Below are 72,089 nucleotides of genomic sequence, written 5' to 3' on the forward strand. Positions count from 1 at the left end.
TAGAAGATAAAAAAATGTATTAGGAAAACTAAAACTATAATTGAAACAAGTGCAACAAGGTAAAATAAAATCACAACAGAAGCAAAAAAAAGGGGGGTGGGTGGGAGGGAGAACAAGCCCAAAGGAGACATCAGTAACAAAATATAAAGAATAAAATAAAATTAGAGAAATAAAAGATTAGGAAAAATAAAAATACAAAAGAATCAACAACAATGAATCAACAAGGTAAAGCAGAACCCCAATCTAAAAGAGGAGAAAAGAAAAAAAAAGCAAGCCTTGGCTATGGGGGTGGAGTTTAGGCGGGGTCGGGGTGGAACTTAGGCAGGGGTGGGGTTTTGGGTGGGGCAGGACCTAGGCAGCTGGTGGGGGGGTGACGTTTGAGCGTGGGGCAGGGCCTCTGCTTAGGACCTGGCAGAAGGGGAGAGGCAGCACGGGGAAAGGAGGGCCTGGAGTGTGGGCTTCTGGAGTTTGGAGGTAAGACCCTGAGTGAGGGTGTGTAGGTGGGGTTTAGGCCCAGCACGGTTGGAGGGCATCTCAGAGGGGGTCTCTGAGTGTAGAGGTCAGGCCCTGGGTGGGGGTGTAGGGGTGGGGCTTGGGCTCTGCGCAGCAGGAGGGAGACTCTGAGGGCAGAGGATTAGGCCCCCGGGAGCCCAACAGGCTTCTGGGTGCCTTAGTGGACAGGGAAAGCGCTGGCCCCGTTCCCTTCTGTTCCTTCACGCCCCACCCCTATCGTCTCCCCTGGGGTCTCCCCAATCCCTGCTGGACCCCTAACCGTGGGTGGGTCCCACTGGGTGTAGGAATTCCTCCCCTCCCCCAGCCGCCCCTCAGGGGCGCCAGTCCCCTCCCACCTCAACTTCTCCGCACTCACTCCCCCGACGCCCCACATCCTACCCGGTCGCTGGGGGTTCCTCCCGTCCCCTTAGGTGTCTGTGGTCCCCCAGCGGTGCCTGGTAGGTGCCCTAGTTGTGAGGAGACGCAAATTCCCCATCCTCCTAGTCCGCCATCCTGACTCCACCCCCTGTTTTTTTAATTGCGCAGATGCCGTCTCATGTTAGCACAGAATATGGAGTGTGAATTACTTATTGTGGAATGTCACCAGACTTTGGCTTTTTGAGTGTCACTGGTGTATGAGGAAGCACCCCTAGTCTGTGGTTATAAAATCTGGGTCAGAAGCCAGTTACAGCACATTTTTGCTGTGCCCTGGATGCCATTCTAATTCCCTGAGCCTTTATATCTTCATGATTAAAATTGAGTTAATTACTATCCTGTCTGTTTCAGAGGCTTGTGAGATGATTAAGTGAAAATGCTGTGTAAACTGTAAAACACTGTAAAAATGTAAGGCTTTATTATGGAAATTATATAATAAGGTTGATTATATTTATTGTTATATGGTAAACATGGATAATTTCTGTTTTGGGAAATGTGCATTAAGGGAAAAAGCATGCAATTAGTATTCTAAGTTGGGAAAAGAGACAATTGGTATGATTAATGGAAGCCACTACTCAAAAACAGTTATTTTATAAGGTCTTTAAAGGTTGGGATCCAAATCAAACTAATTCCTTCATTAATAAGAATTAAGGATATCAGCATGGGCAAGGGAATACAAATCACAATTCTTTCCCACTCACAAGGAAGACTAAGTGGAAGATGAATGACTTCACATGATCCCAGCCTCATTATAGATCACAGATACACAGGAAGAGAGAAGGTTATTCAAAGACAACAATGAAACAATGAATGTAGGTTAGGTGATCTTCCAGACATCCAGAAGAAATAAAGCAATGTTCTAGAGAATTCCATAATTTTCTCAGTCGTGACAGGCATATGTGTAATTAACCATTTGTACACTTCAAAGAATTAGAGTACAACATTTACTTAACATGAAAACCATCCTGTACTCTTGTTTTCATGACTCGAAAGCATTTTCAGTATCTTCCAGTAGCTTAGCTTAGTTTTTATAAGAAGCCATCAGAGATTAAAAAATAATATGCACAACTACTACTGATTTGTCAGTGATAGTCTACTCATAAAATGAATACCTCAACTTTAGCTATTGGTTGGTCATTCAAAGCACATATGAACAAGCATTATAAGTAAATACATTAGTAGCTATGTAACTACTGAGAATGTTGATACAACATACAATCACAAAATTAACTCTTACATTTTCACTGCATTAATTAATGAAATTATGCTGCTAATGGCTTATATTTTTATAAGCAGGAAAAATTATATGATTCACTACCTTACTGCTACATGCTGTATTTTTTTATGAACACTATGTTTTTTGTTTATCCAGATCTGGAGTATGTATATAGCATGTTAAATATGACCAATACTTCAAAAGTAATCAACTTTTTAAAACAGATCAGATAACTGTATAGCAATTGCATTTTACCTGTAATAATTTTAAAGGCAAAAAAAAAGGAAAAAGAACTCACTATATAAGTTTAATATATATTAGACTTCAAATTGCATATATTACATATATTGAGCGTTATATATACTGAGCATACACTCATGCACATTACACACACACACAATTTGAAGCTAAATGTAAAAGTGAAGCTAATGGCTTTTAACATTTTGTTTTTATTTTTTAAGATAATTATGACTATCAGATCCAACATCTACAATTAAATTATGTGGGCATGTTGAAAAAATACTGCACATTTGTAAAGCTGTTCTCTACCATAGATTTCAGAATTTCTTTCTCAAAATTTAGAGACATGAGAAATTCACTTAAGTAAAATACAATTCAATGAAACTATCAGTGCCTATTTTTTTTTTTTTTTTTTTTTTTTTTTTTTTTTTTTGCGGTACGCGGGCCTCTCACTGTTGTGGCCTCTCCCGTTGCGGAGCACAGGCTCCGGACGTGCAGGCTCAGCGGCCATGGCTCACAGGCCTAGCCGCTCTGTGGCATGTGGGATCTTCCCGGACCGGGGCACGAGCCCATATCCCCTGCATCGGCAGGCGGACTATCAACCACTGTGCCACCAGGGAAGCCCATTAGTGCCTATTTTTGAGGTTCTATTATAATTATGTTAAAAATAATCCATTTTTTCTGCAATGTTTCTGCTTATATGAGTGACTTGAATAAACAGATATAAAAGAGTTTCAAAAAGGCTAATTTGATTGACCACAAAATCGATCCTGAAAATCCAGTTCCACTTAGCCTTGGAAATGAGACATTAAGTACAAACTGGAGGTCTAAATGTATGTCAGAACCTGAAGAGATGGTTTTTGTTCAGCTCAAGCACTCTATTTCAGGCAGACAATTTCCTAGAGTATTAAGGATTTGAGATTTTTTTTCAGCTGATATAGGAAATAAAGAACTATTTCAGAAGGATGCTGGTATATATGTGTGTACAAAGTGCACAATGAATATGAATCAAGTCAAGAAACCAGGCAGTGGTAAGTGCTCACTTTGTTGCCACGTTTTCTTGATGTGTGCTTTGTTGTGTTAAAAAAGTTAAGAAACGTTGCAGATTAAGTTATTATAGAAGAAAATAAATTCCCAAAATCCTGATAACTCCAAAGACCTGAGAGACCCTACAATGGCTACTTCTATAGTCTTCATTCTCAACTGTGACTGTCAGTGCCAACTTGGCTTCTGACAACTTGGTACAGAAAATGAGTCCTACTGTGATTCAAGTTTGATGTTTTTTTTCTGAGTGACCGATTCTTATGTAAAATTATCTTAATAAAAATGTTCCATAGATATGTCATTTTACGTTTCAGAACAATCCAACACAATATGTGATTTCAAGTTTCTTACAAACGTATGAATTACCCAAGAAAGGCAATGTTATACCTTTTATTTAATGAAGCAAAATTGAAGCCCTGAATAACTGTAACTTATCCAAAAGGAAACATGTGAAGTAAGTGGTAGAGATGAAAGAGAAAACATTCAAAAAAATGGTGTTCTAGTTTGGAAGGATAAGAAGAGAGTTGAAACTCACTTCACAATCAGACTCTCTCATCTTAATTAGGCTTTAGTTTTGTTACGAAGAGTGTGAGACTTTATTTAAAAAAAAAAAGTCCTACTTGGGAAAATGGCATTAAATTATTTGTTTCAAAGTAATGAGAAAACAAATGTTTTTAATCACCAGTAATCTAGCACTTCATCACTATGTTCCACCCCATTGCCTATCATCTCTTTGAGGGGGTTCATTGTTCTAAGAATGGACAATGTCATAGCAATATGGCAGACTAGATCTTCTGAGGGTCACACTCTGCAGATTCCTATACCTCTACTGCATTGTTGGCTCACAAGACTGTGGACAATTCCAGAAAGCCCTAAACCTTTGCAAAAAGAAAGAAAAAAAAAAATTTTTTTAAAGAAAAAGCTAAATACCGTGAAGGTGATCTATAAACAAACAGGGACATTGAAGATGGCCTGTGGGCAGCTGTCAACCAGTGCTGGGCCAACATCATTTGAGGCCATGTGTACCCCTAGCTGCTGGATGACTTTCAATCAAACATGAATGATTGATTAAAAATCACTAAACAGAGGAGACAAACCACTGTGAATGAGACAGTTCACAGAAACTCCCAAGAAGTTCATTGTAATTGTAAAGAAAGAAAAGAGGGAATAAAACATGAATAATAAGAAGAGGATCAAGGATGGGGATATATTTCCAGAAGAACCAACTTGTGCCTTTAGAAATAAATCATGCAATCTTTGAAGCTAAAAAGTCAATGGAGAAAAAAAAAAAAAGTCAATGGAGAGAGTATATACTACATTTGACACTGCCAAAGAGAGACTTGGTAAACTAAACAATCTGTTGGAAGAAATTATCTAGGCTGCAGTAGAGAGATTTTAGTAATCTACAAAAGCATAAGGGACAAAGGTAATAACATTTGGACATCTTTACCCATTGTGATCTGTTATTCCGAATTCTATTAGAACATTTAACTGCCTTGACTCTCATCTCTGAATTAGGGTTTAACTTTGCTGAAGGCCTCCTATGTTACAATAAGCTGTACCTACTCTACACTACACAGTTTGATTTATTCAGTCAGTGATCCATTTCACAAATATTGTTATAAATGTAGGAAGCCTCAAATCTACTGAAAATAAATTGTGTACATCCATCAAAACTTGTGGCAAATCTATGAAAAGTGAGCAGGACACCTAAGCAATTTGAATTAAAGTCAGATAATTAAATACAGGCTCTGTTCTTAATTTCTCTTTTTTCTCTACTGTGTGTGGATGATTCCATCTGTGGTTACTGAAGAGCCAAGTGAAGCCCTACAGTTCTCCTCTGATAGAAAATGGGTTTATTTAGATTGGACAGAAAGATGCAATATAATAGGATATAAGTGGCATAAATCAAGACAGTGGTTATTTCTCTTCCAAGTACTCTCTCCCCATCCCCTTCCCCCCCAGATCCTTTCATCCATGTGTTCTACAGCCAGCAGTTGCAGCCAGTCAAGAGTTGGGTAATTCTTTAGCTCTCAGGTGATGTGTCAGTTGCTGAGTCACTAATTCTGACCTGTACCACTTTTAGGGTGTAGACATTTTCCTTGATAAATTCCATGAAGAAAGCTGAGCTGTGCTTTGTCATTTCACAGTTTGGGAGTAAAGGGGATTCTCTCAGCGCTAGTTCAAGGTAAAAAATTGCCAGGTTATTATATTTTTTCTTTTATCAAAAGAGGGCCAGAGGTGAGTATGGTGTTACTAGGACTTGGTCTTTTTTTTAAAATCTTTATTGAATTTGTTACAATGTTGCTTCTTTTTTTATGTTTTGGGTTTTTGGTCCTGAGGCATATGGGATCTTAGCTCCCCGACCAGGGATCAAACCCTTACCCACTGCATTGGAGTACAAAATCTTAACTACTGGACCGCCAGGGAAGTCCCAGGACTTGGTCTTGTAAACAACAAGGCCAGGGTTTGATGACAGACATATATCCCTTAATCTTTGCACTTGTTTTCCTCACCAGAGGAAATAATAAATAAGACACAGTCTTCTAGTTCCTGATGGGGCAGTAGAATACACATAGGCCTATGATCATGTGGAAGGAACCAAAAAAAGTCTCCTTTGTATAAGCCTAGAAGAGCTTCATATTCCCGTTCCTTAGTCTGATGCTTAGGCTAATAGCTCGCTGTTTTCTGAAGCTACATATTATTATCACTATTAGGAAGGTGAAACCCAAAGCGTTTCTGTGAATTGCCCAGTGGTCCCAAAGTGTCAAGTGATGCAGCAGGAGCTTAAACTAGGCTAAGGCCACTTATTCTTAACACTTATTATCACTCATTCTTTGAAGCTCCATATTATGATACTATCATTTCACCTGGTAGATATATATGTATTGATCATCACATTGATAGGTGATTATTGTTAATTAAAGCTTACTGATTTTCTTCCAGGTTAATATGTGGTCAGAGGGGAAAAATCCTTCAAAATCCTTCAAAAATCCTTTAGCTCTAATGTGTCTGGGTGAGAAAACATGTGAAATGGGGTTGTAGTCACATTTATGCAGGGAGACCTTCGTTACGTTTTACATATTATCTCACCTTTGTAACATCACGTTGGTGTATACACACAAACAGGACTGCGCAGGAATTCCTGATTATTTGGGCAGTTGGAAAGCTTAGTGTAGAGGACTAAAGTGTTACGGATAGCGGCTAGAATGACTTAAAAATGATTATCCAAACTGAACATACTGACTTAAAAACAAATGCCACTACCAGTAATAGGCAAGAGATAGTTTTGTTACAACAACTGCCTCAATACATATTTTGTAATTGAAATCCTCTTGAAGACTATGAATACACAAACAAGTAGGAAAAGACGTTTACATTTCCTGAATCTATTCTAGCACCGTTAAGAAGTGGTTCAGTGAGCTGTGACAGGGCGAGAGGCATGGACATATATACACTAACAAACGTAAGGTAGGTAGCTAGTGGGAAGCAGCTGCATGGCACAGGGATATCGGCTCGGTACTTTGTGACCGCCTGGAGGGGTGGAATAGGGAGGGTGGGAGGGAGCAAGACGCAAGAGGGAAGAGATATGGGAACATATGTGTATGTATAACTGATTCACTTTGTTATAAAGCAGAAACTAACACACCATTGTAAAGCAATTATACCCCAATAAAGATGTTAAAAAAAAAAAAAGAAGTGGTTCAGAAAATGTTAAAAGTAGAGTATTGGTTAAAATTATTGAAATTAGCCATAATTCATGTTAAAATTCCTCCCCCTCTTCAGTTCAGCTTCTTTAAATCTAATCAATTTATTCATTAGTTTTAGAGGTGCTTATTTAGCGTCTACCCTGGGATAGGTGGTCAGATAACAGTGAGTTAGACAGACATTATTATTACATGTCTACTAGACAGTTTTCTCTGAATGTGATTCCTGCATTACCTAATTTGTAGTAAGCCATTCTTACTAAGTAATGACATTCGTGTTAAGAAAGTTTATTCCTGCCGACCTTATGATGTACAATTAGAATCAGAATTTCTGGATGTGGGAGCCTTTGCATTTCAGGACATCATATTCTCAAATGTCATCAGTACAAACAGGCACCCCTATCAGATTCTCCACCGTGGAGACCAGCGAATCTAATTCTTTATATGTGAATGCTAAAACTTTCCATGGACCCAACTGGTCTCTACATTGGGTAAGGAAGGTTTTACAATTATCAGTGATTTTTAAGCATTTTAAATTGTCTTTTGGAATTTGAATATCAAAATAACTGCTAATAATATGGATTATAAGCTACTGAATAAAATAAAATCCATGAGTCCATGCTGGTGTAAATTAATGTGGAATTAAATTAGGGATAAAGAAAAATACTTCCTTGTAATAGAATGACAACCAATAAATAATGATGGGATAATGAAGTTAGGAAGTTATCAATGGATATTAAAACTAGTGTGTAATGTCTGATGATAAATACTTACATACTCTCAAGGTTTATTCCCACAAGATATTAGTTACAAAGGGAAAGTAATAGCTTTATAGTGGAGAAATCTTGGAGACACTGCCTTAATCAGCTAATGATCTGGCCACTAACATTACATCAGAACAAACTCTTATCAAATGCCTCCTGACATGGTGCATTGAGAAGGATATAACAACACTTCTGTGTTATTCCTAGCCTATGTCTAATCTGTTTCTAATCAAGAAGACACGTGGTATAAACCCAAATTGAGAAATATTGTCTAAAACAATGAATCTATATTTTTCAAAAATGTCAAGATCAAGAAATTTTTAAAAAGATAGAGGATGTTCCAGATTAAAGGAACATAAAGACATAAATGCAATGCATCTACTTTCACAGTTAAAAAGCAATTTTTTCAAATACTTTTATGAAACTACAACCTGAAGGCCAACTTAGCCTCTGCCAGACCACACAGTGAAATCCCTTTTACACATTTTGTGAATGACAAACGGAATCTTTGATTACAATAGAAATAGAATATTATACAGAGATAGCATCGTCTAGTACCCAAGATAAATTAAAATAGATAATTAAATGAAACATACCAAGAGACCTGCACATGGGGATGCTAATACATACAGTGCAGGCTTGGAAATAAGTTTATATGGTGATCGCCAAACTGCTGCTAATCACTTTCTTTTCCATATGACTGTGTATTTTTTGTTACAAAATTCTAAGAGATGCATTATATTTATATTCACCAACAGAATATGAGTTGGCAATAGTTAATTTTCCTATAAACCCAGTAGCTGTTCAAATAAGCGTCTGTAAAGCTGGTAACAAATGTTATTTTTTTTTCCTATGATGTGAATGACAGAGTATCTGATTGGACTGATATAGATTCACTTAGCGGAAATCTATGTATTAATTTAAGATCATAAATTTTCTTTAGAAAATACTAACTGTGAAACTATGGCTGCTATAACAAACACGATGTGATTTTTACGTGGTCTATTTATCATTCATTATACTTAAACAAGTAATAAACGTCCTAATGGTTTAAGCCATTGCTAAGTAGGTGTTCAATTATTTGCTGTCAAAAACTCTCCTAATAGGGCTTCCTTGGTGGCGCAGTGGTTGAGAGTCCGCCTGCCGATGCAGGGGACACGGGTTCGTGCCCTGGTCCGGGGAGATCCCACGTGCCGCAGAGCGGCTGGGCCCGTGAGCCATGGCCGCTGAGCTTGCGCGTTCGGAGCCTGTGCTCTGCAACGGGAGAGGCCACAGCAGTTAGAGGCCCGTGTACCGCAAAACAAACAAAAAACTCTCCTAATTGATAGAGCCAGAGTATGTGAGTGAAACATTTTGTATATTAAAATAATTAAGAAATTTAAATTATTATATATAATCAGAGGATAAATTTGACAAAGTACACTCTAACTAAATACAATAATATGGGGCGGGGGGAGGTCCCATACTTTATCTGCTTTAATGGCTGGCAAAAGAGAAGACATAATTTTATATGAAATTAATACTATTAATAAGTTTAAATATCTTTCCCTGAAGCTTAAATTATCTCTTAACACTTGATTATATTATCAATAGGCATAATGTACCCAATGGCTTTATCTTCACTTTATTCCTTATGCCTTAGATAAGATTAAGATAGTCACTCACAGAATTATCCTCACTTCCTGATAGCATCTAATTCATAGAAAGCCCTGCTTTCTTGAACTTTTCCCACACAAGCTCCAATAACATCCTCTTACTGAGAGGCTCAACAACTCTGCATTGTTTGTTCTCCTTTGCAATGAGTAATTAAACCCAACTTTGGTGAACTAAAGGTCTATTACTGGTGGTCTTTGGCTGTAGGGCTTAACAGTAGTTATATTGCAGACAGTGATAGAAAAATGAGGAAGCAGTTGGAAGAGAATGCAGGGTCAAGGGAGAGTTTTTCAAAGATGGGAACACAGTGAAGTATTTTTGTAATCTGATGCAAGGGAGATAATTCAAGCGATATCTCTCTCTGAGGTGAGAGGAAAACGGGTCTAGTGCATAAAGGTTGGGCCTTAGACAAGGAAGAAGACAGGGCATATTGCTACCAACAGAGGTAGCTTGATAGATGTCTAGTGGAAATATGTAGAAGTTCTTGTCTAATTGTTGCTGTTCTTGCAGAACCAGAGAGCAAAGTCATCAGCAGAAAACGAGGAGGAGTAGAAACATCTTGATGATTGAGGAGAGGAAAGGCAAGAAGTCGATTTCTAGGGACAAGGAAACGTGGAAGGATTAGAGAAATGGAATAAGCACTTTGGCAGCAGTGAGGGCTCAGCACCCTTGAACTTACTGATTATGACCAGAAATCAAATAAAACTTTCCCTACCTTCCCAAATCCCACCACACTCAATATAGTTTTATAAAAAAAAAAAAAAAAGATGAGTATCGTCGACCTTCTAATTCCTGATCTACTAGGGTTATCAGTTGTACACAGACACACCCCTTGAGATGGAGTTTTCAGAAGCAGTGCTTAGGAGAGACAGCACAGCACTGCTTGGTACAGCCACTAGAACCAGCTTCTGGGTCGGGAGCCAACTATGAGTGATCCTGGGCAAGAGATGTGCCTCGCTATGGCTCAAGGTTTGCCTCTATGCAGTGAGCATGACAATAGAACCTGCTTTATATGGACGCTAAAAGAAATTAAATGTGTTGATACTTATAAAGTACTTAGAACAGGAGCTGGCACTCCATTTGCTAAATAAACAGAAATCTTACCAAACTGACATCTTACTTTTCCTGAGTTGCTTTGAAAAAATGAAGTCAAATGGGTGAACCAATGGAAGTAACCTCTCTTCATGGCTTATTTAACAACACGATTATTTCTGGTGGTCATTTGGGACAGTCCTTGTGCGGTAGATCGTGGTGAGCACCTCGAGTGACTTATATCATTTAACTCTAAAGCCATTTACAAATGAAAAGACTCTTTCCATTGGCCCAAGCATTCTTACAACATTTTTTTAAAAGTATGTCTAGAAAAGTATTGATAGGAACATCTTTGAAAATTTGGAGGAAATTTCAGCTCCAGACAATAAGAAAGCAATTATTAATACATTACTTATGTGTCTAATTATAAAAGTAGAAAATGCATTCTTGCCTCATTCATTTATTTCTATCAGCAAGGAAGAGATCAAGATCCTAGGATGGTACTGTCCAAAAACTCTCTACCCCAACCACCAAAACGAAGCCCCAAAGAGAATATATTATTTTGCATGTGTCCACTGACCTGTCTTTAAGGATTATTTTGAGTTATCAAAAGACAGCCCCAGTGTGAAAGCCTAAATTCCTACTCATCACTGTCTGACTACTCCAGTTTTAATATTACATTTTAAATTGCTGAGATGTTTATTTAATGCCTTTTGTGCTTAAATATTTGGTTTTGTATGGCTAAAGGTTTTAAAAATCTGTGTTCACGGATTCTGTGAAATCTTAAAAGACCCCATCTGTTGAGTGACAACTCTTTCTTCTCAAATCTATAAAAACTCAAACAATCAGACTTCTAAAAGAAATGATTTCTCTTAGGGATTTTATTGACCCTGGCATTCCTAATATATACATCTTCTTGAAAGAAGTAAACCACTGTGTGATAATTTTATTAATAAAGTATTTAGGGATGGCGATAATCTAAAGCTGTCTGAGTTCATCTATTTCAGAAGCAAAGCAGAAGACAAAGAGTAGAGCCTAAGAATTGCTGGGAAGCTTCACAGGAAGAGTTGAGATCCACCCAGGAGAAATAAGTTTCTATTAAAATACAACAGCGCATTTAACTACCCTGATCTTCTACTCTTTGGAGATACGTTCGATGGGAAATATTAGTGATGGAGTTACTTTTTACTTGAAAAAGTGATGTTCAAAGCTTTCCTTTTGCTTCTCAAAGAATTTTGCCTTGCTTTACAGGCAATACCCGCAGAGAAATAAAAGTTACTTTGTGTGATATTACATTGCATTTTACAGTCAAGGACACTGTAAGGCTTTGTGAATTGTATAAAAATTAAAACTTTCCTTTTCTTCTGAGAATATAGGTTGAACAATGTCTATTTCTGTTCTTCCTATTGCCCTGTCAAGGCTAGAGATGACAGCAAAGCTATTATTATTTTCAACTTCTTGATACTCATTCATTCATTTTATTGTACATGGAAAATAAATATGGATTAATTAGATAACTAAGTTGAAATGTGGGGATAAAGAAAAGTATTTACTGCTTTGAAGCCTTTGAGAGTACGTGAGCTTGGGATACTGTCTTCAAGGAAAACAAAATTTCTAAACTATAGGAAATTACCTTTAAGAAAAAGAATTAAAAATAGAAAATATCACCTGAACAAAGAAATAAAAGGAAACTTAAGAAGTTATTTCAAATATTAAACATTGAGAATTAGTTTTATTTTTCCACCCTGCAGATACTGAAATATTCAATGCATTATTTTACTTTGCAAACTACTGGGATTTAGAAGGTTTTTTTTAAAAAAGGTTTTAAACACTGCCTGAATTACTAGTGAAAGAAAAGAAGCTAGATGCCAAATATTCATCTCCTAATGTATGTATGTATATGTGTACGTATGTACTTATGTGCACACATTGCCCATGTATACTTATATACTCAAATTGGAGACCAAGAGTCAAGTCTTGAATAGCAAGCAATGGAATATTTTACAGGATGGAAGATTATCACCCCTTTGCAAGTTACTAAGATAATTATAATTCAGAAACAATAAAGCAAACACACCCCTTTTTACTGAATTGGGTCACACGAGTATAAAGGGTATCATGTAAACAATAGTTGTTAAAAAGTCCCTAAAGATGTCTTTCCATTTTTTATTCCTAGGAAAGAGATTTATCTAATGGCATCCATGAAATTAACTTTTTTTATTATGGAATTTTGATACTTTTAGGTATAAACTTCACCCCACACTGAAAACATCTTACATGAATATTTGTTCTTGTAGGCACTGCTCTACATTAATACAAAAGAAACTCCTCTATTTTTGTTCTTCAAGTTTGTTTTGAAGCTGTGGTTATGGGTCCCTTTTAAAGACTTCTGTTCTGCATAAAGTACATACTGTTTCAAGTAGAGTACCTATTATTTTTGTGCAGAAAAACAGGATGTAATCCAGGGGTTCATAGAATAGAGCTATCTCAAAATGTAGTAATGTATTTCTTTGAGTACTTTTGCAGGTATCCTTAGTCTTTGACCTTCAATTTCTAAATGTGCTTTGTATTTTTTTGAGCTTTAGATTTAAACCTCAAAAGAAATCAAATGATTTAATTTAATTTTTTTTTTTTTTGCGGTACGCGGGCCTGTCACTGTTGTGGCCTCTCCCGTTGCGGAGCACGGGCTCCGGACGCGCAGGCTCAGCGGCCATGGCTCACGGACCCAGCCGCTCTGCGGCATGTGGGATCTTACCGGACCGGGGCACGAACCCGCGTCCCCTGCATCGGCAGGCGGACTCCCAACCACTGCGCCACCAGGGAAGCCCCCAAATGATTTAATTTTTAATTGCACATCATTTGCCAGCAACAGAAAGACATTTTGAATAATATGTTTATACAGCCCCAGTGTCATGATTCTAGAGTTTGTGCCATAACCTCTTAACAGCTCAGAAATAGGATGTTGTGTTGCCTGTATTCATTGGAGAACTGTTAACTTAGATTTATTAAATTTAGTACACTTTGGAAAATGTAAAATTGAACACAGGAGACTAAAATATAAATTGTATTCTACAAGCAAGTAAATCCAGCTCTTTTTAGCCTCTAAAATAAGCGTAAAATACACAGAGGGATGAAAAGAGACCGTTTCGAGGGCAATCGCTAGTTTTACAAGGCTGCCTGTCCCCTTAGCAACTGGAAAATATATGGTGGTTCACATGACCCAGCGTTCTTTTGCTGTGCCTTGTGCTTTTTCACCTTTTATGAGATTTTCACACTCCAGTCAGCGAAGAGCTGAATTGATTTGAAATAAGTTTGATATTCATGCTACAAAATGTGAAAAAGAGAAATGCAGTTTGATGCATGAGGCAAACTGTATTCTGAAACTGTGCTTGCATTTTGATGGTGCAATATTTTAAACAAATCAGATAATCATGTAGAAGAAATTCACATCAACCCGAAGAATAATGGCAAATGCTGTACAAAGAATAGTTCAGAAGTACCCAGACAGTCCATTATTTAGAGTGGAAAACTGTTTTTTTATAGATTACAGCTCTATCCAAGTATATTTCAATTTTGGATAGAATATTTTAAAATTCATTTGTCCATGCAAATGATTTAGCTCTCTGATAATCACCATGTAATAATGTTTAAATATCTAGATATAGTGCAAAAGGTAAATGCATAGTAAATGTACTGAGTACTTTTTTTTTTAAATCAAGATAATTGTAGCAGAAAATTAACGGAAAAAACCATAGAGGTTATAGGTTATACCACATTCTTTCCACACATACACACATATAAACAAATCCACATATACCCATGGAGCACAGAAACAGCAGAATATGCCAAAATATGAACTTCCAATTCAGTGGTCTTGAGAATTTTCTATGAATGCATTGGAAAGAGATGAAGTCCTCATTTCAATTTAAAAAGGCTTTTTCAATATGTCTTTCGCATGGATCCTAAATTACTTTACAGAAATTCTAACTAGTGAGTGATCTTCAGAAGTCCTAGCTTAAAAACTACTTTGATTTAGAGTAAAAAAAAAAGATAGACTATATGTTTAAAATAGAAACTGTACCCTTTACTAAACCTTATGACAAATAAATTTGCACTCTCCTTGTACATTTTATTTGGGTTAAAAAATCTGAAACTGGCTTAATATATTTGATGTTCTCAGCTACATGGCAAATTTCTTCAGGAAAGAGAAGATGCCCTACTTTGTAATCTCTTCCACTAAATAAACATGAAGACATGCTTCTGAGTTGCGTGAAACATATACCTGAAGTTTATTGTTTTGAACAAGCAACCTAGCAGAGAAAGAGGCGAGGCTACTAACATAATTTGAATAAACATTCTGAGTGATTAAAGACTCATTCAATCATGAGTATCAAAGCAGGGAATTCCAGATCTAACATATCATATAAAAACACATCTTTAATTATACATCAAATCTGTGGAGTTGTTCTAATAACATGCTAGAAATATTTGATAATGCTGTTTTGTTAGGTAGTCTTAAGATTCTAATCCATGTTATAATGTGTATAACACTAAATGAGGACTTCCATTTCTGATAATAGTGGAGTAATTTATATCAAAAAAAATCTTCCTGCCGATAACAGTTACACAGTCCAGAAATACATGAAAAGTCATCATTTGAAGGTACAAACAAGTAAATGAAACTAGAGAGAATTTGGCTGTTGAAAGAAAAGGATCACACTGAGTAAAGTGTGAAGTAATTAAAATTTGAAATTAAGAAATCTGATAAATTAAAATTGAATATTGTCAAACTAGTGAAAGCACTGAAAGTTAATAGTAAAATAGCAGATGTGACTAAAAAGCATAAAGATGAAAGGAATGGAATGCTAAAAACAGTCAATTAAGCCAAGGAAAAGTGAGAAAGGAATAACAAGAGGAACAAAAAGAAAAAGGAAGTGATAAATGGAAAATAAGTACACAGGTAGTTGCCAAACCAAATATCATAAAAATTACATTAAATATAAACAGCAAAAACAATCCAATAAGAGGCAGGGGGTTTCATACTAGATTTTGAAAAAGCAAGAAACTATATGATGTGAATAACAATGCACACTACAAAAATAGATATAGGATGAAAAATATAGAAAAATATATATCACGTCAATTTTCTGCTTACAAGGCTTGTACATTGATATCAGTATCAGCAAATGCAGACTTCAAAGTAATAAGTCTTAGCAGAGTTCGGGAGACTTTTCATAATAGTAAAACAATCAACTGATCAAGAAAGCATAACGATCAAAAACATTCTCGTCAGCACTTGGTGGTGTTACTATTCTGGATTTTGCCCATTCTAATATGTGTGTAGTTGTATCTCATCATTTTAATTTGCAGTTCCCTGATGACATATGCTTTGGAGCATCTTTTCATAGACTTATTTGCCATCTCAACCTCTTTTTTTACTTCACTGTGTTTCTAGTTCTATCCTTCTGTCTTGCCTCTTTAAATAACGTACTCTTCAATGTTCCTTCAGCAATCACTTTTTTCTTCATTGGAGTATCTTCTTTTTACATCTATACTAAGGTTTCAAATTTGTCTCCATCTCATTCTCTATCTTAAGATCTTAACTCACTCTTCCAACCCATCATCTAAAACCAGATGCCTCAATACACCTCAGATTCAAAATGTCTGTTGAAAACTATATTACCTTCATCAAAGTTTATGCCCTAAACTTGTTATTCCCATTTTGCATAACTCAGTTAATAGCAATATCATCATCCATTAATGCAACGACGAAATCCTTTACTTTGCCTGTAACTCCTTATTTTACTTTACCTCGTTATCAAATCTGTCACCAAATTCTGTTTTACCCAGGAATGTTTTTACACTTTCAAAGCCTATATAACATCCAAAATGTATAAAGAACTCATACAACTCAATAGCAAAAGAAAAAAGAATCAATTAAAAATGGGCAGAAGATCTGAATAGACATTTTTCCAAAGAAGATATAGAGATGGCCAACAGGTGCACAAAAGATGCTCAACATCATTAATTACCAGGGAAATGCAAATCAAAACCACAAGATATCACCTCACACCTATTAAAATGACTACTGTCAAAAAGACAAGAAATAACAAGTGTTGGTGAAAACGTGGAGAAAAAGGGAACACATGTGCACTGTTGGTGGGAATGTAAATTGGTGCAGCCACTATGGAAAACCATATGCAGGTCCTCAAAATATTAAAAGTAGAACTACCGTATGATCCAGCAATTCCATGTCTGGATATTTATTGGAAGACAGTGAAAACACTAAAGCTATGTGCACCCCCACGTTCACTTCAGCATTATGTACAACAGCCAAGCTGTGGAAACAAGCTAAGTATCTATTGATAGATGAATGGACAAAGAAATCCTGCCACATGTATATATAAAGTGGAATATTACTCAGCCATAAAAAATGATATCATGACATTTGCCACAACACAAATGGACCTTGAGAACATTATGCTGAGTGAAATCTGTCACACAGAGAAAGACAAATACTGCCTGATCTCTTTTTAGATACATGGATTCTAAAAAAAAAAAAAACAAAACAGGCTCATAGATACAGAGAATAGATTGGTGATTATAAGAGGCAGGGGGTGGAAGAAATGGGTATATTTTTTCTTCTTCTAGTTTCAATAAAAATGAAATAAAAAGTCTAGGTGGGGGTCCTTATCATTTCATCAGAAATATCCCCAAACCTTTCTAAGGAGTAGTCCCCTCCATTTTTAATCTCCATGGCCCTAGTGAGTCATTATTTATGGAATAAGGCCCAAAGTCCTTAGACACGGATAAGATTATTTTAAAAACCAGTGTGCAAGTTATTATTGCCACAATAATTCTGTGTGCCAAACCACCACATAATTTCTCTAGCACCTGACTATACATGGACTTTGGTTAGGCTTCCCCCTTGATCTTATGTGGGACTGCTGCTGTGTCTTGGTTCGGGTGGCTGTCGGGTGATCTAGGCTGGCCTCATCTGGGACAACCTGGAGGCTTCAGCCTGGCTCCACCACTGTCATCCTCCAGCATGTTTTCATGGTGATGTATGAGACACAAGGGAGGAGACAGAAATAGACAAGCTCCTGAGGACTGGGCTCTGCACTGCAGCTCCGTCCTTCCCACTTCATTCTGTTGGCCAAAGAGTCACATGTGGGGAGAAATGTACTCCGCCCTTATTAGAGAAACACCAAAATCACAGGATAAAGGTCACTGACAAAGAAGTGGAGGCATTAATGAAATCAGTCTACCACACTCAGTCTACCTTACCCTTCCTGCAGCTTTTTTCTAAACTAGGGCAACCAGATAAAATAGAGACATTAAGTTAAATTTGGATTTCAGATAAATAAAGAAGAACTTGTTCACTGGCTATAACCAAATAGGGCTTTGAAAATAGAATTCTAGAAGCTGAGGGAAACACATAACTAAAAGATAAGGAACAAGACTCCCTAAGGGAGTCAGAAGGGTTATTTCTAAGAAAAATAGGATTAAAAATTGGCAACAGTTAAACAGCAAAGAAAACTTCTAGAGATTAGAAATTTAACTGTTCAGACCTGCTACTCCTGGGAGACTTCTTATTGCATGGTGCTTTTAATGACTAAATGTCTCTATTTAATGATCTTGAACCATTATTAGCATCAATGTGTTAATACATTTAACATGCTCATAGCTCATGGTGGGCATATCAGCAGCTCTCAATAGCAATTACTTATTTATTCTGAATAATTCTTTCCTTCTCCTCTGTACCTTTGTGAAAGCAGTGCTTCAGGGATGGCAAATATAAAGGATTTTCTAAACAAGCACACGGAGAGTCATCCAAAATCCTTGCACTTGCTTTGAAGGATATTGTATCTTCATGCAAAAAAGATGAAAATGGCATAGGGTAACAGAAGAGTCAGTGTGTCTTCGTTCTATCCTGATTTAGACTTCGATATTTTTATGATACTTGTTTTTATGACTGTGGTTTGTATATAATTTTATTAAAGCACTGGAAGAATTTTATTCAAAAATTGATATATATCATGGGGGTACATAACCTCTTTGTAATGTTAACATTTGTCATGTCAAGGATTGATCAAAAATGATAGATTTCTTAAACAGGGATATGCAGCTACTAATCTATCGTTCTTTTTTTTTTTTTTTTTAAAGGACTGGTCTAACTTCCAACAAATGTTGGAAAACTATGAACTATCAGTTGGGACTTTGAATATCTTGGGTCTTTGATGGTCAATAAATGCACCATTTGGGAGACTAATATTAAAACCGACAACTTGCAGCCTACAAGCAGAAAGGAAATGTCACTTGAAAGTCTGAGCTGTGGCCTGATTCTAGAAGTGCAGTAAACCAGGTTGAAATTACTCACAAATCGATGATGATTTCTAAAATAGCTCCATGCCATTTTATTGCTATGGTTAGCTATCAAGCAGGAATTGTTGGGTCTTTCATTTAAAGCTACTTACCTAAGTATTATAAGGGAAAAAAGTTGATAAAATCAACCTTATGTTTATGTTTTTATTATTACTAATGAAGCTGAAATATTTTAAATTTCAAGTATCCTGGAACTCAGATATGGCTGTAAGTTCTACATAGGCAAGTTTTGCTGGACCATGCTAGGGGTAGGGTGCTATAATTTTGACAGTTACTTCCTTTTGTTTCCCATGAACCAAGTATTTTGCATTAAAATGTTTAATATTTTCAGGTATCCCTTGAGAAAAACAGACTGGAAAATTATTCATTTAAAGTTTTCATTTTATGCCATTTGCAGCAACATGGATGGACCTAGAGATTTTCATACTAAGTGAAGTAAGACAGAAAGACCAATATCATGTGGTATCACCTACATGTGGAATCTAAAATATGATAAAAATGAACTTATCTATGCAACAGAAACAGACTCACAGACATTGAAAACAAACTTACAGTTACCATAGGGGAAATGGGAAGAAGAGGGATAAATTAGGAGTTTGGGATTAGCAGATACAAACTACTATATATAAAATGGATAAACAACAAGGTCCTACTGTATAGCACAGGGAACTATATTCAATATCTTGTAATAACCTATAATGAAAAAGAATATGTACATAACTGAGTCACCTTGTTGTACACCTGCAACTAACACAACATTGTAAATCAACCATACTTCAATTTAAAAAAACGGAAAAAATGTTTTCATTTTAAAGAGCAGAAGAGAATCCCAGAGATTGCAATAATCATAGTAATGATGTAAATACTACTGTTAATATTTGTAATAGAAGAAATTTGGCTGTGCCTCAACACCAGCAAGAGAAAAAAGATTCTGGATACGAAACTACTATTCAAAATGTAAGCAATTAAAATTAATTAAAAACCACTAATAATTTTCACTTCCTTTTTCCCCATCACTACTTATTTAATTTAAAACAAGGGCTATTGTCCTGTCCTAAGGTCCACTGGAAAGCAGTGATTTGCCCTAATATTACTTAAAAACCATTGCCCTCAGCTTTAATTTTTCATTGCACTTCAGCCCTATTGGCTAAAAGCCAGGAACTTAACAAAGGTGGAGAAAGATCAGATCCCTCCAGATTCCTTCTTGAAAATACACTTCCCATTTTTAATTTTTTGAGGAACCTCTACACTGTTTTCTATAGTGGTTGTACCAATTTACTCACCAACAGTGTGTGAGGGTTTCTTTGTCTCTACATCCTCTCCAACACCTTATTTCTTGTGTGTGTGTGTGTGTGTGTGTGTGTGTGTGTGTGTGTGTTTTGCGGTACGCGGGCCTCTCACTGCTGTGGCCTCTCCCACTGCGGAGCAGAGGCTCCGGACTCGCAGGCTCAGCAGCCATGGCTCACGGGCCCAGCCGCTCCGTGGTGTGTGGGATCTTCCCGGACCGGGGCACGAACCCGTGTCCCCTGCATCAGCAGGCAGACTCTCAACCACTGCACAAGCAGGGAAGCCCATTTCTTGTGTTTTTGATGATAGCCATTCTGGCCAATGTGAAGTGATATCTGTGGTTTTGATTTACATTTCCCTGATGATTACTGATATTGAGTATTTTCTCCTGTGCCTGTTGGCCATCTGTATGTCTTCTTTGGAAAATGTCTATCCAGATCCTCTGCCCAATTTTTTTCTTTTTAATTAATTAATTAGTTTATTTTGGCCGCGTTGGGTCTCTGTTGCTGCGCGTGGGCTTTCTTTGGTTACTGCAAGCGGGGGCTACTCTTTGTTGCAGCGTGCGGGCTTCTCATTGCGGTGGCTTATCTTGTTGTGGAGCACAGGCTCTAGGCACACGGGCTTCTTCAGTAGTCGTGGCGCACGGGCTTAGTTGCTCCACACTATGTGGGATCTTCCCAGACCAGGGCTTGAACCTGCGTCCCCTGCACTGGCAGGCAGATTCTTAACCACTATGTCACCAGGGAAGCCCCTCTGCTCATTTTTTAATTGGATTGTTTCTTTTTCGATATTGAGTTGTATGAGTTCTTTATATATTTTGGATATTAACCCCTATTGCACACATTACTTACAAATATCTTCTCCCACTCAGTAGGCTGCTTTTTCATTTTGATAGTTTCCTTCACTGTGCAAAGCTTTTTAGTTTGATATAGTCCTATTTATTTTTCCTTTTGTAGCCCTCGCCTGAGGAGATGAATACAAAAAAACATTAGTAAGACATACGTCTTAGAGCATACTACGTTTTCTTCTAGGAGTTTTATGGTTTCAGGTCCTACATTTAAGTCTTTACTTCATTTTCAGTTTGTTTTGTATAGGGTATATGAAAACGGGTTTGTTTCGTCCTTTTACATGTAGCTGTCCGGTTTTCCCAACACAATTTATTGGAGAGCTCTCTTTCTCCATCATAAATGCTTGGCTCTCTTGTCGTTAATGTTCTTCTGCTCAGAATGATACACAAAGAAATTAGGACTTAGAAAAGACTCCCTTTGTACTCTGAAGTACACTTGCTGAAAAAGAGATTTACAAACCCTCTCTCTATATATTTCACCTAACTTCAGCTTTTTGAGTTCAAGATACTATATTCATCCCCAAATATTTTAACAACAGATATTATGAACTCCTGAAGAGTATCACTGTCTTTCAATTAATAAATATACACTATTAATTAGTATTATTGGTTATGATCCTTGCAGACACATTTAAAGTAACTTTAGGTGGTAATCAAAGCATCTGATGTTACAGTTTTCCCCCACTGTCCAATATACCACAGATTGTTCCTGAGAGCAATAACAGATTTTTTACAAACCTTTCAAAGAATGGGGTGCTAGGGCTCCAAAGCTGATCCTAGAAATCAAACTCACAGTGACTAAGGCTCTGTAAAGAATGAACGGCACTGAAGATTTCAGCAATTACACCTTTAACAGAATGGCTTGAAACAACCAAAGTGCAGAGATTTTTTGTGCGTTACAGTTGGACATGGCAACTTGCCAGGCAAGTCTTACCCTTTTGCACACAGCTGGGGTTGCATGATTTGTCGTATCAAAAAACTGAAGGACTGATCTAATTTGCTCTTATTAACTTTCCAGTTATTGCTAATTCTTTTTCCTGCCAAAACCTTCAAATTATATCATATAATTTATTTTTGAAAAGTGGCTTCCACATTCTCAGTCATAAAGCTAAGTTTCATTCTCATGAATCCAAAAGTGTAGTTCTTTGGACAGATGACTTTTTGGAGTTCTGCAGAACCACAAGCGTTTACTTTCTGAGCTACGGTTGTAACTCTTTGGATTCCTACAACTAATCTCCCCACCCCTCCAAAAAAAGTTAACATTTTCCAATAGAGGTAGGTCCTGTTTGCAATATCTTATGTACAGACTTATTTACTTACATTTTTAATAGCTTTCCATTTTTATAGCTTTACTGAGATATAATTGAACTACAATATACAGCACATAAAGTGTACAATATATTTTCGCACACAAATACAAGTGTGAGTATGAATTTATCACCATCATCAAGAAAATGAAAATATCCACCACCACCCAAAATTTCTCTGTACCCCTTTGTAACCTTGTTCTCTTGCCCTTTCGTGTCTCCACCACCTCCAGACAACCACTTATCTGCTTTCGGTCCCTATAAATTAATTGGCATTTCTAGAATTTTTTTTTTTTTTTTTTTTGTGGTACGCGGGCCTCTCACTGCTGTGACCTCTCCCGTTGCGGAGCACAGGCTCCGGATGTGCAGGCTCAGTGGCCATGGCTCACGGGCCCAGCTGCTCCGCGGCACGTGAGATCCTCCTGGACCGGGGCACGAACCCACGTCCCCTGCATCGGCAGGCGGACCCTCAACCACTGCGCCACCAGGGAAGCCCATTTCTAGAATTTTACATGAATAGACTCATACTAAATGTGCCTTCTTATCAAGCGTCTTTCATTCAGCATAAATTCTTGAATCATCATCCACGTCATTGTGTGTATTCATAGCCTTCCTTTCATTGCCAAGCATTGTCTCATCGTATTGATATACCACAATCCTGGGAGTGGACATTTGAAATGTTTTCAGTTTGGGGCTATTGCAAATAAAGCTGCTATGAACATTTGTGTAAATGTCTTTCTACGGACGTATGCTTTCATCTTCTGTAAGAGTAGAGTGGCTCTGTCATGTGGTGGATGGATGTTTAAATGTATATGAATCTGCCAATTGTTTGACAAATAGTGTTATAATTTTACATAACCACTGGCAGTGGATGAACATTCCAGGGGCTCTACACCCATACCAGTCTTTTAAGTTTCAGACATTTATATTGATGTAAAGTAGGAGTTCATTGTGATTTTACTTTGCACTTATCTAATGGGTATAAACCTTCAGCATTTTTCATGTGCTTTTTTGCTATCCAGGTATCTTTGGTGAAATGTCCAAGGAAATTGCACAGTTCACATAATTTATTTTCTCTCAGAGATCATTGTGTTTCATTGCTTGGTGTGTAATGTTATGAAAGCTATTGCGTCCTATCTTTTTTCTGGTTTTGTAATTGTTCCAGGTGGGAGAGTAAATCCAGTCTCCACTACTGTTACTCCATTTTGAGCAGTAGTAGAAGTTTTTATTTGCACAATTTTTATCCTTCTTGCCATGTAATGAATCCATGTATATTTTACCTACATAGCAGTCGTTTTGACCTAAGTAAGCATTTCAATACTTTCTTTTTCCTTTACCAGCTTCCCAGTCCTGCCGTCCAAAGGCCCCCAGGGCCATACTCTTCTACACATGGTATTATGTTTTTATTATGCTGATTCATTTTTCCACACCTGAGATATGAATAAATTCATTTGTGGTTTCTATACTTATTTTGAACATCTCTGCCACTAAAGACATGGAGTTTACTCTCTAATACTCCTGGAATTGTTACACTGTACATTTTTACTGCATCTGCACACATTTCCCCAGATGCCAGCTTTGGATCTATTCACAGGACTATCATTAGCATTTGTTTCAAGTCATTGATTATCTTCTCTATTACAATTGAATAGTTTGGTGTTTTCCATGGCTCACTTCATTCCCATGTGGTTCAGGAAAATGACTGGGAATTAATAATTAGCATCCATGGTTAATCTGCTATGGCCCACCTCAATTTAGGGGAACAAACTATATCTAGTGAGTCCCAGATATATCTGCATTGGCGCTACCAAATGTCTTCTACACTGTTCCCCTTATCACCATTAGTCATGGTTTCATACTGTAGAACTATATAGAAAGGGAGCTGGGTGATTCTGAGTAAGTGAATTCATAACTACAACCTCAAACTATGAAAACCTATCATCACCAGTAGCAGGAAGAGGGGAACACAATAATAAAAGAAAATCAAACAGAAGCTTCCTAACTATACTTTGTTTAGGGCATTAAACTATATTTCCCACAATAATGATACACATTAAGTGTGTCCTGGGCCCTAAACATTATTTCTCTGTTTCAGGCCTGGTTCCTGGATTATTAACCCATAATTTGCCTTTTATTTGGGCAAAGGGAATTTTTATGTTTTTCATTCATCCTTTAGTTGATTTATGATTTTATCAGGTTTCTTTCATTAACTTGCTACTCCAGAGTTTCAAAACAAAAATATAGAAGTTCACTTTAAAGCAATAGACTTATCAAATTAATATTTTCCCCTACTGAAACATGTCTTTTTTGCTTCAATCTATCACTTCCTTCCATTTTAAAAAAGTTAAGCTGAGAAAGTCTTATTTCATCAGGTCCTGTCATATTGATCACTGTCAAATATATATGAGGAAATGGCCTGCTTATAACTGGTGTCTAATCTATTTTCTGTATTCCACCATTTTTATCTCCCATCAAGGAGTTGAAGTGGGTGATTCATACAAGGGGTCACAGAGGTCAAAATCTGTCAGGTTATAAGGTTCAAAAAATCTCAGAGAGGGCTGAAATAAACAACTGTCACTTTTGTTTTATTATTTTTTTCTATAATGATAAAGGCTGAACAGAATACAATTTGGGTTTCTGCATTTCATGCATCCCAATGTTTTAGCCTCATTGCTTAATTTAAACAAATGAGGTCTAGCTTATCTTATGGTCTGAATAGATTTAACTGTGTGATCAGCTCAAAGAAATACTTACATGATACATTTGCATCATAAAGTGTCTTCACGTAATGGTGAAGTCTTTTGAAATAATTACATTGTGAATTATTCATTAAAACAAAATCATATTTTTGAATATGGGTTCACAATTACTTTCCTATGACAGGTCTGGTATATTTTGTTATGAAATATTTTATGGAATATTCCAGTAGCTGAACAGTTCTTAAAGCATGGTCACTAGGCAGAAGTTAACAGCTTTTGCAGGGAACTGTTTAGAGATGCAAATTCTGCTCCATTCCCCCATCGACCTGTACCTTATTCCCAGACCTAATGTATCTGAAAACCTGTAAGTGAATCCCAGCAATCTTTTAACAAGTCCTCCAGGCAATTCTGATCAAGCCAAAATTAGAGAACCACTGCTATAAATAATCTTACTTTGTTACTGAAAAGTCTGAGACTGTCGTAAAATGAAGTACCTAGGGAAATGTTTACCATTGATTAATTACTTTTATTCAAATATTAGTCTTGTGAGTCTGTTCAACTGATGCCCCACACAAAACTCCTTGGATCAGTCCAATTTAAGGATATGGTCACAATCTTTATAAACAGGAAACTGCATGATATCAAATTTAGGATATGCACCTGAGGATACAGCAAAATATGTTCTGTAAAGTAAGTTTAAACTTTTTTTTTCTGAAAATTTTAAGCAAAAGAATGGGCTAATGATTTTCAAATAATAGGATTATGTATGTAGAAAGTCCAAAACAAATTATCAGTTTATTTTCTCTTTTCCAATTTCTGTATATTTTACTGTTTTTTTTCTCCCCAGGACTTCCAGTAAAATGTTGACTAGAAATACCAATAGTGGCTATTGCTGTCTCATTGTTAATCTCATAAGGAAAGCTTCCAACATTCTGTCTTTAAGTGCAGTGTTTGCTTTAGGTTGTATTTATGATCTCTTTTATCAGATAATATGGTTTCTTTCTTTTTTTTTTTTTTTAAGTACAGTAGTTTTTTTTAAGGTTTTAATGAATGGGTATTGACTTTTGTCAAATGATTTTCTCTGCACTTGTTTAAAAGCTTGTATGATTTGTATCTTTGTACTGTTAACACTGCTCATTATTTATCTTTTATTTTAACTGTTTTTCATTACATAGTAAAGATGAACATGTGATTCAGTAATAAAAGATTGGGCTAGTAACTGATATTTTCATCCTAATATTAATTCCTTTCATTCGCCTACTTCTCAACCTATTCAGAGTGTATGTAAATACTGAGTTAGCAATAACTTTAATAGTGAAAACTGTTCAATTTAAAATAATACATGTTTTATACACACACACAGATATATATACACCCTAAATGAGAAAGTACAAGAGAGTTGTTTAGTGACAGTGACAAAAATTTATACTATCGTTAAGGTATAATTTATTTTTTATAATAATTTTTATTCTATAATATTTTATGATAATAGCTGATCTCAAAGTCATTTTAACAAGTTCAAGAGGATTGATCTCCTCTGTCCTTTCTTTACCTGTCAGACATAGTTTATATTTATTCCTTTCACTGTTTGGAAGTGAGAATCTCAAAGAATACAATTCAATATACTGTAATAAAATGGTAAAGTCAATACAGTTGATTCCAATACTTAGTGGCTTTCAATATACTGAGAAATGATAGCTATATAAATGGGAACTCTGATCAATCCATCAGAGTATCCCCTTAGATACATGGCATGAACATGAATCTACAAAGACAATAATAAGAGTTAAGTCATGTTTGAGGCACTTCAAGAATAGATGTGAATTACTCTTGGCAGCCGGCTAATCATTTCCGAAGCACCACATAATATCCCAGTTTTCTATTTGAAAGTGCCTCTGTCTTCCTCTCTGTAGAAACAGCACAAGGCAGTATCGGAAAGCCCCCATGCTTTGCCACAAAGCAATATAACTCTGGTTTTCCCTCCTTCTTCCGTAACTCCATTCATTTTGGAAAACACTTGTTTTGAAGTTTATATTAAAAGAATTTGGAGACGTGCCATTTTCTTCAGGAAATACAATCCTTAGAGCATGACAGCCTTAGACACTGTTCATGCATGTAACAAAGTGGTACAGGTGATGTAGTGAAAAAAGATATGGATGTTTCGAATCAGATAAACTTGGAATCTTTGTTCTGACATCCATGTACCCTATCCTTTGGACTATTAAATTAACCTCTCTTAGTCTCAGTTTTTCCACCTGTAAATTAACTTAATAATACTTACTTTAAATTATTACTGTGAGATTTAATGTTTATGTTGGTTTCCCTCCTTACTAAAACCCTCAGTACCTCCTGTGGCGAGTTTATGTGCTTGTCAATAAAAGCAGTTGACTTGCAAGGCCATGATTAGTATACTTTCATTAGCCATAGTCTTCCTCGAGAAAAAGACTTCAATTCTGATTCTCTTACTTTGGTTCTGCTCTGGTTCTAATAAGTTTTTGCTGTGTTCTTTAATGCTGTTCTCATAGAACAGAAGCTAACTTTTAACATCCCTTCAGTATTAAATATTTAATGATGTTTGAATACTAACTTCTTAAGGATGTTTTAAATCATCTGTAAATACACTACTACAAATCATAAAGGTTTAGATCCCCACTAGATACTGAGAGAAACAAGGACTTAAATCCACTACAAGCTAAGAGGAGTGACATGGGAGATGTTATATAGCAAGGAGGGCAAAGAATGTATTTCAATTTGTTTCCCCGGAGTGAGAAACCTTTTCTGCTAATTACTAGTTAATGACCATAAATTGTGTTGAAAATATGTAAGTGCCGTATATAGTCCTTATAATGATCAAAACTTTATGACTCCTTCAGATGCTATGATCATTTAACAGCATTTGAAAACTCTTCATGCTAATTGCTTCTCGTCATTTCCACTACAGGGTGGCTGCTCCCATTTGAAGAGAAAAATATTCACATCCTTGGAGCACTGTTCCCGTCCTTAGTTTACGCCCTCTGGTTTCCATGTTTGACTTTGGCTCAAATATTCCTTTAATTACGATTTCTTCATGTATGATGTATAAATATAGCCAGTGGATGGATTTTTCCTTTACCCTCGTTTCACAATTAATATTGTCTAAATGTTGCCACAGCCTTAAGTCTCTAAAATCCTAATCCTGTAATTTTACTCTCATATACCCTTGATTCTGGCCAACTGCCACATTTCCTACCTCCTCTCCCTCTAAAGGCACAAGTTCAATTCTCCTGTGTATGGCCTGGCTGCACATTGCATTTTGTGTACAGCTCTACAGAGACTGCCATAGCAACATAAAACGTTAACTTATCCGTCTATGAAATTTCATGGATAGGAAAAATAAATGCTTGGCATGACATCAAATACTCATCTGTATCCGTTAGTCCTCCACTCTGGTAGCATATGAAAACTACAGAGAGGCTGTCTCTTTTTTGTCATGTATGGAGGTCCGAATTAGCTGCTATGATTCATGGACTTTTAACACTGCTTTGTAGTCATGGTCTCTTGGTGCTTGATTCTGTGTCTGAACTGAGCAGCAATTGATTGAACACTGAGCAGAGGAAACAGAAATGGAGGAAAGAAGAATGTGCTAAAGGGATGCCTGTGGTTGATGGTTATCTACATATGTCTCTCTAGAATCTAAAGTATAAACACACAGTGTATGTACTAAGCTGAACAATAATGTATAAACTAGTTTTCTAACTTATGTCTGGCCCTGGGATTCAAATATCTGTTAACATTATATATGTTCCATGAGTTCTGAATTATCATTGCTTTGTTTACCCTATTCATTATGACCACAGGAATTTATTAAGGGCTAAATGTTAATCATGGTTAAGCTTACTTTAAAAGTAATTCAACCCTAGAATGTTTTTCACAATTTTTTTGTAATCCTGTACAGTCCTATAATTTAGTACTTAAAACTGGTGTGTTTCATAAGATAGCTAGCTAGTGGGAAGCAGCCATATAGCACAGGGAGATCAGCTCCGTGCTTTGTGACCACCTAGAGGGGTGGGATAGGGAGGGTGGGAGGGAGGGAGACTCAAGAGGGAAGAGATATGGGAACATATGTATATGTATAACTGATTCACTTTGTTATAAAGCAGAAACTAACATACCATTGTAAAGCAATTATACTCCAATAAAGATGTTAAAAAAAACAACAACTGGTGTTTTTAACTGCTCTGTAGAGAATCAAATGGCAAAATGAATATAGATGTATCTAAGCAAGGAATGTATAACTACATGCACAGGTATTAGGAATAAATTACATTAGCATTCAGCATAACTCAAGTATCTGGCCTCCAACATGGTGAATTTTAGTTTGAAATGGGAAAGTTTGACACCTCATGAGTCACGAAAGCCAGAGATGTAAAGCACAGCTGAATTACTGAGATCAGAGCCCACAAGGGAGGAAGCCATCCTTTAGTTCTGTACAATGGGAGACCTCCTCTCATTGTCTTTGCTTCAAGTGCACTGGAGAAGTTAAAAAAGGCCACTCCAGGGCCTTCAAAACCGTGTTTCAGTTGCTTGAAACCTGCTTCATATGTCTTCTGCCCCTCATTTGACCACATTCTACCCCTACTTAGCTTTCTCGGGTGCAATGTCCCTCCTGCAATGAACTCTGTTCTCCCCCAGACTCCACAGGCACCCCTAGCCCACTCCGAGGGCACTTGAGTCTTTCTCTTTCATAACACCATCAGTCTGTAATTATTTGTTCAATGGCAGTCATACCCGACGTTCACAAAGGCAGAGAGAGTACTTAATTCTGACACACGGTTTTGACACAGAAGCTCAATAGATGTTTTTGGAATAAGTAAAGGAATAAATTTCACATTAAAGAACATACCATCGAAACTGTATAAAAGCCTTGGAGTTTCTAATCAGAAGAGTAACAGGTATGATTTGGAAGTATTGATGTAAGTTTACAAGATTTTGGTTTATGACAAAGTGGCCCCAAATCAAAGGGAAAGCATGAACTCTTGCATGTTTAGGGAAAACTCATTTGTTAATAGGAGAAAAATAAAACTTAATCCTTACTGTTGACTCCAGATAGATAGAACCCTAAATGTGACAAGTATTACTATGTAGGTAATAACACTTTGAGAAGAGACTGTCATCATGTTCTACATGGTAAAGAACTGGTTAAACAAGATCCAAAACAAAAACAAAAACCTCACCACATAACACTAAAAAGTAATGAATTTGAGTAAATCAAATTTAATGTGATCTGTTTAAAAGAACAGTATAGACGAAGTTAACAGATTACTTGCTGTTTGGAAGGTGATCTATGCCTATCAAAGTAAATGAACATCTACTATTTAGAATACAAAACAAAAATGATTAAGAAGGCTATGAAGGTTACTCCAACTGATTTTCAATCAACAAAGCCTTGTTAAAAACCGTCGATTTCAATTAATACTCCTCATATTGTTTAAAAAAACAAAAAGCATGGTTGACGTGCCAAGTATCACTAGGGCTGTTGGAAAGGAGCCCCAGCACGGCCATGTGGAACGGTGCAGCCGTTTTACAGAGCTAACTGGGAGGGCTTTGTCAGATTTTCCTGACCCTTTCACTTTCTTCCTGCAGAATTATACATCCCTACTTCTTTCCCGTGATTTTGCAGCGCTTTTCACTAACTAGGAGAAGTATGTATGATTCAACTCTTAATTAAGATTTTAGTCATGTGACTTCATGTAGCCAACATGATACGATAAGGACTTGATACAAGCAGAGGTTTAAATAGGCCTGTGTGGCTCATTTAATCAGTCAAGAGAACATGCCCCAGTAGCCGCAACATCTTCAGACTCACGACCTGCATGAGAGACACGTGGAACACACCTGAACCCAACACACAGCCTCAGATTCTTCCTTTCCCCCACTGATCCCCAGGTCAGGCATATCCTTTCTCGATAAGACCTGGAATATTTTTTACCTTTTCTCTATAACCAGGAATGATATCTTATTTCAGTTTTTTACCTATTAAATGACTGTAATAATGAATATTATTCCTATATCCTTGATGAATATTCCTATATCCAATCCATTCCCAAACCCCAGCCCATCCAATTCAACCTGAAACTTGTTTCCATGATTCTCTAAACTGTGAATCTGATCATGGCAACTTCTTGCATAAAAGCCTTCAAAGGATTTTTCTCATTTCTGTGATAAATAAAACCTTTTCATATGTAGAACCTAATGGGTGAACATCACTGGCTGCTTCTCTACCTCTTCTCCCACCACCGCTCCACATGCACCCTTTGACCTCTGTGCTGGATGATTTTTCTTTCTACTAAGAATCATGCCCACACTAGTAATTAAGCCTTCCTCTATAGCTCAGAGGCTAGAAATTACATTTCTCAGGCACCGCCATTTGGAAACTGTTAGTGTAAGCCATTGGTGCAAGATAGGGCTGGAGGAGTAGAAGCAGGGACACCAATGTTCTTCTGACATAGGCTGCCAGGTGTGTGACATTCAGTAGACAACAGAGGTTTAATAGTGACTGTGATACCTGCTATAGATATCTACTGAAGTGCTGCATTCACCTGAGGTCATTGGTATTAATTTCATGAAAAATTTCATGCAAATGTTGTGGACTTCTTATTTCCTGAAATCATTAGACACTTCCTTTGCCCTGTCGGAAGCTCATCCAGTTCTTCCAAAGTTTTGTAATTCTCTTTTTTTCTATATTAAATAATATTTTACCTGAAACCTCTAGCGTGCTTTCTGTTTTTACGACTCTTGACAGAAACAATCTGCAAGTGAGTCAGGTCATCTCAAACGTCTCTGAAGTGGCCATGGCTCACGAGCCCAGCCGCTCTGCGGCATGTGGGATCTTCCCGGACCGGGGCACGAACCCGCGTCCCCCTGCATCGGCAGGCGGACTCTCAACCACTGTGCCACCAGGGAAGCCCAAACGTTTCTGATTTGTATTTCTTGTTTCGTTTACCTAATGGTCCCCTACCATGACTTCTCTGCTTACTTTGTACTTATCTTTCAAAGCTTAGCTGAAAAGTCACTTCCTTTGGGAGACTTCTGAACTATCTCTGATATCTGATGAAGATGTTCCCATTTCAACTTGACTTCACGTCTCACACCTCTATACTTTGTTCCAAACACCTGAAGAGCAGGGGCTCTGTCAAACGCAATTAAGCACTAATTGTTGCATAGTTGGCGCTTAAAAGCGAGTGCTGAACAGATGAATATTAGCACACGATGCGAACCTTTCGGGTTATGTCACAGAATGGGACTGACCCAGGATCTCAGATGAAACTAAAGACAATTTAGCATGGTGTTTTATATTATGAACTTTGAAGTTACACACACCTAAGGATTGAAACATAGCTCTATCACTTGTTGTCTGTATTACGAAGAAAAAAGTATTTCACCTTGTTTCATTATAGTTTTCATATCTATGACATAGTACCGGTAATAATCTCTAAATTATAAGATTTCAATGAGAATTAAATGATACGAAGTATTTAACAGAGTGTTTGCACATAGCAAGTAATAATATGGGCTATTATTATTATTACCTGTAGTTCCAGGAATCACTATTCAAATTTGGAACCAAATACATTTTCAGATGAGTTGCTTGATATCTTTAGGTCTCACTACTTGTTATCTGAAATTTAGGAATCAAAGACAATGAAACAATCTTTTTTGCACTCTAAATAGACTATCTGAACTCCATATTCAAACTCTGAAATGGAATAGATTTGGATTGTGATGATGGATACACAGATACATAAATCCACATGGTTGCTGCCAGTAAGAATATTGGGAAAATTTGTAAAGGCTTGATGTTAAGCTTTATTCATTTATCAGTATCAGGACTAGTCCTTCTGGAATGAAATAAACCTTACGAGTCATGTATTAAAATTTTTAGAAAAAGAAATTAATGTAGACCAACAAAATGAGATTCCAGAAAAACACAACATATCTTTCCTGCTCTTCACCAACAAGCAAATAAGCATTTGTTTACACTGCTTCTCTTAGGCTCACTGCATTCCATGTTAGTGTATCATATTATAGCATCCAGATTATAATTACATATATAATGATTATATATGATCCAGATTAATATATTTATAGAGCATGCAGGTTAATATGTAACATATATTTTATATAATTATACACATGGCATCCAAATTTCAAATAGGGATCATTTGAAATTTATAAATGTCACACTATTACTTTCATGAAACAAAATGCAATTTGCTTTCAAGCAAAGTCACTCAACTTCATGAAATGTAGACTATGTTTTCAAACATAATATTGTGTATGTTTGAGATGGTTCATATAAGAGTATTTTCAAAAACTTCACATCTTATTTCTTTCAGTGATTCTTAGAAAACCATTTATGAATCGTTTAATCCAATTATCTTTTGCTAAGTAAAACTTCCATACGTTTTAGAGCAACAGTTCAAACTACCTAGTCAGAGGCAAGATGCTTATAAATAACTATGTTCTTATATTCATCATCCCTTTCTATATCTGAATATTGAAATCAGTTGATAACTACAGGCACTTGCACAGTGGTTCTTCTGAAGATGCTGGGCTATGTGTTGTTTTAGAGCAACAATTCAAACTACTTAGTCAGAGGCAAGATGCTTATAAATAACTATGTTCTTACATTCATCATCCCTTTCTATGTCTGAGTGTTGAAATCAGTGTATGACTACAGGCACTTGCATAGTGGTTCTTCTGAAGATGCTGGGCTATGTGTACGTGAGTGTGTGTCAGTCTTGAAACTACAGGACTTTTCTCTGTACCATGCTATGTTCTTAAGTGACTTGTATTTTGCAGTAATTGTCTTTAACATGCTAATCTGAGGCAGCATTGTTTCTTTACAACAGATCCGTAACAATGATAAATATTTGTTATGCATCTGGTAGATATTATGGCTTCACATATGTTACATAATTTAATCTTCACAACAAAACTATTAATAAGCTAGTATTATCCTCACTTAAAAGATGAGTTAATTGGTTTACAGACAGTGTTCAATTGTTGGATATCAAAGAAGAGAGTTGGGACTATCGATCCAAGTCTTTCTGACACTGGAACTTGATAGTGATGTACACTAACTGCAGAACAGTATTTCTCCAAGTATGATACCTGGCTGTACTCTGCAGTTTACAGGAGCCGGCTCCAACCCGCTCAGGTGAGCAGATTGCCTGTCTGTGTTCTCAGCAACCTGCTCAGTGATAGCATTTGGAGGTCACGTGGGTAGCATGTGGACAGTATGAAATCAGCCCTGGCGAGAGTATGTCATCATAGAGATAAGTAAATGTTGCAGATCAGGGCTTTTATATGTCAGGTTCCCAGTTTATCTGCCTACCACTGGCAACGAATATCCTATGAGCAGGCCATAAGGGGGCCAAAAATAGAAATTCTTCTTGTTTTTTTGAATATATTCACAAATACTTTATATTTACCTATAACCATTGGCTCTTTACTAAATCTAAAATTAGCTTTTAAAGCTTACTTAAACCAGATGTTAATTTTTAAGTGCTTAAAGATGTTTGCTGAGGATTCGAAATCAATATTCTTTTTGGAATTCCAGTTGTGACGCTTGCTGACAGCTGAATGAATAGATAGACAAATACAGTAGGAGGAATTCCTAAAAATTTCAGGGTTTGCTATCAGTGCTCTGTAATTACAATCTTCAGATGTTCACTAGAACGTTTCTATTTTTGCTTTTGTAAATGATAAATTACCATGGGTTAAATGTAATTATTAAAATTTTAGTGTCGTTATTGTCTTTTGCTGATTATACCGTGTGTAATAACCCACATTTGTATCAGTGGTGCTCTGGGCCTATATGTTAACAATTATTAGATTTTTTTTTTTTGCAGTACGCGGGCCTCTCACTGTTGATGGCCTCTCCCATTGGGGAGCACAGGCTCCAGACGCGCAGGCTCAGCGGCCACGGCTCATGGGTCCAGCCGCTCCACGGCATGTGGGATCTTCCCGGACCGGGACACGAACCCGCGTCCCCTGCATCGGCAGGCGGACTCTCAACCACTGCACCACCAGGGAAGCCCCAATTATTAGATTTTAATGTATATGTGAATTGCAGTTCAAATGTGACTCTTTTATGTTCCTATTCCTAAGGTCAGTGTAAACCAGACCCTCCCACCCCAAATACACTGTAAAACATTATCATCACTGATTTCTTACTCTGCTAATAGTAAGAAGGAATGGTCTGTGTTCTGAAAGGTAATTTTAGCCTTCCCTTAGAGAATAAGACTAAATATTAGCTTCAGGCATATGTGAGAGATAATCATTGCCACATCTAGTTGTTCAGAGTTTAAAAGGTAACAATGGCAGAAAAAGGAATATATCTGGGATTAGGAGGATAAAAACAATATCCCCAATGAGTTGCTCAATTTAATCATTTTGAGTAATATTTAAAAACTGTCCAATTTTTATCTTTTTTTACCAAAAAGTGATATTTACAAAGCTTATGATTGACAAATGTCTGTTCCCTCACATGTGTTGGAAGAAGCTGAGATACGTAAGTTGGAGGTGGAGCTTAAAGAGGATGCTGCTCTAAGCTAGAAAGAAAAACCAGGTGAAGATATTGTGATGATTATAAGCAAAGTACTGAATTGTGATAGAGTTTTAACATAAATTTTATTTTTTATATTTTTTTCTCTGAATACATTGTTTTTACTACAGGTGATTATCTTATTCATGGTGATATAAGAAAAATTCATTATCATAAAGTGTTCTAACACTCATATAGAGGCTGAATAATGACCTCCCAAAGTTGCCCATGTCCAAATGCCCAGCACCTGTGAATGTGTTAGGTTACATGACAAAGAGGAATTAAGGTCGCTCACTAGCTGACCTTAACATAGGAAGATTATTCTAGATTATACTAATGGGTCCAATATAATCACAATGGTCCTTGGAAGCGGGAGAGGGAGGCAGAGAGTCAGCGCCAGGGTTATGTGCTCTGAGAAAGTGTCACATCACTGGCCTTTGCTGGCTTTGAAGATGGCGGTTATTAACAAAGGAATGCGGGTTACCTGGAAAAGGCAAGGAGATGGATTTTTCCCTAGAGCCTCTAGAAAGGAGTGCAGCCCTGCTAACAATTTGATTTCTGCCCAGTGAGACCCATTCTGGACTTCTAACCTCCAGAACTGATAATAATTTAGTACTATTTGAAGTCACTACGTTGGTGGTCAAGTACTATAACAATAATAGGAAATTGATGTGGGTAGGATGCTAGCGTGAGCAAACGTTCTGAAGTCTTAGTCATTGTATAACTTAGTTTGAAGGCATAATTTGTTCAAAGAGGAAAAATAGCAGAGACTCAATTACTACTAGAACAGAGGGTTGGAGTGGTGAGCAAGGCTGAATTGATGCTGAGACACTTGGTACAAAGGGTTTCATATTTTCCCAGAGTTGGGCCAGTTCCGGAGTAAGGGGCAGACCTTCTCACGTTAGCAGAAAAATTACATGGCCCAGCATGCCTGGTCCAACCTGCATGATATGTGCTCTCAGGAGGCATGGTCTGGCATTACAGAAATGGTCTGTGTTCAAAAACAGACTTAAACTTTAAAATTGAATACACGCTAGCCGTTTTGCTAATGTATTTTAACTAATTTGGAAAAGATTTTGCGTTTTTTGCGGTAGAGAGAAATTAATAAAATATTGGTTATCAATATTTACTTGGTTTCTTGAATTTAATGACAGAAAAGCAGCGCCTAAGAAATGATTCTTGTCAGCTGGTTTGCTGGTTGGTTTTGTCAAAACACTGATAAATGAAATAGCGAATGCTGTAAATTTTCTTTGAAATCCTGTGGCTCTGATGGATTTGATGAATTTATAATTTAAAGCTGTGATAAATCCTACCTGGCACCCATCCAGCTTCTTTGTGTAATAAGCCGAATGGCCCCCTAAAGATGTCTGTGTTCTAATCTCTGGAACCCTCTGAATGTGTTGCTTTGCAAGACAAAAGCAATTTTGCCTGTGTAATTAAGGTCACTGACTTTATTTATTTATTTGATTGCACTGGGTCTTAGTTGCAGCATGTGGGCTCCTTAGTTGCAGCTTGCGGGCTCCTTAGTTGCAGCATGCATGTGGGATCTAGTTCCCTGACCAGGGATTGAACCCCAGCCCCCTGCATGGGGAGTGTGGAGTCTTAACCACCGTGCCACCAGGGAAGTCCTCTAAGGTCACTGCCTCTAAAAGGTGAGATTATTCTGAATTATCTGGGTCTCCACGAAGGTCTTTATAAAGAGAGAATTTTCTCTAGTTGGAGTCAGACAGGTGTGGCAAAAGGAGAGATCAGACAGATTTGAAGCATGAGAGGGTCTCGTCCCCACTCCTGGCGGGAGCCACCTGGAAAGCATGAAGAGGAATGGGGACAGTTTCTAGAAGCAAAGACTGGCCTCTGGCCAGTAGCGAGCAAGAATCCCAGACCTCAGTTCTACAACCTCAATGACTGAATGAACCTGGAAGCAGATTTCCACCCCCCCCAGACTCCAATGACAAACTAGTTCTGCCAACACCACCTGCAGCCTCGTGAGACCCTAAGCAGAGAATCCACTCAAACTCACCAGACTTCGGACCTACAGAAGCTGCGAGGTAATACATTTGTGGGATTTCTAAAGCACTATGTTGGTGGGAAGTTGTTAAAGCAGCAAAAGCAAAACAAATAACCTTGCTTCAGGAAGCGGCACGGCACGGGGTCAGCGGGATTCCGGAAAGCGCCTGGCTTGGAGGCTGCATCAGATGCCCTATCTGGGGGACAGATGGGAGGAGCGGGGAGAGGAGAGGATGATTATTTTCCTCTCAACTGGAAGCACTGCCTTTGAATTCTTGGGGACATTAACTACAAAGCTAAAAATAACATCAATTCAAACCTTTTAGTTCAGTGTGGAATAGTGCCCTGGGTCTTGGATTCATCTCTCATCCTACTATGCCTCCTGGCTGGCTCCTGAACCCGGGCTGCAAAGTATAACTTTGAAATTCACAGTATTCTGTTGCCATGAAATGTGTTACAGGAGACGTTGCAGAATTATTTTTCGAACGCTGCCAGTTTCTGACAACTTACATTCTGACTCAGATCTCACCCCTGAATTGTTCCCTTCACAGGGCTTCTCTTGTGAGTTTAAAAGATTTAGTTTTTATTTGAATAAATACTGGAAGAAACCTTGGTGCAATCTGATTATAATGTTTCCTGTCAGATATCTGTAAAAGACTTCTTAATTTGAAAACCGTGACTACTTTTTCAAAAAGGTGTGTTGTATCTGAAGCATGTACCGGAGTATCACCGGCTTGCTAAATTCTGTGAAAAACATTCCCTTGCCTGCTTTTCTGCCTCTAATGATTTCCTCTAAAGTTCCCATATCTCTTCGCATATATCCCCTCCCTGATTTTCTCCCCCTGCCATGTTTTAGTTAGTGTGATCATTTAAATGAAACTCACCTGTCCTTGTTGTTAAATGGCATCCTGTCCTAAGAATTTAAAGACCTCTGAGTAGCTATCAGATTAACGGCAAATGAAATGATGCATTTCAGTGTTACTGTGGACTACATTAAAATTTAGTGTTCGTTATTGGTCTCTCCCAAGATCCCGAGTTCCATTGAATCATTTGATTCTGCCCTTGTAGTTTCGTTAACAATGCAAAAACTTTGTTTCAAACATCTCTTGTCAGCATCTTTAAGCATCATGCTAATGGCCAGACACCATCTGAATATCAGAGAAGGGAACCTCTGATGAAGACAGGGTTTATCCCTCAAGACGAATCTGTCTTCTTTCAACCTGGCTTCCTGAATGGATGTAGACTACTTTCCATCCAAGAAGCCTGTCCTCTGAGCATGTTTTCTCTAATAAAAGGACTTAAGGTACTTATATGATACAGTGTTTGTGTCCTAGCCTATAAATATTTTAGAGAAAATTTGAAATATAGAAAATTTTAAAAAGAAATGAAAAACGATGCATTATTTCTTTGCCTAAAAATAACTACCATCATCAGTTTGGTACACGTGCCTCCAGTAATTACATATAACGTAGATCATGCTGTGTATGTAGGTTTTCAATCTCTTATTTTGCCTAACATAATGCATATTCTCTTTTTAATTAATCTTACAAAGTAAAATGTGAACTGACTATCATATGGATTGACACAATTTGTTTAACCATTTCTCCATTACTCAATTCAGTTATCAAAGTTGTGCTATTGTAAATAATAACATTGAAGTACATGATTTTTGTGTATAAATTCTTCTGCTACCCTTGGTAGACTGCTCAAAGTCTATACAACCTATGAAAGTTCATGATACATACAGCCAATTTCCTCCCAACTCTGGGAGAAAGTATCACATAAATATGTCTCCATCATGTAATATCAATATTATCCTTCAATCCTACCAATTTGATAAATAGTATCTATTATTTTAATTTGTATTGCTTTGATTTCTAGTAAAACAATGTTTTCAATCTATTATTCATTATCTTTAAAGAATTGATGACAATCTTCCTCTTATGTTTACCTGACAGATTTATTTAAATGATTTAATCTTCCCTACTTAAGACTTCATGATATCATGTGCCTCTCCAGCACAGTAATTTTTGCACTAATATGTATTATTCATTGCTTAATGTCTTTTTCACTAAACCGTCAACTATGACAGGTTTGTTCATCCCAAGTAGGTATGAGTTTTACAGGTTCTCTTTAAGTAAATAAACAGAAGGTGTACAGATGCCCATGGCTATTACTATGGCATAGCTTGAAGCATTAGTGACTACCTGATAAAGAATAAACCAGAATGTAGGTTTAGCATTGTCCAAACCAATTGCAGTTAAATTTTTGCAAACACATCTCACCCTGTGAACATACTTGGGGCTTTTCCAAGGGTCTTGGGTAGGGTTCATGCAAATGAGGGGGCTGTGAAGTTTAAGCCTTAGTACTTTCATGATAAATCCATGTCGGCACTCACCATCACAGGCCCACTGCAAAGCTCAGTGCATGGCACGTTTGCAAATCATGGAAACTAGGAGAGAACCTACTGGATTAGCGAGTTCAGGGATGTTCTCGCTGAAGAGGTGACACTGAGTTTGAGAACCGAGGAACATAAGGCAAAGACAGAGAAAACTCAATCTCACTGGAAGAAATAACACTAGTAAAAGGCACAAAACAGGTATGAGCTTGGTAACTTAGAGGGGATTAATAAGAGATGGGGAAAAAATGCAGTAGAAGAGGAAAAACAACGAGATGAGGCATGTCCTTGCAGGCAACGTAAGGATCATGGATTTTCCAAGTAAGCCATTGGGTGATGCTAAACAAGGAGTGAAAGAATGTGACATGAAGTTTATAAATGTGACTCTAATTGTTTCCTTCAGAGAGAGATAGGTAAGACATGAACAAGGACCACAGACACTGCAATAGTCCAGCTGGAAATGATGACACCTGGGATCAACAGAAAAATAATCATACGAATCTCTGCAGTTTAACACCAACCTAACCATGTGCACTGACAACCGTGCACTCGCACTATGCCAGGGGTTGGAACAGAATGAAGCATGTCATTCATACATTCATGAAGTACAGATACATATTACAGTTCGGATGAACCTCAAAAAATATTACGCTAAATGAAAGAGCTCTGTCTCAAAAGGTTATATTTTGTCTGATTCTGTTTATAGAAATGTTTACAACATGCAAATCTATACAAAAACCAAAAAAAATTAGCTGTCTAGAAATGAATGTGAAAACTGAGTGGCTGCAAATGGATACAGGAATACTTTGGAGGTGGGGTAGGTTGGTGATGGAAAGGTTGTAAAATTCGACTGTGAAGATGGTTTCACAACTCCGTAAATTTACTAAATTTCATTGAATTGTACCTTCACACTGAATGAATTTAATGGCATATAAATTATACCACAGTAAAGCTGTAAGAAGAAAAAAGTTAAATACATGAGTTCTGGGCTGAATGTCAAAATGTGGAGTTTTCAACACGAAATGGTCTATCAGTCAAGATTCAGTCAGGATTCAGTCAGGGAAATGAAAATCCATTTGGAAGCTCAAACAGAGGGAATATAGTAAGTTACAAAGGAGAGAGAAGGTCTTGGAGAAAGGGTTCCTACCCCTGGTATGGGAGGGTGTTCAATGCGGTGGATTCTGAGAAGGACCAAAATTATCTGAGGGTTAGCTTTGGATTGAGTTGCTGGGGTGATGCGAAGAACAGCAAAACTCCCTTTACTCATCTTCTACTGTTTTCTTTCTGGAGACCACCAAGGAGGCATCTAACAGAGGTCTAAGAACCGTATTTTGTAAAGTTGTGGTCCTGTCCTGCAATTTCACAGCGGAGAGATAACAGGTACATATTCTTCACATATGTTGTTAAAAGGGCAAGATGCTCAAAATACTCAAAATTTCAAGATCAAGTAGAAAAGGCAGGCCTAAAAAAGTCAATTTTTAGGAGAAAAAACACAGAATACATAGGTCGTTTTATTCAAGCCAGGAAGGGAGTGCCAGTTGAGTCCAATGGCACTGAGAAGCCAAGTTAGGTAAGAGGAACAGAAAGATAACTGGATTTGGCTACATGCAGAGTGTCAATAGTATTACTAAGCGCAATCTTAGTGGAATGCTAGGAAGTCAACAGGTATTGGAGTGGATTAAAGAACAACGGTAGTGAGAGATGTGAACTTCAAAATTGAGTAAGTTTGCATAGCAAGAGATGTCATTAGACTTTGATGAGGAAAGAGAGTTTTTGATGTAGTTATAAGTATATATGAGCTCATGGAGGTTTTTATTTTGTATTGACACAATGACTGATGTTCACTGAGAGCTTCCTACGTGCCAGACACTGTACTGTTTTCCCATGCATCAACCCACTTGAATCTTGCAATGACCTCATGGGTTAGAGACAGCCATCCCGTTTTACAGATGAGGAAACTAAGACACAGAGAGTCTGTCAATTTTCCATAGGCACAGAGAACATGGGGGACGATTAATCTTTGAGATTAGAAGAGGTTCTTTCTCTGCAGAAATGCATGGAGAAGAAATTGGATCCAGGGGCGGGTATGAAGCAAGGGGAAATTTTAATTTCTATTTACATAATTGCCATTTCTTTGAGTGAGACACTGTTTTAACACCAATTTCCTCGCGGTGCCCTCACATGAACCTGTTCAAGCCTTGAACATTCCAGCTTTGGCAACTCTGCTGACAGGATTCCTGATTTCATTGGCTCGAACTGGAGTCACTTTCTAAGACTTAGTCTCAGCCTCACCTTCACCCCAAAACCGTGGACAACCAGACTCACAGTGAACCCTCTCTGCACTGAACCTCAGCCCCGTACCACTACTGATTCTGCTTTCCTTTTATCACCATCATGACGTTTTGAGTTCTTCTTCCCACTGAAGATACTAGATCATTATTCCTCTGAACAGTAAGCAAAAATTATTTTCTGTTGGAATGAGTAGAAATAAAGGTGAATCTAATTTAAAAATACAATATTTGTTTGCTTAAATGACCTGGATCTATTGAAATTTATTTTATAACTACAGTGACTGTATTTTCAGAATAAAATTGGCATATGCAGTTCACACATAACAGTACAAGTGAAAGGATAATGGACATAATGGGGGTTGCGTGGTTTTCATATTTATATTTATGCCTGCATCTACAACTAAACTAGAACAAAAGTTTTACTTCCAGAATATGAATATAAGCAATGTATAATTATTATGATCTCTGTACATACCAAACTACAACTTTTATATCCAAAGTGTACTATTGAATATTTTTCTGCCCATTGACTTATTAATTCTAAATATTTCAATTTTATTTATTTATTCCTGGCTCTAAAACACATTTCAACTCATGTTTTAACAGGAAGCTAAAAATAAAAAATCAGGACAAAGAGAAACATGAAGAATGCAAGTAAATCACCTAAAAGTAATATTTACTTTCAGAAACTGAGCTTTTTTTTTTTTTTTTTTATGGTACGCGGGCCTCTCACTGTTGTGGCCTCTCCCGTTGCGGAGTACAGGCTCCGGATGCCCAGGCTCAGCGGCCATGGCTCACGGGCCCAGCCGCTCCGCGGCATGTGGGATCTTCCCGGACCGGGGCACGAACCTGTGTCCCCTGCATCGGCAGGCGGACTCCCAACCACTGCACCACCAGGGAAGCCCCTATCTTATTCTTTATGACACACACCCAACCCAGGAAAAGGGGCCTGACAGTGATGATGACGCAGAGACAATACAGGAAGTAGGAGTGTACTTTTCCCCCTAAAAAAATCATACTAAATACTATGTCTTGACTGAGAGTATAATTCTCTAAATTTCCTTCTTTAAGACTGAGGTTTCTAGAATATTGTGGAAGATGCTAGAGTGCTTTGGGAGAAAAAGAAAATTAAGGCTCAGAATTTTTCATTTGAAAGGCATCAGCTGAAGTCCCAGCTCCAGTGGGATCTCTCCTCTCCTTTCTGGGGAAAAGGACAGACAGCGGTTCCTAAGTAAAAATTACAAGCTGTACAATCACCTGTAGCCGTTCAGGACAGGAACTTTGAGGCACACTTAATAACTCAGGCGATTAAAAATCACGATGCCTTCATCAACCAAGAGATCATGTGCTCTTGAAAACGGAAAAGAGAATGCCACTGGATGACGATTATGACAGTGATGCAACAGAGCATTTAGAGCATTGGTCCAAGCCTAGGAACAGCCCGCTGGAGCATCTCCGAGTCTTGTGGTGTGCAGGTTACAGTCTCCCATTAGCAGAACTCTGTGACAACAATTCTTCCCTCCTCTACTGCCATGGACAAAAAACATGTTCTTTTACTACACAGAACTCCTATGGAAATACCATGATGAATGAGAATCATATTCTTGATCAGTTAAGTTTATTTGAAGACTACTTTTCAAACTACAGTAAGGGCAGTGTAGTTCATCCACTAGGTATAGGGTCTCTGTTGCCTAGATAGCTGCCTGGGATCAATCCCACCATCCTCTCCTTCCTGGGACACCTGAGCAAAGTACTGCCCTTCTCAGGTACTTTATTTCTCTACCTTTAAAACAGGGCTAAGACTAGAAACCTATCTCATAGGGCTTCTGGAGGTTTAAATGGATAACGAATGTAAACACTTAGAACAGTGCCTGGCAAAGTGTAAGCTTTCAGTTAATGACAGTAACACCCATACCACTGGATAGGGATAGGATTCGTAAACGTGGAAAGCCATTCCTGAATTCTGGGAATACGTAAAATTCAAGAGAAGGCCATGAACTACCTGACAGGACCTTTGCCACATCAAGTTCTAGGGGGACAGGAAAGCTTTAGCTTAGCAAGGCTCTGTCTTGCTCAGGTTTGATTAATGAACTGACACCATAACCTGGCCTTTCATGAGTGATAACGTATCACCTACTTTCCAGCGGTATCTTAAGAATAGCTAAGAATAACAGCATTTTCTTGGGGTCTAAGATGTAGGCAGCATTTGTAGCACAGGGGTAGGGAACAAAACAACCCAGATGGTTGTTAGAAAGATATATAGGCCTCAGCTTCATTTAATTTACTACATCACCAAGGGCCTTCCGGCTATAGATTAGTTTGTTTGCTCTTGTCATTTTCACTCATTAGTGTGAAGAGTGTGTCATGAGTGGGAAGGATGATTTATGATGATAATACAGAGTAATTAATATGCAGACATAATAGAAAGCATTTGAGGCATTCTGACTACCTCAATCAACCTTAAGGAAACAAAGCATAAGAGGCCTTTAATCAGCCTCGTCCATAACTCTGATCATAACCAAGCAATACTTTGCAACAAAAATATCCAAGTATTCACTTCAGAATTTGGGAGATATTAAGTCTAAACTTTGGTAGTTTGTTTAAGAGGGTGATATTTCTAGTTTTTAACCTGTCTCATTTCTTATAATGGGAAGTATGACCAATGAAAGAAGGTTGCTACTCCACTGAAGATGCCGCGGAGCGGCTGGGTCCGTGAGCCATTGGCCGCTGGGCCTGCGTGTCCGGAGCCTGTGCTCCGCAACGGGAGAGGCCACAACAGTGTGAGGCCCGCGTACCGCAAAAAAAAAAAAAAAAAAAAAAGTTTTACAAGTTAAGGGAGAATGCAAAAGTCTTTGTGAATGGAAATGTTTAGCTCAGCATTTAAAATCTTCCCTGTTGGGCTGTAGATGACAGCGCCAGCCTTGAAAGGAGAGAAGTACAGTTTTCTTTCGTTCAGCAGCTCTTCAACTTTTTGGTGCTACATTGAAACACATTTCAAACGGCCTCATGAGAGATTAGGTTTCATTAGAGGGAAAAATTTTCCTGAGAATTTAGGATGGTTCAATGGGAGACAGCTTCGTATTTTAACATGATTGAACGTTGCATTTCCCTTTGTGGTCCCACTTGATTTTCTTCGAGCGCTCAGGTGGATTTTCTGTGTGGTGGGCTCTGTGACTAGCTACCCAGCGCCCCCTTCAGGAAGGAAGCTTCACACCCCACCTTCAGACAGGGGCGCAGGGAGCTGGGTGATCTTGCTGTTATCCGCGTTGGGTCACAGCAGCGACCTCACTCAGACCACGTCTTCCTCCAGGGGCATCCCACATGCAGTGACTTGTCACCACAAGCGGGGGGAAGGTCAGAGCCCCTCAACACCGGCTGGGAGAAGTCTTAGCTGTCCCGCCTCAAAGCTACCCGCCAGAGGGCCGCTGAGCCGTTCCTGTGCCGGTGTCTCAGCTCGCCTTCTCTGCCACCCAAGTCGGCTTCCGCTCTCTCCCGGGCACGTGAGGCTGTGACCCCAAGAATATCTCCTTATCAGTATCCTGGGTGCTCATCCCCATTCACAGTCAGCTCCCAAGAACACTGAGCCCCTGTGCTGCAGCACAAAGAACACTTTGGAGCTATTTGCTTATTTTTTACAAGTAAACGTTTTTGAAGAAATAGAGAAAAGTGAGCAAATAGTAACGGTACAGATCAGTGACTTTTCACCAAGCTCACACCCCACTCCACACAGGACCTTGAAGAGGAAACAGAACGTTACCAGGGGCCAAGAGTCCCCTCCTCTCAGGGTCTATTTATTCTGGCTTCTAACACAGTTTGGTCCATCTTTGGACTTGATATAAATAGAATCATGCAATTTGAGTGCTCTGCGAGTTCTGGCCTCCTGCACTCCACACTGAGTTGGTGAGATCCATCCACGTTTGGATAAACGTGTGGTTTATTTCGTCATTGCGATACAGTATTGACTGTACGAACATGTCACACATTATCCATCCATTTAGGGCTTTTTTTTTTTCTTCCCAATTTGGCTGCTAGGAATAGTACTGCTAAGAATGTAATCATAAATGTCTTCTGATGAACATATGTGTGCATTTCTTTTGAATATCCTTGTTATCGTAAGAGAATTGCTAGTGCATAAGGGACATATATATTTTCAGACTGATAGATGGTGCCAGTCTGCCAAAGTGGTCAGGACAATTCACATTTCCACTAGGAGTGCACTGTTTGCTTCCACTTGCTTGCTCACAATTGGTATATTGTGCTTCTTTCCTTTTGGCCTTTCGGGTGGATGTATGGTATTATTGCATTATGATTTTCATGTGCATTTCACTGACAATCATGAAACTGAACACATTTTAATACATTAATTGGCTTTTACATATTTTCTTTGGTGAAATGCATATTCAAACTTTATTTTTAAGTTATTTTCTCTCTTTTCTGACAGATTTTTAGGAGATATTATGTGACTTCATTGAAGTCATGGTTGAATATGTATTTCTCAAATATCTCCTCCTACTCTGTGGCTTATATTTTTATTCACTTAGCGGTAACTTTTAATGATCAGAGTTCTTAAGCTGAACCCAATCCAATTTATATTTTTTCCATATAGTTAATACTTTTCATGTTCTAATTAAGAAATTTTGCTATCTGGACACTAAGATTTTTCTCTTATTTGCCAGTAAAATCTTTATCATCATCAACAACCTGTCACATATAAATCAACACTCAGTGCAGATTTACTTATTTTTTGTGATGTGAAGTGGGGTCCATATTTATTTTTCAAGAAGATCATAAATTAGATGACTGTATAAGAACGGGTCTGTTTCTGGACTCTATTCTATTTCATTTATTTATTTATCTGTGCTTCATCCACAATCTGTCTTAATTACTGTAGCTTTATAATCAGCCTTGACATATGGCACTGTAAGTGTTCCAGTTTGGGCTCCTTAAAGATTTTAATTTTTTTTTGGACTTTGGATCCATGTATCTCGTTTCTCTATTTCTACAAAATGAAGAAACAGTGCTGGGATTGGGATTGGAGGCAAACTCACTGTTTGCCAGGAAGCTTTTCATGAAGCACAAAGAAAACCTGCAACCACATGTTCCAATGATCCCATGAGGACATTGATTCGGGAGCATGTAGGAGTGCAGGGTCAGAGCATTAAACCGTCTTGCTCAAAGATATAGCTCTGAAGGAGAACAAACTGAAGCGTATAAAAGGAATGCATTTTATAATCCCTTTGAGTGGTTATCATCTGTAGTCAAGACTGCACGTAGTTACTGCTCACTAGTTGTGTTTTGAGCCCTCTCATCTACACATTGCCAGAAAACTTCTTCCACAAAAGTAACATACTCCTATATTTGCCCAAATTTTTTGTGAGCTTACAAATTGCTACAATATTGTACTCCAAGTCCACATAGCAAAACTGTATTATGAGTTAAGATGAAGTACTTTTGTTATAAAAATGTTACTTAACCACCTTATGTTGTACTATATTGGGTCATGTTATTTATACTGAGACTCATTTGTTGAAAAAAAAATTGAAGTCAGGAAAAACAAAATTATATATCCTGAATCATCAGTCAGACTATTAGGATAAAGTTAGGGTGGGCTTACAAGAAATCAAGCTGAAAAATAACTTAATTTTCAGTTTAGTGAATCTTGAACTCTGTTCAGTGCTATAGTCATGTGACTTACTACTTACTATAAAGTGAATGATTTCTAAAATACTGATGAATGAGGGTAGGGATGAGAAATATTTTTCAAGATATATGGATAATTACATTGTTTTAGATTAGATAGACATAGAATATATAATATAGTATTAGTGACATTCACAAATATCAAGGCATTTCTTTCCTTAGTATTAAAATCAGAGAGAACTTAGTATCATTACTCCAATAAAAAGCAGAAGGAGTACTATCATTTAAAACCTGGAATTATTATAACAAGGCATTTTCTATTTATGTCCTTTTTCTTATAATTCTGAAAATACTTTATTCTTCTACTACTTTAGCTAAAAACTGCAAAAACCACAAACATGTGGAAGCTAAACAATATATTACTAAACAACCAATGGATCACTGAAGAAATCAAAGAGGAAGTCAGAAGATACCTGGAGACAAATGAAAACACCATGATCCAAAACCTCTGGGATTCAGCAAAAGCAGTTCTAAGAGGCAAGTTTAAAGCAATACAGGCTTACCTCAGGAAACAAGAAAAATCTCAAACAACCTAACCTTACACCTAAAGCAACTAGAGAAAGAAGAACAAACAAAACCCAGTTAGTAGAAGGAAAGAAATCTTGAAGATCAGAGCAGAAGTAAATGAAATAGAGACTAAGAATAAAATAGAGAAGACCAATGAAAGTAAAAGCTTATTCTTTGAAAAGCTAAATAAAATTGATAAACCTTTAGCCAGACTCATCAAGAAAAAAAGGGAAAAAACAAAGGGAGAGCCCAAATTGCTAAATAACATTCGTGCAGCACTGTTCAATCTTCATTATTTCTATTTCAGATTGCAATCTGTTTTGAATTATTTTTGTTAATGTTTGCTTTTGCTCAATTGAACCACATACGTATAAGGCCAGAGTAATATTCAAAATGACATCTTCCTAAAAAACACACCATACTGTGCTCAAATGATATATCATAGATTTTCCTATCATGAAAACAGGATTTTCAGATTTGCAATAATCATAAAAGTTATGTAAAAACCTACCTTTCAATAGTTTTCACCAGAAGACTTTTACTTAAATCACATTATGGTTTTGAACCTCAATAAACAAGTTGATAATATCTGGAAGAGTGTATTGGTATATAAAAGCAGTCATTTAGGTCCTGGCAGATTAAAACAGTCTTGCAAAGTACAGCAAGGCAAATTACACACACACACACACACACACACACACACACACACACACACTCCCCTAGTATAATAGAAAGACTTTGTGCTTTGGATGTGTTAACTGTTTTAACAATTTCCCCTTTTTATAGACTCAATTATGACCACTTCCCCCTCCAATATTTAGTATTTGTGCTCTGAATTGTCACTAACTTTTAGATTATTTAGCACTTGTGTATGTAAATATAAAGTAGCTATACATTTTTGACAGAATACCAAAGACATGAATAACCTCACCTAAAGTCTCATAGCAGTACTTCGACACCAGTGTAAACATATAATTATCTACAAAACTGGTTTACTTGAATTAAGGATGCACCTAACATCCCCAAGCACCTCCTTCCCACCAGAACTATACTCTCTAAAGTCATCTTACTGTACACTTGTAGCAACACTTTCAGTAGGCATTATTATTTCTCTTTTAGATATAAAGATTGTGAGATTCAAAAAGGTTAAGAAATTTACCAAATTCACACTTTCAAAAGTGGAACAGTTACTAACATCTGGTGTATCTGAATGCAAAGTATGTGTTCTTTCCCTTACACTATGCTAATCAGTGTTTGAATAGTGTGCTCCAATGCCCTACACAAGATGATGCTAGGCTATAGTGCTTTACATTCTCTAAACTGTGTCCATATTAGTTCTAAGAAAGAACTAATATTTACTGAGTACCTATATATGGGTGATGGGTAATTACATACGTCTATACTGATATACTCATCAAAACTAGATCTACTGATATATCTATATATTATACTAAAAATAAATATTATAGAATATATACTATTGATGGCTTCATATTTTTGTCTTTAATGATTTTCTTTGCATATTTCTACTTAATCAAGATTTATTTATTTGATTTCTGATGTTGACTTGGAAGAGAATTTAAAAAGAGTAAGAACATGTGTTTGATCCTAAGCAACTACAGTTCAGTGGAGAAATATATTTATAAACAAATAATTACTATAAAAAGTGGTCCCTCTTCCCTTATGTTTTAAATGTATTTCCTTCTTTTTTTCCTAACATATGGTCCTAATAATTAAGGAAAAGTTGACAGAATTTTAAGGAAATAAACAGTTTTCAACTCTCTCATACAATCTGAGCCGCCCATATCTATAAAAATGGCATGAAACAAAAAATGTACATTATTCTACAATCAGAATGTTTATCATGAGCATTATTTGATATACTGCTTTTCTCAAATAATTGTGGTATCAGCTAATCCCTTCAAATGTTATTTAGTATCTTTCTTTTAATCTAGGAGATACTCTGAAAAACTAATTCCAGTTTTTTGTTTTTTTTTAATATAAGAAAAATGTATCTGTTTGGTGTGGTTCTTTTTACCAGCCCCATGGACTGTGTTATTTTTTTTTTTGTCACACAGTGCCTGATATTTTGGAAGTCCTCCAAAGTACTGAATGAAAGGTCAGAGTGGACTGAATTCAATTCCTAGATATTTTGTACTTTAGCCTCTAAGGCTACATTTCTTGGACTTTTACCAAAACATCTGAAACATGAAGATCAGACTCAAGAAAAAGTGTAAGCAGCTGGTTTTGTCTCCAGCAGCTTTTCAATAAATTGGCTCTTTAGACCTCCTGTCTATTACAGCTAAAAAAAAAAAAATATTGATCAATCAAACAGAAAGGCAGCATTGAATAATGTCGCAGGGTGTTTTATTTCTAATCATCCCCAGATGTCTCTAGAGCCCAAATCTCTAGGAGTTGATATTTGACTTTGAGCATTTGTTGGCCTCAACCAGAAAGCAGATGGGTTGCAAGAGAGGTTTATTCCAACAAGTGGCCAGCAATTTAGCTGTACCTCCAGGATGTCAAGATGGTAAGTTTTATTCAGCAGAAGAGGTAAAGACTTTTAAACAAAGGATTATGAGGTTACCAAAACCCTATTAACATTGAGATGTTTTAAATTGTTAACTTTCCAGAGAAAAACTAATTTAAGAATATTCCAGGAGGTAGGAAAAATAATAAAGTAAAAACTAAAGACAAGTTTTGTGGCTTCTTTTGAGACTACTCTACATTTTTTAACAGTTCCAGCAAATGTAAGTTTCAAAGCTGTTCTTTTGACGATTCTCTTTAAACATACATCTACCAGCCTTGATGATTTTTCATAGAAAATGAGAACCAAATATGAACAAATATTAAATTTCATGTCAACTAAATTTTATTGGAAAGATAAGCAAAATGGTAACTGATTACATGATGGTCTAATGTATTTCCCTTAACTTCTTTTACAAGGCCTTAATTTGGAATAAAAACATCCTAAAACTGAGAACAAAAAATTTTCTTTCTCCCTCTAAAATACTGTCTGCACTTTTCATTCAGTTGATTGGGTTATTTGACATTTCCCATCATGGACTAGAGCACAGATCACAGATTATAAAGGGACAAATAATTTTGGAGTTTAACTCAAATCAGCAAATATTTATCTAGCCTTGACTGTGGACACAGAACTAGGCATAGAGTCAATCTTTCAACTCTCTGAGAACCTTAATAAACCTAAATTCTTAAGTTCTTTTTCCTTAGACAAGATGAGTGAGGATCAGGAGGGAGTTTGGGACGAGCAGATGCAGACTATTATTATTATTATTTTTTGCAGTACGCGGGCCTCTCACTGTTGTGGCCTCTCCCGTTGCGGAGCACAGGCTCCGCATGCACAGGCTCAGCGGCCATGGCTCACGGGCCTAGCCGCTCCGTGGCATGTGGGATCCTCCCGGACCGGGGCACGAACCAGTGTCCCCTGCAACAGCAGGCGGACCCTCAACCACTGTGCCACCAGGGAAGCCCAGATGCAAACTATTGATATTATATACAGAATGGATCAACTTCAAGGTCCTAGTGTATACAGCACAGGGAACTATATTCAATAACCTATAATAAACCATAATGAAAAAGAATATAAAACCATATGCATAACTGAATCACTTTACTGTATAGCAGAAATTAACACAATATTGTAAATCAACTATATTTCAATAAATTTTTTAAAAATGGGGAAAAAAAGAGTGGTTCACAGCATGTGGGCTTAATAAACCAGAAAAAATATGAATTAATTAAATGAATTATTTGGTACACTTTCCCAGCAGTCATGATTAAGGTGGTAGCTCTTCTAACATTTGAATATTACATCGTAAGGGTTTAGTGTAACGCTGATGTAACCCCTGATTTTAGCCAGGGTATTGATATTTTCCTAGGAAAATCCTGCATGGTTATTACAAATAGGCATTATCTCTTCTTATAAAACAAAAAGTTTTCAGCCCCAATCAACTTCCTGGGCAAATTATCCTAAAGTTGAAAATAATCAGATTCTCAGAGTTAAATTTCACATTTGAGTTTTAGGTAAATTTTTATTTCACCCTTTAAGCTTTTGTTTCCACTAAAAAATATGTCTATACTCCATCAGTCTATAGCTCAGGGAAGGAGGCTTATGACAGTAGCACTAGAAATACCACACATTCAAGGGAAGTCATTTACCATAGCCATGAATGCATTTCCTAGCATGCTGTGTGCAGGTTGACTTTTATCAGGTAATTATGTTGAATCTTCTCCTAAACCTTTTGTTCCCAGGGCAGCACCATCTTTTGCATAAAATATCATCAGTATGCATTTCTCATTCATCATCCACGTGACAGCTTCAATGGTGTGCTGAAGCAACAGCTCATCGGGGCAGCGGTGCAGTGTGATGATTTATCATAGTAACATAGCATCAGAGGGAGGCAGCAGGATAATGTATGGTCAGAAGCATTCAGGAGTGTTACGCAGGAACATATTTAGTTACGCAAGAGGATGGATGGAAACCTGAAAACTTTGTTTTAGCAGACGTGCGTCCTAAGCCACATGAGGAGATACCTGTGGGTGGTAGCTTTCATTCACTCGACACGTAACTGAAAACCTGCCTGTAGTTGGTCATCCAAAAATATTCAGTATGTGTTTGTAAACCCTTTGTAAACACAATTCAGATTTTGTTCTTATAAGAAAATTTGTGGTTATGAAAAGTGACATAAGATGGCAGATACACTGCTGTATGTCAGGGGTACTTCGGAGTTTGTCCCTATCAGATTTTCTACAAGGATGTGTAGCTTAAAAAAAAATTACTTACTCTAGAAAATCACTGTTTTATATGAAATAAGTTTGTTTGAAAGTCTAGTTGGTAAGTGGTTACTGTACCACATTGAAAATTAATGCGAGGCAAAACAGCCTGCAATTTTAAGAAGGAGCGTTTATAAAACTCAGGCATTACGCAGACATCTCACCATTTTAACACAGTTTACAATAACACTGTCATATAATTTTCAGGGAAAACGTTTGATGAAATTCTCAGGTCTTCAGAATGCCTGACAATTTTCAAGCTTCCAGAAAATCCGACATTTTCATAGGTTTTTGAAATTATAAGACTAATTGAAAAACCTCATTGGGGAGGTTGGTTTTGTTCATTTTTTGGTGGATAATTCAATTTGCAATGTTTCTAGTCATAATTTTTTATGCCTGATGTGTGATAGCCTCAGTCACATCTGAGCTGATGAGCAGAACATTAAAATAGATCTATTTTGGGAAGCAAGACACCCTCTCAGCTAATGAGTTCTACTTTCGGAAGGACAGAGAGTGCTCTGGCCCTGATGTAGATGTGTACGCATAGCCTACTTCTTGAAGGTGCTGTTCGGTTAGAAATACCTCTTGGCAAACCTCCCAATGCAGCACTTATCAAGATTTTATCGATCCTCAGTCCCAACTGAATGAGAAATATTTCCTGGGTGAGTTGTTTCTTCTCCAAGCAGCAGGGAGCTGCTGTCACCAACCTTACTGGGCAGTTAAAAAAAAAAGAGGATCTCAAGAGACGAAATCGCCCATTTTGCCACCAGTTTGTATCTTTGATACCCTCAATATGCAGTACCTTATTTTACAAGTTTGGGTACAGTATTTCCCCAATTCCTCCCCACCCAGGCTGTGCTCCTATCAAACTTTTTTGTGTAATTTCAACAGCACTTTACTCTTACACATCACTGTAATTTATCTATTTACTGGGATGTGTCCCCCCCACAGGCCTTGAGCTTTCTGAGGACAAGACTTATGTTTTATCCATTTCTGTATTCACCTGGGTAGCGCATAAAAGGCGCTCAATCGATATAAGTTGAAATTTTGTTACCTGCGGTGACTTAAATATATATACTACTCTTCCCCTGAATGAACTTCTATTTATGTAGATCTTAGAGGTATTTTGCTTATTTTGTTGTTTGGTTGATGATACATTTACTGAATTTAGTTCACAAACATTAACTGAAAACACTGTTTTGTCAAGGTTGCTGTTATCGCTCAGACTTGGAAGAGCAGAGTCAGGTAAGCCTCTACTTGAAACATAATATGTTAAATGTTGCCAGAATAATTGTCATAATAATGATCAGTCACAGTAATCAAAAAACTATTATAAATAGTAATTACTGAAGTAACTCACAAGTAATGAAAAACCACATGTGTGCTTATTAAGTGGAATGCAGTGTTTAGGGATTTGAATTAAATACACACATTCACTCTGAGGCAGGTATTACTATCCCAACTCTACAGAGACTGAAGGTAGTTTAAAGAGGATAATATGTCACTTCAAAGAAATACAAACAGTATGTGGCAAATATTCAATCCCGGGGTGTCTACCTTGAGCCTAAGCTCTAACTACTTTTAAGTGTTTTATTGAAAATATGCCCAGGTGCTCTGACGGTGTGGAGGAGAGTTTTCCTCAGACTGAGGCTTCCAGAAGGGATTTCTAGAGGAGCCTATCTAAGCTGAGTCGTGGACTTTATCCTCTGGCTATGAAAATGTTAAAAAAGTTTTAAAGGGAAACGATATTGCCAAATTGGTGTTTCTGTTGGCTCACTCTGGTGACAGGAGAATTCATTTAAGGGAAGTAAGAGTAGACATGTTGCAACAGAGTGGCTCTAGGACTTGGACATACCTCAGGATACCTAGAAGACCTGCAAAAGCAGAGCGCTGGCTCCACCCTTAGAGATGCTGTAGGTCTAGAGAGGGCTCCCTTCCCAGGGTTCACATTGCTAGTTTCTGTTGATGCTGACGCTGCTGGTCTTGAGACCACACTTAGAGAACCACGAATCCAGGATGCCGAGGAGGGGATAATTTTGAAAAATATTTAGACACTTAGAGTTCAATTTCCAGGAATGAGACCATAACTGTATTTGAGTTTTGAAAAAATAAAGTCTGATAAGATTCTCATATTTTTAGGTTGGGGGATAGTATTAATTAAGTCAATGGGGATCATTTTTGAAAGATTAAGGAAGATGTTACATTTGGGATTTTGAGATTTGACATTGTTGAGAGATAATTCTCCATGAGTCTCTCACGTTTCTGCTCTTCCTGCAATAACTCTTGTTCTACGTTGTCTTTTTAAAGATATATGCACACCGAACATAGATATAGTGTCTTCTTCTGGGGCACAAGACAGATCTGTTTGCTGTCTAGGATAATAAAATCACTGATTCTATTTGGGCAAGGATTGGGCATGTTTCCTTGCAGGCCTTTTAAGAAAATGTGGTTTCCTAAGGTCACAGGGTCTCAGCTGTGACACAATCTACTGTATGTACAGCATCTACCAGGGTCAGTCCCTTGCCTGATGGGACTTGAGGGGGAGGGGGGACTGACACAACCTCAAGCTCCTACTACCTGCTCTGCCATGAGTAATAAGTCCTTTGTTTCTGACCTCAGAGTCTCATGTCTCCTACCAGGATCCATGAAAATGTGACAGGCTAACTTGTTAGCTTGCAAGTCAGATACAATTTTATTTTATTATTATTCTTTTTTTGCGGTACACGGGCCTCTCACTGTTGTGGCCTCTCCTGTTGCAGAGCACAGGCTCCGGACACGCAGGCTCAGCGGCCATGGCTCACGGGCCCAGCCGCTCCGCGGCATGTGGGATCTTCCCCGACCGGGGCACGAACCCGTGTCCCCTGCATTGGCAGGCGGACTCTCAACCACTGCGCCACCAGGGAAGCCCCAGATACAATTTTAGATACTTTACAGTTCTTGACAGATTTGTCTGGGGACATTCTGCTGGGTATGACCAAGAGGAAGATAGATAAGGGTCTGACTCTCAGGAAAACAGATTTGAGGCTACAACTTTGTCAATCTTCAATATACAAGTGATGAGCATAATGTGTTTAAAGAAGACGAGCCAAGGAGAGCACATAGATTTAGGCTGTTGGTCAAGAACAGACAAGAACTAAGGCTTTCCTTTCAAGGTCCTATAACAGTACTGGATTATGAAAGCAAAAGTTCTATGGTCCCAGCTATGGGTGGGAAAGGGACTAGTGGCAGAAAATCAGGAATCTTTCTTTTGTAGCTAAAATCAAAGCAACTGATTTTAAATTAATTATACCATTTATTGTAAAGCACTTTTATATAAAATATTTATTTACAATCTGACAAGGAAGTTGGTAGAACACAGAAAATAAGAACCAACTGAAAAGAAAGCAACCACTGATACATGCAATGGCATAGATGCATCTCAAAAGCATCAAGTTCAGTGAGAGAAGCCAGGCACAACAGTCTACTGACGATATAGTTTCACATATACAGAACCCTAAAACAGGCAAAAGTATAGGGAAACAAATTTGGCTGTAGTTTTCAGGGGCCTGGGCAAGGGAGGATATTAACCTGCAAAGGGGGCACAACCAAATTTCTTTGGGCCATGGAAATCTTGATTGTAGTGTGGACTACACTACTGTACATATTAATCTAAATTAATCAAATGGAGCACTTAAAATTTGTGAATTTTACGTAAATTATACCTTAAGAAAGCTGAAAAGGAACTAAGTTTCACGGCTATGTATGCATAACTTAATATGTGTCTTTTTGGATTTTATTAAAATATCAAATCTTAAGATTCTAACATAAGTCTAACTTTTATGTTGGTAGAAATTTCTTCTTTTTGAACATTCCATCATTAACTCTTTTGAATACTGAATTTATGATGTTGGAATCACTTAGATTAACTCATCACACTTCTTTAGTTCCTCTACCTTGAACTGACACATTAGTTTTTGTATTGCTTCTTAATTTGTCTTCTGAGTTATGAGTGTTTTAATGCCCTGGGAATATGTCACCTTAACCAACTGTTTAGTTTTTATATGTTCTTGCAGCTCTGAGATCTCAAGATGACAGGACCTTGATTATGTCCCCAAAGAGAAATTTTTTAAAAGTTGGTACTAGTACAGAAAACCAAGACAATGCCCATGTCAATATTTGAGTCAGGCTGTTTTAGAAACACAAACCTAGTTCAAAGAGAACTATATATTTTTATTATAATTAGAAAAACTGAGTTCTAGTCCTAGTTGTGACATTAGGGTTTTCCTTGGCTGAGGCATTTAACAACTTTGCCTCAGTTTATCTTTATTTTTTATTATTATTATTTTTTTTTGCGGTACGCGGGACCCTCACTGCTGTGGCCTCTCCCGTTGCAGAGCACAGGCTCCGGACGCGCAGGCTCAGCGGCCATGGCTCACGGGCCCAGCCGCTCCGCGGCATGTGGGATCCTCCTGGACCGGGGCACGAACCCGTGTCCCCTGCATCGGCAGGCGGACTCTCAACCACTGCGCCACCAGGGAAGCCCTCAGTTTATCTCTCAATTGACTATAATCACATTTTCACCCCAAACTGTGTCCAAGAAGTAGGAAAAAAAAAATATTGAGGAAGGCAATGGTGATAAACATGTTATTCTGATAAAGGTCTGAGAATTGCATGTAGTAAATTATCAGAATTTCAGGGTAGTTTAATGGAATGGCTTCTCATTACTTAAAATAACTAAACTCTCAATAGCCTGCTTTACAATGTACTGTTTATTTATTCATGCATTTAAAAAATTCTTATCTAGCTCCTGTTAGAGTTGAGTCACAGTTACTGGGGTGGCGGGGGAGGAGGAAGGTATATGATGTCGAGCAGAACAAGTCCAATCCTAGCTCTCACGTGGCGTAGAGTGTAGAGGAAGGCAGACATCAGTCCAACCAGCATTCTGACAAATGGATTGAAAAACAGGTTTCTTATGGAATCATACTATCTCTAAGAGGTTTGATAACAAGACAAATACGCAAAAAATTAAATGTGAAATTCAGACAAAATATAAACTTCTTGATAATTTAGAGCCAATTTCATATCTATGGAATTTTCTTTGAATCTATCAAAAATGATCTTTAGAGGAAAATGCTATTAATTGAAAACATTCTGAACTGCATATTTTTATTTGATATAGGTATCATGTATATTCAAGGATTTTTTTATAGATACTGCAGGAAATAAAAATAATCTCAACTATTCATTTTGTATTCAGATATAATTCACATCTATTTTGGTACAATTACATCTGTGTATGTTATGAAATGGCAATTTAGGGCAAGTACTATATACTGTTCCATCTCTACAGTGTCTAACATGATTTAGATGTGAAATAACTTATAGAAACTATGTTATAGATGGGAAATAGACACGTGTGTATGTAAGAAATAGTAATTCAATCCATAAGCAATTATTGAGAATATAGATGTGAGCACACAAACACATATATATGTGCTACAGTTTTTATACTATTTATCATGTAAGAATATCAGTATTATTACTTTATAAAATTAGAGTAAGAATTTTGATTTTAAAATAAATGACATCATCTGACTCATTTAATTATAATAGCTGAGTTATTATAAGTAATCATATACTACTTAAATACACAAGCAATGGGCACATTTCAAGCCATCTTATATCATAACTGTGTTAGCAATGGGATTTACTCTTTGTATTTTAGTATTTGTGTCATTTTCTGAGAAAAAGAGGTCAAAATTTTACTTATTGACTACTGTTAAATTTTTTTAAATATTTGGGTTTTTAAAAAATATTCCTTTATTTGACCAATGTAATATATTTAATTTTTAAAAGTTACAGAAAAGAGATTTGAAAGTTACATTAAAGTTCCTAACAATGTATGACATTTTTGTGGATATAGATGGTTATAAGGTAATATTAGACCTTATGTTTAGTCAAAAATCAACATGCGTGGGCTTCCCTGGTGGCGCAGTGGTTGAGAGTCCGCCTGCCGAAGCAGGGGACACGGGTTCGTGCCCAGGTCTGGGAAGATCCCACATGCCGTGGAGCGGCTGGGCCCGTGAGCCATGGCCGCTGAGCTTGCGCGTCCGGAGCCTGTGCTCCGCAACGGGAGAGGCCACAACAGTGAGAGGCCCGCGTACCGCAAAAACAAAAAAACAAACAAACAAACAAAAATATCAACATGCGTATGGTACAGAGTGGCTAAATGTATTAGTTTCCTACTGCTGCCATAACAGATCATCTGCAATTTATTGGCTTCAAATAACACAAATTTATTGTCTTACATTTCTGCAGATTAGAAGTCTGACACTGGCATCATTAGGGTAAAATCAGGTTTTCAGCAGGGTTGGGTATCTTTCTGAAGGCTCAAGGGGAGAATCCATTTCCTTGACTTTTCTGGTTTCTAATGGCCCCTTCCCTCCATCTTCAAAACCAGGAACATTCTATCTCTGATTATTCTTCTGTAGTTACAGCTTCCTCTGACTCTCCTCTTCTGCCCTCCTATTCTATGTTTAAGTAACCCTTCCTCACAGCTGGGGTTCACCAGGATAATCCAGAATAATCTCCCCATCTCATGCTTTGTATTTTTCCTCACATCTGCAAAGTCCCTTTGCGACATAATGTAATATACTCACAGGTTCAGAAGATTATGACTTGGGCGTCTTTGGGGAGGGGGGGCATTATTCAAATCTCCAGGATTTTTATGACATGCATTTCACTAAATTGTACCTTAATTATTTTAACGCTTTCACTATTTAAGACAACAAACTTCTCTTAAGAGTTATTATAGTCAAGTACTATACTAGGAAATGGAAATGCAAAGAAAAAAAAGAACAGATTATATTACTTCAATGGGGTAAAGTCCGGCAGGAAATATTAGCAAACCAATAGTGGTAGTGCAGTGTCATAATATGTGAGCATATAAATCAGGCTCCACTGAGTGGAGGTGTAAGGAAGTTCAGGAGAGTCTTTCCAAAAGAGGTGATCCATGAACTTGTTCTAAGAGCAAGTAAGAGTTAAGTCGGCAAAGAAGGAAGAGAGCTCTTCTAACGTATTATATTCTTTAAACAATGTAGTCCCCAAAGGTTTAAATAAGCATTAGAGTTCTATCTTAATAAAACTCATCATTACATTCATGACAATTGTTTCTGTAAAGAAGATAACTTGGCACTTTTCAACTAAATATGGAATGAACCATAATGTAAACTTAATTTTCTACTTACATTTCACCCACCTATTGAAGTCACTTCTTGATAAAATGTTCACGCTTATTTTCCCTTTTAGGAAATTCTGTTCTATTTTAAATCAGATACTTCTGCGCTAAGTGCAAACCATGGCTGGAAATAATCACTTTCATAAACAAAGATTGTATTCTCAAACAGCCTTCCAGAAGGCTCTCCTTCTCGTCTCCTCTCTTTCCTTCTTCATCTCCACCACTGCTCCCCAAAATACACAATAAGCATAAAGACAGGCAGTGTGCCCCACCCATAAGCTTCCAAAAGATCCTTCAACTAACCTTGGTTTAACATTTAACTCTTCCCATGCGGTAACCTCTAACAGACTCGTATGACTCTCCAAATAAGCAGCAAACATTTCAGGGGAACGCACGCTAGCTACTTCACTTTTCTAATCTCATTACCTAGTAGACTAGATAGCAAAATCTTCCACAATGTTTTCAAATTAACATCTTGCACAGTATGTATATCACATTTAGTAATATGATAACAAGCAGCAAAATGAGATAGTTTATTTATCTGCTTTAGTAGATGAAGACACTGAAGCTTACAGGGATTGATCAACTGGCCCAAGTTCTCCTTGTTAGTAACTGCTAGAATGTGGATTCTCCTCCCTACCTGACCTGTCTTCAGAGTCTCTCCTTTAACACCCCTGCTTGGTTAGGTGGACCGAGCAGAGGGAATTGATCACTCTTTACAAAACCACAATGCTTGCAGGAAGGCCCGGCTTCCAAAACAGAGAAAGGATTCCTTAACAAAGCAGATGCGATGGAAGGCACTCTAGAGATGGATCGATTTGGGGGTCAGAAATCAGTAGTGGGAGAGGACTCAAAATTACCTTCCAACAATTAAACTACTCTTGTCTCATGCAACCATGTTAGGGAATATGTCCCATTATTCCCCTCAGTGATTTTGCTTTTATCTTTTTCCTGCTCACAAGTGACTTAAATCTGACATTTACTAGCCTCACAAATAAATGTTTCATTTTGAATTTGTTTCATTGACAAAATAAAACTCTTACATGCATCATTAACATTGAATGAAGAAAAAAATCAGTGTAGCAACTTAGAGGGCAGAAGAGAGAAAGCAAAGTATTTTCAGAATTTGGGAAAGAAAGAGTCAAACGAACAAATGAACAAACCCTCAGCTGGGCATGTGACATATGAATCAGGACTCAGGACGGTGGCCCCGCCACGTGTTTGCCATGTTGTGCTGGGAAGAAGTATGGGCTTTGGGGTCACGCAAAGCTACCTTAATTTTTCTGGCCTTATTCGCTGACTGGCTCATGGATTCAGTCAATATTAGGCACCAGGCTTAAATATCCTGAGTGTCGGAAGAGAAGATACAAGTGAAGAATTTCCTTCTTAGTAGAGTTTGCTAGGTTGTTCAGGGTGACTCTACGTTACCAAAAATTCCTATTTATTTCAAGGACCTGGACCCCAGGGAGGTCACGACTTCCTGTGACCTAGAGAGAAGCCTGTTATTAATATAGTGTATAATTGGCCTGAGGATTATACAGTTATTAAAAGAAGAGAAGTTTCTTTATAGCCTTTAATTTGATGATGGGATTGTAGCCATAGGCAATGAGTAGAAGATGACAGAGCTGAGTTATGAGGTAAATGGCAGTAATCCTATCTTGTTAGGATAGGCCAGTAATCCTATCTTGTTAAAACTGAGAGTTACCTGGTCCTCACAATCATTAAAACAGATTAGTTGGTAAAAAGAGAAGCTAAGACACCTGCATATGTAACACTGAATTGAACATGTGATCTCACCCCAAATTTGAAGGCAACCACTTTATGCATTTTAAAAGCAAACTCATGATAATTGGGGGATGAATAATTTGATCTGTAAATTAAACACTGACTGATTACACAGTTTGAGGATTTTTCAAAAGATTAATCTTATGGGTTTTTTCCCTTTAAATACGACACACGCACTCAGGCTCCCTTATCATTCAATAGAATCTCAATTAGAAACAATTATTTATTACAAGTTATGACAAAAGTGATGACAAATGGGGAGTGAGTAGTAAAATTCTGTCACTTCTATGTTCCTATTTCCCTTAGGCTTTTTTGAGTTTTCTTTTTTATTCACGAGCTCCCCTTAGAGACGCTACTTCAAAAGAGTCAGCCTCTCAGTTTCCCTCCAAAATCTTTTTCAGACAATTTAAAATAGTATCTCTAGTTGAGAGACAGAGAAACCATGTTTACACTCAGGCATGAATTTCTGAGTTTTACCTTGTTCTTCCTATGCTGTAGAAAGGTTTTCTTCATTTCTTTTGTTAATTTCATGAATGACAGTTGAAAAGAAAACATTAAAATTCTCAAAAGGTGCACAAGAATTATTAAAACATTTAAGATGCACTTTTAGACTGGTTGATGCTTTATGCCCATGGCAATCTTGGCTAATGAGGACATTTACGTTCATGAAATGAGAAGGTTTGTAGAAAGCATGAGATACGTTTTTACACATTTAAATACATTAGTGGTATTACCTGGACACTACTGAATTGCAAGGCCAGGAGCCTCAATTACTGAGAAGCAGATTTAAAACAGCCAAGTTCTCATTACAAAGAATCTAAATTTTTTAAAGTTTATATTGCCAGAATATCATTTACAATGAATGTTAATGATTATTCTTATTAAAATATGGGGCTGTGATATTTCTCTTAGAGGTGAACCATTAAAACCTATGAATTTTAGTCACAGTGAATTTAGCCAGCTGGATTAGCAGTTGCAGGGATATTAAGTTACTCTTTGGATAATTAAAGCAGGAAGTTATTTTAAAATATGCCAGATCCTCTCCTCAACATCCAGTGGCAGCTTGGGCAAGAGGAAATGTTTTACGTTTTCTTTGCATTTCAGGGATATCAGTCAAGGTGCAAATAACTTCAATTTTCCAATTTATATTCCTACCTCCTTCTGCACCTTGGTAAGACTACTGGCCTCTGAATTCTCAGAAAATATAGGTGAGTCATTGTTATTTCCTTTTCATTAAGAACTTCTATATGCACACACATACCTACATATGCACACACTTTTTTAAATGACCATATAGTTTACACTTCTTTTACTTAATCATTAGCAAGGTAATTATGTGTTAGAATAAAGACCCTGAAGGCACAAGATCCTTGAATTGACCCAGAAAACAGTTTTTCTTCCCAAATCACAGAGACCTTATCATGAATATATTCATAGCAACACACAGGAAGCAATAGCAACACCTGTGTTTCCTAAACTTTTCTCTAAGAGAACATTTACATAAATTTTGTATATATGTACATGATTTACTAAATGTGTTTAATACACTGCAAATACTTTACATTTAAAAAAGATGTGTGTTTTCGGAGACTGGTAACGGAATAGATTTGTTCTTGAATTTAAAAAATTTGATAAAAATCTATTGTCATTTGCATTTTAGTGGTAGAATCAGAATGGACTATGTACACTCTATGCCAAATGATGAAGTAAAAACGTAAGTTTCTTTTTTTTCTTTTTTTTTTTTTTTTTTGCGATACGCGGGTCTCTTACTGTTGTGGCCTCTCCCGTTGCGGAGCACAGGCTCCGGACGCGCAGGCTCAGCGGCCATGGCTCACGGGCCCAGCCGCTCCAAGGCATGTGGGATCTTCCCGGACCGGGGCACAAACCCTTGTCCCCTGCATCGGCAGGCGGACTCTCAACCACTGCGCCACCACGGAAGCCCCGTAAGTTTCTTTTTATGAGATATCCTTAGGTAATTTACTTTTACAACATATTTAAATTATAATTTTTATAATATTCCATAAACTAAATCTTTTCTTACGTTTCCAATCCTATATCTATTGATAAGGTACTCTATCATTTTTTAAAAAAATATATTCATTTTGAACTGCTGGTTTGCCAGATACTTAGCTATATGCTGAAATCGCTACTATTGAAAAGTTTTTGATAACATACTTCAAATATTTTCTAGTACTAATCATAACCTTCAAACACAACAACAAAACATTCTAGCCTCAATGAACAATGTATTTTATCTACAAATGAAATACATATTTATTGAGCTAAAGTTGGCTTAGAATACAAAGTTATATTTTTTTGTGTTCCCTCACCTGAATTTTTCCATTTTTCCATGTGAATAATTCTGGGTAGTACTGTAATTTTTAAATGTTTAAGTAGAATAATAAAATTGGTCATGGTCATTGATCAGGTTATGTGAATTACAGTCAGCCTTGTTACTACAGAACTCACCCTTCACTTGTGGTATGTGGAAGCAATAAAAAGTGTTTGGACTAACCATAATATCGTGCATTACAGTTTGTCTTACTGTCCTATTTTCTTTATCTGTTACACACCTACATGTTTAAGGTACATTTTCTTTTAGTTTTATGTAGTTAAGGCCCTTCTAGAAGAGAAAAAGTGGTCGTTTATGTGTAATGCCTTGTCCTAAATCGTCATATGTTGGATTTTGTTGGGAGTCAGTCTCTTTGTTAAAATAAAGTACAGGGGACCCTAGAACAAGGTGGGAGTTAGGGGTGCTGACCCTCTGCAGGGTGAAAATTCAAGTATAAGTTTATAGTTGGCCCTTGGTATTCATGGTTTCGCATCCGTGGATTCAACCCACCAGGGACTGTGTGGTGCTGTCATTAAGTATTTATTGAAAAATTCTGCAGGTAAGTGGATCTGTGCAATTCATACTCATGTTGTTCAAGAGTCAACTGTATCCCTTTGAAGTTGGTAAAAAATGTGTATTATTCCATTTCCAGTTTCATTGAAATGACTGGCCAAAGAAACATGCTTTAAAACAACAAATCACAGAACTGTGCATGTAGAGCCGATGCTTAGTAAAATGTCCATTCTTACATTTTATGTTAAGAGCTGTGGCCAATTACACATTTGGTTTTCAGTTTAATGGACTCAGTCTCAAGCAAAACAAGAGGTCAAACTCAGTGGGTGAGATACGGTGTGCTTCCTACGATAACTCTTTAGTTGACAGAGGTTTCACTTATTGAATTGTACAGTGAATTTTCTATTTAATTATTAAATATCTCTATTGATGCTTGAAAAGTCAATAATATCAACATGGGATTTTCTGAATAGAAATTATGGGCAACTAAGTCATGCTTTTAGGAATTCAATACCTCACATTCATACTTCTTGGCTTTACTGATCAACTAATGGTGAGAATTGTCAGCTTGTATTTTCACAGCATTATTATTACATATTCCAATAACATCTATTCCTGTATCTCAGCCAGGTAGTTTTGGCAGGACATCTGGGAGTGAAGGTCCCCTGTAGTTATCTGATATGGAAGCCCCCAACTGTGTAGATGCGGCAGTACTGTTATCAGACCTGTCTCGGTTCTGCCATGAAATTATGAGGTCTTCGGAATTTATCTAACAGGGCCCCACTTTTCTCCCTGAAAATCAAGGACTTGGGCTAAATTGTTTCTAATGTGTTTCTGCTTTTCTGACTCATCTATGATGTTTCAATGTCTACTCATTCAGGATAGGGAAGGCCTCAGGCATGGTGGCTGTAAGCAAGCTTCTTTGCGACAGGCTAATACAATGGTGGACTATCAATACAGGCATATAAATTTTGGCTTTACTTTGTGTATTCAAGTTGTCAGGAGAAAAACTGGCAAAACAGCGGTACCAGAATAGATTCAGGTTCAGCGTCCAGACTGTTCTCATTACACAAAGCCAAGGAGAACGTCCACATTCTTCTCAGTATGTGTAAGGGTTACCACCTGCTTCAAGTTCAGCTACCAAATTGTGTTGACTTTACTCATTCTTCTTTAATAAATGAAATAAGGTGGGGTTTTTTTGATAAACAATACTGTTTTACTCAGATAAATGACCAGTTCTATCAAGAATGTAAATATAAAATTTTATTTATTTATTTTTTTTGCGGTACACGGGCCTCTCACTGCTGTGGCCTCTCCCGTTGCGGAGCACAGGCTCCGGACGCGCAGGCTCAGCGACCATGGCTCACGGGCCCAGCCACTCCGCGGTATGTGGGATCTTCCCGGACCGGGGCACGGACCCGTGTCCCCTGCATCGGCAGGCGGACCCTCTACCACTGCGCCACCAGGGAAGCCCGATATGCAACATTTTAAATACAAAAAGTCATCTACCTTTTGGAGATAAAGGATATGTTTATTAATATTTATTGATAACCTTATTTTGGGTGCTGATGTATCAGGGATGTTAAAAAAAATAAAGGTATCAGTAACTTGAACCAATTTCCAAATTAGTGTTTAAGTAGGTCTCAGTGCAATTTATTTTGTTTCTTTTGCATAAAAAGAGTACACATTTTAAACGCATAACTATGCATTTAGATACATTTGAAATAGAAATTGGTCCCTGAAATGAATGTTAGAGCTTTTCTCTTGATTTTCAGTTCAGTGAAGTGTGTCCTGATGGTCGTTTTAATTCACTGTAGAGCATAAATTAAATACGTATTAATCAGCTTACATGCAGACACACTCAAATATTTAGATGCAGTGGCCTTAAATGTTTATATTTAAACAACTATCTCTTTAGCAGTTGCTGATGATTCCCTCACCACAGGGAACAATAAAATTGTACAGATGGCTTAGTTTTATACATGGGCTTTAAATAAGCAGTGTGTCTCTCTTTTGTTTAAAAAAATCAAACAGCTAGAATTTATCGATTGTTCACTACATGCCTAGGGGTGAAACTCAATACACTGAGAACTGTGGAAATTACTTTTCTGCTTTTGGAAGAAGAGGGTTAGTTTCCCCTTATATTCGATAACCAAATCCTCCCTCGTGATCAGATGAACTTTGGCTAGTGTAAAATGACTCAAAAATCTTTCATTTTTCTTGATAAAGAATTAGAATATATGACCAACTTGGAAAATGAAGAGGTTGTGGAATTGGTAATCTAGCCACTGGATTTTGAATGATTCTTAATATCTTTTTGCCTCTTCATTTTGAGTGTTTTGATACTGAGATTCCACGTATACCAAGCACTTCACTGGAAAACCGTGTGAAGTCCAAACTGGGATACAGTTTCCTCTCCAGATGAAGTTACTAAGTTGTGGAGAGTAAGCCCAAGCTAGAGATTCAAGTTTACCCTGAGAACTTGGATAAAGAAGAAAAGAGATGCTAATTAAAGGCAGCTAAGGGAGACGCACTGTGTGTTCTCCGTCCAGACAGGAGACTAGACAATCTGGTAGTCATTGGTAGATTGTCTGGAGATCCATGTTAGGCTGTAGCAAAAAGTTCAATTAAACTACCTCTTTAGTCACACTGATGGTGCCAACTAACTGAAATTCCAAGGAAAGACACTATAAAACTAAATATTAGCACTGCATGTTGGCCTCTTTGACTACCTTTATGAAGGTAGAAAGAAAGACTTGAGTTTAGGAAATTTTTGACCAGATTACAAGCCAAAAAATGAATGGGAATAGAAGGAACCCTGGTAGTCGAGACCCTTAAAGTACAGATATGCCCCCAAAATAGATAACATTGAAAAGATCCTTGGATGACAAAGGCTGAGAAAAACTAATCAGTTGAATAAAGTGACTTAGGGGAAATGTTAGAACATAACTAACATGTTGTAACCAAAAGAATTACCCAGTTGGATAAAATAACTCAGCGAAAATATCAGAATAAAAGTGTGGCGTAGCCTGCGTTAAGAGGAGAGAAGGAGACAGAAGCAGGTGGGGAGATGGGAGAGAGAGAAAGAGATGAAGAAAAAGAAATGAAGCATGTGCACCCAAAATGATTGAGAACCCTTTGGATATTGTTACTAGCACATGGAACCAGATCATCTTACACAAGTCAAAGTCAATGTGTATTTTGAGAAAATTAAAGTGCCCAGGAAACAGCAAGCCTAGGTTCCTACAAAGCCTATGAAATTTTAATTTTATACAACTTTTAAGGACTCATCCTTCCACTGACAGGAAATGACTAAGAAAGATGTTTGGCTTCTTTAAAAGAGCCTACACCCAAATGTCTTCAAATGTGGTATAAAATCATGAAAGATGAGAACTATACAAAACAAAACAAAAACAAACAAATAAAAAAAAAAACAGGCAAGAGTAGGACAATAATATTAGCAGTCCCCCCAACCCCACATAGCAGGAAAACATCAATGTACTATCTGCCGGATTACAACATTGCTATGGAAAAATAACGCTGTTTTATTCAATTCTTTCACTTTCTGAAGATAGGACATTATTTATAGACCCTGGACTTTGAGCTGAACTCAGTGACTGAAAGTGACTTTGTATTGTCTCTCTCCCAGAGGAAGTTAACTGTATTCTCTTTGTGGGATATGACCAAAAGGGTACCTTATATCTAGAGACAGAGCTGCGGGTCATGAAATAATGTGTCTTCCACATTCTCCGACTCCTTCATAATTAGGTATGGACCAAATACCTGGGTTCTGGCCCATGTGAAACAAGCAGAAATGAAATAAGGCACTTTCTGACACAGTTCCTAAAACCATCTTTCAGAATCCTTCTGCCCTCCCTTCTCTGGCTCTGCAACCCAGGTGGCATGCATACAGTATGGGGAAAACTCATCCAGTCCTAACTGAATAGAGATGTGGGCAAGAAATACAATTTTATTGGTTTACTCTAAGAATTTGGGTGAATTTATCATCAAGCATAGGCTAAGTTGTCTTTGGACTTTGATTACTGCCCTTGAGAGAACTTTATACTCTCAATACTCTGAAAATAATCTGGGTTTTGATGGGTTCATTTAAAAATACTTTTTCTTTGTATCTGACTTTCTGAAATTCTATAAATTGTGAATTTATTTATAGTATCTTTCATTGAATGTACTGGAATTCTTGCATTTGAAAATTGGTGTTTTTAATCTACAAATTTTAAGGTTTGTATATTGTTTCTACCTCCTTTTTTTATCCTTTTCCTGGGAATCCACTTAATACATGCTAGTTATTCCAAATCATCTCTTTTCTCCCCATCTCTTCCCTCCCTTCCAGTCACTTTGCATAATTTCTTCTGACCTGTCTTCACATGCATTACACCTCTCTCTTCAGCTATTTTTAATCTGCTAAACTCATCCATTGATTTATTAAAATTCGTTATTGTATTTTCCTCTGCTTTAGTTTTTAATTGTTTTCTCCAAATCTGCCACATTAATTTTAGGATTTCTAGTTAACTGTTGAATTTTTCAAGTTTGTTTTTCGTAGCTTCTTTTCCGGGGGAGTTGGTTCTATGCTTGTTTTGTCATGTGGCTGCCTGTTCTTGATCATCTTTGATCATATACCAGACACTGTATTTAAGAAACATAGATGTGAATAGCATCAACCCTAGAATAACATTCTATTCCTCTAGATAATGCTTTGGCTTATTTTTTCCACATGCTTGTGAGTGCTGATAGTATTTGACTCTTGTTGTATTTCAAGATTAGAGGTTGTCTGGCCCACTGATATGTCACAAAGGCAAACGACAGCTCCTGAAAGAGCAGTTTTCTTTCAGACCCTCCCTACTACTAGGGTATAGTCTTTTAGGAGCTCAGCTCCAAGTGTGAGCTAGATTACCTACTTTCCTACTCTGTAGGGTTAGTTGATGTTTACTTGGTTTTTAAGCTCTGATGCAAAAAAAATATATTGTTGCCTGGTCTCTTGGAAAAATTATTTGTTGATATTACAACACCAGGCAGAGGACGAGAGCAGCGTTAGGGAAGAAGATCAATACACTTTAGCCCTTTCTGTTATTTTCCACTATTATTTAGTGATGATAAATTGAATCCAACATATCCACACCCTTCTTAAACCTGCATTTTCTATAATTTTATGTGTTGATATGTATAAATACTATTCACTGAGGTAAATTTGTCACTTTGAATTATGTCTATTAAATGTTAAAGAAAAAGTTATATACATTTATTGAAGTACAGTTGATTCACAATGTTGTGTTAATTTCTGCTGTACAGCAATGTGATTCAGTTATACGTATATATACATTTTTTATATTCTTTTCCATTATGGTTTATCATAGGATATTGAATATAGTTCCCCATGCTGTACCGTAGGACCTTGTTGTTTATCCAGTCTATACATACATATTTTTATACATACACCTGTCTATGCTCTACATTAATCAAAACATATGTGCAATGAACTATGGTGCCTTGCGAGGGCAGATGAGGTCAGAAGCAAGTCTCACAACATGGTGAGAAAATATGGCTAATTCTCCTGTGATGATCTGAATCGTATCACTCATTTCAAGTTTACTTCCTCTCCCTGATTTCTATTTTGAAACCACCACGGTGCTCTTTCTTTTCAGGCTCAGGATCCTTCCTCCATTTGCTACAAGTTACTTGCTGGAAGGAGATAATCAGACTCATTTCTAATTTAAAATCTGGCCAATGAATACTTTTATCTCTAATTATGAGAAATAATAATTTGCCATTCTTAAGTTATTTTAGGTTTTAGACACCACTGTGGTAGAGCATCGTGATCATGGGAGCAAGAAGGCAGAAGAACTGGGCACTTTTTTTCCAACCTCTAAAATATTCCCGTGAAGCCCAGTTCCAGCTGCTTTTCAACCTAAATATCAGAATTCAGTTACAAAAGTGTTATTAACAGAAAAGGTGGCCACCATCCAGCAGAGGAACTGCTGAAATTATATTAAAATGTCTGCTGTTTGGAAAAGGTGGACTATTTTGTGTAACAAGAAATACAACCTTCGTTCATGGTGCTTACTGCCAATTGCTTAAGCTTTTCTCCTTTCCCAGAATAGGATAGATTTTTAGCTCTACTCTGGGATAGATTTTTAGCTCTACTCTGGGATCTTCCCAGAGTAGATAGGATAGATTTTTAGGATAGATTTAGGGTAGATTTTTAGCTCTACTCTGGGATCTTCCCTTCTAACCAAAGAGAAATTTGAAATATTGACAATAATTGTCATTTTGAAAGGTTGGAATTTTAAATTTATATCTAGAGGACATCACAGCTGTTAAAAATGTTGATATAACATCTGGCAAAGACAGCAAGCAGTGGATTGTAATTTCTATTCAAATGCATGGAAAGAAAATCAAAAAGCAATGTCTGTTCATAAGCCTTGTGAAAGCAGAGAACCTGTGTCCTGGCTGGGAGGGAGAAGGATTTTAAAAGTCTCTAGAAGTGTTAACTGAATGTAATGTCAAACGGTCAACAACTGCTTTCAAAAAATAAATTACCTCTAATACCTTGTGTATTTTTTCACACCGTCTATTCCCCTGTTACCAATTAGTTAACACGTGCTTTGACAGAGAGATGATGATTCTCAATAATCTAAGACATCAGATGTAGTGTGAATAACTTTAATGATGCTCTTATACAGGAGAAGATAGCTCATAAAGCCTCACTATATCAAATCCTAATTTAGAAAATGCAGCAACAAGCTTCAAAGTGCTCTCAAGTCAATGTGCAAATGTTTAGTGGATTCTCATTTCTCGTCAGTTTCATGTTTCACTTATGTTTCTATCCTCT

This window comes from Aethalodelphis obliquidens, unplaced genomic scaffold (assembly GCF_003676395.1).
Source record: "Aethalodelphis obliquidens isolate GAN/ISIS:26980383/991018 unplaced genomic scaffold, ASM367639v1 scaffold19, whole genome shotgun sequence".
Classification (NCBI taxonomy): domain Eukaryota; kingdom Metazoa; phylum Chordata; class Mammalia; order Artiodactyla; family Delphinidae; genus Aethalodelphis; species Aethalodelphis obliquidens.